Source organism: Columba livia, chromosome 9 (genome assembly GCF_036013475.1).
Source record: "Columba livia isolate bColLiv1 breed racing homer chromosome 9, bColLiv1.pat.W.v2, whole genome shotgun sequence".
Taxonomy (NCBI): domain Eukaryota; kingdom Metazoa; phylum Chordata; class Aves; order Columbiformes; family Columbidae; genus Columba; species Columba livia.
The window spans coordinates 5,610-66,557 of NC_088610.1; the positions used below are offsets into that span (position 1 = coordinate 5,610).

Consider the following 60,948-nt stretch of genomic DNA (forward strand, 5'->3'; position numbering starts at 1 on the left):
GGCGGGGGGGGGGCGGGGGGGGGGGGGGAAACCGGAACCGAACGCCTCCGCGCCGCGCCGCGCCGGCCCCGTCCCGCTCCCCCCGTTCCAACGGCACGGTCACCCTCGCCGCTGCCGCACTCACCTGCCGCCTCTTTCGCCGCTCCGTGCCCCTCGCGCTCCCCCCGCCGTCCCGCCGGGCTCCGCGGGCACCGACAGCCGCCGCGCCCCGGACACGCGCGCGGCGGGAGGTCCCCGGCTGTCCCCTCCTTCCCCTCCACCCTCCTGCCGCCTCCGGGGAACCTCACGAAGGGCGGCCCTGAGCCGCCCGCCTCCCGATGCCCGGGCGCCGGCCGCAGCGAGCGCTCCGCAGCCGCCCCGACCCCCGTTCCCGTTCGCTCCCGGTCTCCCCCCACGGCGCGGCACCGAGACACCGCGGACCTATCAGCGCTAGCGGTTTGGGCATGCGCAGTAGGGAGACTGCAGCACCCGCCCCTTGCCGCATCCCGGTTGGCTCCCCGGGACACGTCAATCAGCCCTCTCGCCGCCTATCAGCGATCGCGGCTGGGGCATGCGCAGTAGGGAGACCGCAGCTCCCGCCCCTTGCCGCTTCCCGGTTGGCTCCTTGGGACACGTCAATCACCTCTCTCGCCGCCTATCAGCGCTCGCGGTTTGGGCATGCGCACTAGGGAGACCGCAGCACCCGCCCCTTGCCGCATCCCGGTTGGCTCCCCGGGACACGTCAATCACCTCTCTCGCCGCCTATCAGCGATCGCGGCTGGGGCATGCGCACTAGGGACGCCGCAACGCCCGCCCCTTCGGCAACATCATTGGCTGCGGGCGGCACGCCAATCAGCATCTCTCCGCCTATCAGCGCTCGCTCTTTGGGGCATGCGCAGTACCCAGCCCTCGACGCCCGCCCCCCCGGCAATCTGATTGGCAGACAGAAAGGCAACTGACGTGCCTAGGCAGCCAACCAGCGCTCCGCTCCTCCAGCCCTCCAGCCCTCCCGCGCCATCTGATTGGCCCGCTCTGCATCCTCACCCGCCGGGTCGCCGCCCTGCCGGGACCCCCCCCCCCCCCCCCCACCCCGCGCCCTCCGGCCGCTCGGCTTGCCGCCGCCGCCGCCGCCGCGTTTAAAAGGCGACAACGAACCGCGCTCCTCTGCTTCACGCGGAAAAGGGGGGCGGCTGGTCACCCGCAGCAGGAAAAACCCTTCTGTCTTGCCTTGCCCTTCGCCCTTACCATTGCACGGCCGTGCGCTCCTCAACGTAAAGCAGCCGCCTGACAGACGCACGCTCAGAACTTGACTAGGCTGGCTGGGGTTTTTGTCTGTCTTACGCACACGGACTTGCACTTCTCTGAGGAAACACGTTCTTTTTTAAGCACAGCCTCCCCTCGGGGAAAAAAACGTGCCCGCTCCGAGCTCCCCAACACCAGGGAGCCGCGGGGAAACCAGTGAAAGCCAAGACCCACAGCGGCAACGTCAAGTGCCATTTGGCTTCAATTCCGATCACGCGCTTAAAAGCCTCTCTCGGTCCTACCGGTGACTGCTCCTTTTCTGGAAGGACAAACTGTCTTACCTGAACATCCTAAACTGAAGGCTCCACGGAACAGAACGGGGATTGAGCCAGAGGACAACGTGCCGTCCACTTACGCTAATGGGGGAAAAAAAACCCTAGAGTTCAAACCCAAATTTAAAACTGCACGTGTCTTTTCCAAGCAGGAGGAGCCTGTGATTCCACAAAAAAAGAAGGGCAAAGAGCAGGTCAGCTTACCAGAGAAAGACAGGGACAGGGAGCAAGACAAGGAGACACAGAGAGAGGGAGAGAGAGGCAAAAGGGACGGAGAGGCCAAAATGAGCGCTCCACAGCCTCCCCTCCCTCGCCCCGACCCCCGTTTCCCCGTTAACTCCCGCTACCCGCCCCGGGACCCCACGGACGCGTTTGCCAGGGAGGCAGCTGTTCAAACGGGATTGAGACGGCGCGCTCTGATTGGCTGCTTTCCACCCCGCCGCGCCGTCCTCCTATTGGATGCTCCTTCCCGCGCTCCGCCCCCAGGTGCCCGCCTCAGCGTCGGACCTGACTGAGGACTGCGCAAGTTGGGCATGCGCAGTACGGACACCGCAACGCCCGCCCCCCCGGCAACCTCATTGGCTGCCTACGCACATCAATTGCCATGCTCCCCGCCTATCGGCGCTCCGCCCCTCCAGCCCTCCCGAGCGATCTGATTGGCCCGCTCTGCATCCTCACCCGCCTCGTCTGTCTTCTTCAAGCAAGTTCTGTTTCAAGCAGAGCCTCTCCTTGGGGGAAAAAAAAATGCCCGCTCCGAGCTCCCAAACACCAGGCAGCCGCGGGGAAACCACTGAAAGCCAAGACCCACGGCGGCAACGTCGAGTGCCATTTGGCTCCAATTCCGATCACGCGCTTAAAAGCGCCTCTCGGTCCTACCAGTGACTGCTCCTTCTCTGGAAGGACAAGCTGAACGTCCTAAACCGAAGGAACGCAACTCCACTGGCAGCCAATTTGCCTCTTCTCCGGCTTCCCCGCGGAATATCTTGTAGCGCCCTCCAACTCGCAAACGTTCTTCCCCAGTCCACGGCCCCAGAGACGCGGCATCTCCCGAGCGGCGAGCGGAATCGACCGCGCGGGATTTTCTTCACGGCGCGGAGAAGGCCACGCTGGCTAAAAAGCAGGCCAGAGCACCTGAACCCGTCTGCCGCCCCCGGCCCGCGGCCCAGAGACCGGGAGCGCCCTGCCCGAGGGGCCGCGCGCCCCGCGGCTCCGGCCGGCAGGTCTCTCTCCCCTCCGCCCCCCGGCACCGAGGAGGCGCTGCCGCCGCCTCGCCCGCGCCCCCCGGCAGCGGGGCCGCCCCGGGAGAGCCGGGGGAACCCGCCTCGCCGCCGCCCCCGGGAAGGGCGCGGACGGGCGCGGGTTTAATCCCCGAGGGAGAGAGAGGCCGGGCTCCCCGCGCTCACCTCCCCAGGGAAGGCGCGGCCAACGGCCGCTCCAGCTCCGAGCGGCTCCCGCTCGTTGCCGCCGCAGGTCACTCCGGCTCCGCCGGACGCGTCCCCCGGGCAGCGCGCGCGCCCCCCTCCGTCTGACGCAGCTCTGGCTCGTCGAGGCCCCCCGCCTCCGCGGCTCCCGCTCCCGACGAGCTCTGTGCAGCAGCCTGGGCTTCCCGCGAGGTCACAGACCCGCCGCTGCCAAAAGAACGAGGACTGGGATTAACCCTCCTAAGGAGCCATCGAGGGAGGGGTGTCGTTTGCACACCAATGGGGACCTGACCCCCGTCGGGGGGGACGGACACCGGCACGCACAGACCCGACCGCGAACCCCCGCGGCTCGATCGGCGTCTCTGCCTGTGGGTTATCTAGGCTTATAGGATATTAGCAAAAATATATATCTATAGTTAATATGCTAGTTCTAGCTACTAGACCTGTTGTGTTAGCATGGAAAATTACTAAGGGCCGTGAAAAGTTACAACATGCAGATGTAAGCACAAAGAGCAGAAACTTGTGATGATAGATGGGAATGTCCTGTTTAGCAACAGGACCTTGTGGCTGTGAGAAAGCAGCCTGTAAAGCTTGCCCAGCACACAGGACACGATAGTAACAAGGAGCTAGGACAGATTTGCATGCTCTTACTAACCTATCATGAGCTCAGCCTTTGTAATATGTATGAGATAATTAATTGTTGTGCCAATCAGCATAATCCACGATAGTAGTTGTTATGCATGTAACAGTATAAAAGAATTGTGTGAAGAGCAATAAAGTGGACACTTTGCTTGCATCAAGTTGCGTCCCCGTCTCTCAATCGCGGCATCTGCCCCCCCCCCTTGCCGTGCGCTGCAGTACCCGGGTTTCGCCACAGGGCGGCAGCACCGAGGCGCGCCGCGGCACCGCACTGGGGCGGCCGGGTGCAGCACCGCGCTTTGCCCGCAGCCTTTCCTTCCTTGTCCAATTTATACAACGGCCTCGGCTCCTCAGATTCCGCCAGGGCTGCTCTCCTAGCATTCCCACCAGGTGGTTCCCCAATCCCTTTCCCGCGAGCTAAAATACCCCCCAACGGGCTCTTTTGCAGAGCACCGCTACCGCGCCGTCCTCCCGTTACGCGTCACGCAGGACGACACGGCTCATCTTGTAACAGAGACAAGCAAGAACTACGAACGCTTCTAGCGGCACTCCACAGGCAATACTAAAACCTGCCCACGACGTACCGCCCTCCCAAGTTGTGCTCCAGGTTTATCCCGCCCTCTCCAAAACAAAACGATTCCGGCACGCGGCTCAAGTCCGTCTAACGCTCAGCGCCGCGATCGGGACGCTCGGCCACACGGGCGGCTTCACGGCGCTCGCGCCCCTTGCACGCTAAAGCCACCGCAGCTTCCGCTGTAGGTTTTGGCGTTCGAGTGCACAGTCAGAGCCGAGGCCTATCCGAGAATCAAACCGAACTGCGGTACGCCTCACCGCTACGTACGGGGCCGGCTCTACACCGCGACGGAGCGCCGGAACAACCGACACCAAAAGCTGGCCGCACGAGCAACCCCACAGCAACCGGTTCCCGAGGGCTGCATCTTGTAGAACTTCACCGCAGCGTACGCTCACTCGGCAGCTTCTCTTCAAAAGCGGGAAGAGAAAACAGGGACAGGCACCTGAAAAAACAAGGCAGAGAACAGAGCAGCTGGGAACACCGTGTCATTTGCACGTGCACGTCCCACAAGCCCCCGAGCGTGGGGGGGCTCCCCGAGGAAAACAAAGCGGGGGCAGCGCCCCAAACAGCCGCAGCCCCGGCCCGCAGGCCGGCAGCCGCCCCCCGGCACGGCAACGCTTCCGGCCGACCCGAGAAGGGAGCCGTTCGTGCCGGCCGGTATCGACACCCCCCTTTTCCAGGCAGCTCGGAGAACTCCCTTTGCCAGGGTTGCCCTGGTACGTTTCCCTCGTCCGGCTGCTCTTGTCTGTACCCCGTGTGCACCATCAAGACGGTTTTCTAGGCACGTTTCCCATTGCCTCGTTCGCACAGAGCTTCTAAATTCGCTCTTACCTGTTCGTCCGATCTCGACAGAGCGCGTCAGCTCCTCGCGCCGCGAGGCGCCGCTGCTCTCCCGTCGCCGGTGACGGCTCCTTTGGACCCTAATTCTGATCGGGCTATTAATCTCCTATTAATTGCTTATCCTCTTTGTTACAGTTCCCTGACGTTGGCTGGAGGACACGGCCACCTGGGCTCAGAGACGCGGCTTCCGTACCGGTCTCTGTCCTCTCGGTGGCTGGTTTGACAGCGGCGCCTGCCAATTTATTGCCAGTTTCCTGAGCAGCGTTTCCCTTCTGAGGCCCGTTGCAACGCGTGACGGCAACTCTCCTAGCAACAGCACAGCTTCCAGCAACCGGAGCATCACGTTTAATCTGCCTCCCTTGTGCCGTTAATACACTTTATTCTTTTCAAACGGCTTCAAGGGCCCGCACCCTTCAAGAAACCTGCTTAGAATCAGTGCAGCTACTAATCTTCTTCTCTTTGCGTAACTCTACAGCTCACGCGAGAGCAATTGCTTCAGCTTTCTGGGCAGAAGTCCCTGGAGGTAAAGCTTTAGCTTCCCTTACCTGCTGGGCGGTCGGCACCGCACGCCCGGCTTCACGTACCCCTCGCTTTACGCAAAGCTGCTCCCATCGCTGACCCGGGAGGCTTCGGCATCCTCCAGCGGCCGGTCCCTTCAATCCGCTTCTGCTGTTGCCGAGCAACCGTGGGCCACCGACTGCCGGACGGATCCACTGAGGAAAGAAGCCGCGCCGACAACGTTAGCAGGAGCAATATTTACGTCATTAAACGTTTAAGGAGGCCCCGAGGGAGGGATGTCGTTTGCACACCAATGGGGACCTGACCCCCGTCGGGGGGGGACGGACACCGGCACGCACAGACCCGACCGCGAACCCCCGCGGCTCGACCGGCGTCTCTGCCCCCCCCCCTTGCCGGGCGCTGCAGTACCCGAGTTTCGCCACAGGGCGGCAGCACCGAGGCGCGCCGCGGCACCGCGTTGGGGCGGCCGGGTGCAGTACCGCGCTTTGCCCACAGGACGGCGCCACTGAGACCCGCCGCGGCAGCCCCGGGCGAGCGCTCGTGCCGCGTTTCGCGGGAATCCCGCCAAAAAAACCCCAAAAAACAAACGCGACCAAACAAAAAAGCGCACAGAGAGAGCCGCGGCGCGAAAGCCGCGCCCGCAGGACACGGAACCCGCCGGGGCTCGCCCCGAGCTCCCGCCGAAGCGGCGCCCCGCTCGCCACGCCACCCAGCCCGCCCGCAACCGCGCCTTAGCTCTGCTTGTTACCGTCCCCGCGACCGACGGGGGCTGCGCCGCTCCCGGAGGGGCTGCCGCACCGGGCACGGGCGCTGCGCCGGAGGGAGACGCGGCTCCGGACCGCACGCCTCCCAGCAGCTTCGCCAGCGCGGCCGTAAGGGCGGGGGGGGGCGGGGGGGGGGGGGAAACCGGAACCGAACGCCTCCGCGCCGCGCCGCGCCGGCCCCTCCCGCTCCCCCCGTTCCAACGGCACGGTCACCCTCGCCGCTGCCGCACTCACCTGCCGCCTCTTTCGCCGCTCCGTGCCCCTCGCGCTCCCCCCGCCGTCCCGCCGGGCTCCGCGGGCACCGACAGCCGCCGCGCCCCGGACACGCGCGCGGCGGGAGGTCCCCGGCTGTCCCCTCCTTCCCCTCCACCCTCCTGCCGCCTCCGGGGAACCTCACGAAGGGCGGCCCTGAGCCGCCCGCCTCCCGATGCCCGGGCGCCGGCCGCAGCGAGCGCTCCGCAGCCGCCCCGACCCCCGTTCCCGTTCGCTCCCGGTCTCCCCCCACGGCGCGGCACCGAGACACCGCGGACCTATCAGCGCTAGCGGTTTGGGCATGCGCAGTAGGGAGACTGCAGCACCCGCCCCTTGCCGCATCCCGGTTGGCTCCCCGGGACACGTCAATCAGCCCTCTCGCCGCCTATCAGCGATCGCGGCTGGGGCATGCGCAGTAGGGAGACCGCAGCTCCCGCCCCTTGCCGCTTCCCGGTTGGCTCCTTGGGACACGTCAATCACCTCTCTCGCCGCCTATCAGCGCTCGCGGTTTGGGCATGCGCACTAGGGAGACCGCAGCACCCGCCCCTTGCCGCATCCCGGTTGGCTCCCCGGGACACGTCAATCACCTCTCTCGCCGCCTATCAGCGATCGCGGCTGGGGCATGCGCACTAGGGACGCCGCAACGCCCGCCCCTTCGGCAACATCATTGGCTGCGGGCGGCACGCCAATCAGCATCTCTCCGCCTATCAGCGCTCGCTCTTTGGGGCATGCGCAGTACCCAGCCCTCGACGCCCGCCCCCCCGGCAATCTGATTGGCAGACAGAAAGGCAACTGACGTGCCTAGGCAGCCAACCAGCGCTCCGCTCCTCCAGCCCTCCAGCCCTCCCGCGCCATCTGATTGGCCCGCTCTGCATCCTCACCCGCCGGGTCGCCGCCCTGCCGGGACCCCCCCCCCCCCCCCCACCCCGCGCCCTCCGGCCGCTCGGCTTGCCGCCGCCGCCGCCGCCGCGTTTAAAAGGCGACAACGAACCGCGCTCCTCTGCTTCACGCGGAAAAGGGGGGCGGCTGGTCACCCGCAGCAGGAAAAACCCTTCTGTCTTGCCTTGCCCTTCGCCCTTACCATTGCACGGCCGTGCGCTCCTCAACGTAAAGCAGCCGCCTGACAGACGCACGCTCAGAACTTGACTAGGCTGGCTGGGGTTTTTGTCTGTCTTACGCACACGGACTTGCACTTCTCTGAGGAAACACGTTCTTTTTTAAGCACAGCCTCCCCTCGGGGAAAAAAACGTGCCCGCTCCGAGCTCCCCAACACCAGGGAGCCGCGGGGAAACCAGTGAAAGCCAAGACCCACAGCGGCAACGTCAAGTGCCATTTGGCTTCAATTCCGATCACGCGCTTAAAAGCCTCTCTCGGTCCTACCGGTGACTGCTCCTTTTCTGGAAGGACAAACTGTCTTACCTGAACATCCTAAACTGAAGGCTCCACGGAACAGAACGGGGATTGAGCCAGAGGACAACGTGCCGTCCACTTACGCTAATGGGGGAAAAAAAACCCTAGAGTTCAAACCCAAATTTAAAACTGCACGTGTCTTTTCCAAGCAGGAGGAGCCTGTGATTCCACAAAAAAAGAAGGGCAAAGAGCAGGTCAGCTTACCAGAGAAAGACAGGGACAGGGAGCAAGACAAGGAGACACAGAGAGAGGGAGAGAGAGGCAAAAGGGACGGAGAGGCCAAAATGAGCGCTCCACAGCCTCCCCTCCCTCGCCCCGACCCCCGTTTCCCCGTTAACTCCCGCTACCCGCCCCGGGACCCCACGGACGCGTTTGCCAGGGAGGCAGCTGTTCAAACGGGATTGAGACGGCGCGCTCTGATTGGCTGCTTTCCACCCCGCCGCGCCGTCCTCCTATTGGATGCTCCTTCCCGCGCTCCGCCCCCAGGTGCCCGCCTCAGCGTCGGACCTGACTGAGGACTGCGCAAGTTGGGCATGCGCAGTACGGACACCGCAACGCCCGCCCCCCCGGCAACCTCATTGGCTGCCTACGCACATCAATTGCCATGCTCCCCGCCTATCGGCGCTCCGCCCCTCCAGCCCTCCCGAGCGATCTGATTGGCCCGCTCTGCATCCTCACCCGCCTCGTCTGTCTTCTTCAAGCAAGTTCTGTTTCAAGCAGAGCCTCTCCTTGGGGGAAAAAAAAATGCCCGCTCCGAGCTCCCAAACACCAGGCAGCCGCGGGGAAACCACTGAAAGCCAAGACCCACGGCGGCAACGTCGAGTGCCATTTGGCTCCAATTCCGATCACGCGCTTAAAAGCGCCTCTCGGTCCTACCAGTGACTGCTCCTTCTCTGGAAGGACAAGCTGAACGTCCTAAACCGAAGGAACGCAACTCCGCTGGCAGCCAATTTGCCTCTTCTCCGGCTTCCCCACGGAATATCTTGTAGCGCCCTCCAACTCGCAAACGTTCTTCCCCAGTCCACGGCCCCAGAGACGCGGCATCTCCCGAGCGGCGAGCGGAATCGACCGCGCGGGATTTTCTTCACGGCGCGGAGAAGGCCACGCTGGCTAAAAAGCAGGCCAGAGCACCCGAACCCGTCTGCCGCCCCCGGCCCGCGGCCCAGAGACCGGGAGCGCCCTGCCCGAGGGGCCGCGCGCCCCGCGGCTCCGGCCGGCAGGTCTCTCTCCCCTCCGCCCCCCGGCACCGAGGAGGCGCTGCCGCCGCCTCGCCCGCGCCCCCCGGCAGCGGGGCCGCCCCGGGAGAGCCGGGGGAACCCGCCTCGCCGCCGCCCCCGGGAAGGGCGCGGACGGGCGCGGGTTTAATCCCCGAGGGAGAGAGAGGCCGGGCTCCCCGCGCTCACCTCCCCAGGGAAGGCGCGGCCAACGGCCGCTCCAGCTCCGAGCGGCTCCCGCTCGTTGCCGCCGCAGGTCACTCCGGCTCCGCCGGACGCGTCCCCCGGGCAGCACGCGCGCCCCCCTCCGTCTGACGCAGCTCTGGCTCGTCGAGGCCCCCCGCCTCCGCGGCTCCCGCTCCCGACGAGCTCTGTGCAGCAGCCTGGGCTTCCCGCGAGGTCACAGACCCGCCGCTGCCAAAAGAACGAGGACTGGGATTAACCCTCCTAAGGAGCCATCGAGGGAGGGGTGTCGTTTGCACACCAATGGGGACCTGACCCCCGTCGGGGGGGACGGACACCGGCACGCACAGACCCGACCGCGAACCCCCGCGGCTCGATCGGCGTCTCTGCCTGTGGGTTATCTAGGCTTATAGGATATTAGCAAAAATATATATCTATAGTTAATATGCTAGTTCTAGCTACTAGACCTGTTGTGTTAGCATGGAAAATTACTAAGGGCCGTGAAAAGTTACAACATGCAGATGTAAGCACAAAGAGCAGAAACTTGTGATGATAGATGGGAATGTCCTGTTTAGCAACAGGACCTTGTGGCTGTGAGAAAGCAGCCTGTAAAGCTTGCCCAGCACACAGGACACGATAGTAACAAGGAGCTAGGACAGATTTGCATGCTCTTACTAACCTATCATGAGCTCAGCCTTTGTAATATGTATGAGATAATTAATTGTTGTGCCAATCAGCATAATCCACGATAGTAGTTGTTATGCATGTAACAGTATAAAAGAATTGTGTGAAGAGCAATAAAGTGGACACTTTGCTTGCATCAAGTTGCGTCCCCGTCTCTCAATCGCGGCATCTGCCCCCCCCCCTTGCCGTGCGCTGCAGTACCCGGGTTTCGCCACAGGGCGGCAGCACCGAGGCGCGCCGCGGCACCGCACTGGGGCGGCCGGGTGCAGCACCGCGCTTTGCCCGCAGCCTTTCCTTCCTTGTCCAATTTATACAACGGCCTCGGCTCCTCAGATTCCGCCAGGGCTGCTCTCCTCGCATTCCCACCAGGTGGTTCCCCAATCCCTTTCCCGCGAGCTAAAATACCCCCCAACGGGCTCTTTTGCAGAGCACCGCTACCGCGCCGTCCTCCCGTTACGCGTCACGCAGGACGACACGGCTCATCTTGTAACAGAGACAAGCAAGAACTACGAACGCTTCTAGCGGCACTCCACAGGCAATACTAAAACCTGCCCACGACGTACCGCCCTCACAAGTTGTGCTCCAGGTTTATCCCGCCCTCTCCAAAACAAAACGATTCCGGCACGCGGCTCAAGTCCGTCTAACGCTCAGCGCCGCGATCGGGACGCTCGGCCACACGGGCGGCTTCACGGCGCTCGCGCCCCTTGCACACTAAAGCCACCGCAGCTTCCGCTGTAGGTTTTGGCGTTCGAGTGCACAGTCAGAGCCGAGGCCTATCCGAGAATCAAACCGAACTGCGGTACGCCTCACCGCTACGTACGGGGCCGGCTCTACACCGCGACGGAGCGCCGGAACAACCGACACCAAAAGCTGGCCGCACGAGCAACCCCACAGCAACCGGTTCCTGAGGGCTGCATCTTGTAGAACTTCACCGCAGCGTACGCTCACTCGGCAGCTTCTCTTCAAAAGCGGGAAGAGAAAACAGGGACAGGCACCTGAAAAAACAAGGCAGAGAACAGAGCAGCTGGGAACACCGTGTCATTTGCACGTGCACGTCCCACAAGCCCCCGAACGTGGGGGGGCTCCCCGAGGAAAACAAAGCGGGGGCAGCGCCCCAAACAGCCGCAGCCCCGGCCCGCAGGCCGGCAGCCGCCCCCCGGCACGGCAACGCTTCCGGCCGACCCGAGAAGGGAGCCGTTCGTGCCGGCCGGTATCGACACCCCCCTTTTCCAGGCAGCTCGGAGAACTCCCTTTGCCAGGGTTGCCCTGGTACGTTTCCCTCGTCCGGCTGCTCTTGTCTGTACCCCGTGTGCACCATCAAGACGGTTTTCTAGGCACGTTTCCCATTGCCTCGTTCGCACAGAGCTTCTAAATTCGCTCTTACCTGTTCGTCCGATCTCGACAGAGCGCGTCAGCTCCTCGCGCCGCGAGGCGCCGCTGCTCTCCCGTCGCCGGTGACGGCTCCTTTGGACCCTAATTCTGATCGGGCTATTAATCTCCTATTAATTGCTTATCCTCTTTGTTACAGTTCCCTGACGTTGGCTGGAGGACACGGCCACCTGGGCTCAGAGACGCGGCTTCCGTACCGGTCTCTGTCCTCTCGGTGGCTGGTTTGACAGCGGCGCCTGCCAATTTATTGCCAGTTTCCTGAGCAGCGTTTCCCTTCTGAGGCCCGTTGCAACGCGTGACGGCAACTCTCCTAGCAACAGCACAGCTTCCAGCAACCGGAGCATCACGTTTAATCTGCCTCCCTTGTGCCGTTAATACACTTTATTCTTTTCAAACGGCTTCAAGGGCCCGCACCCTTCAAGAAACCTGCTTAGAATCAGTGCAGCTACTAATCTTCTTCTCTTTGCGTAACTCTACAGCTCACGCGAGAGCAATTGCTTCAGCTTTCTGGGCAGAAGTCCCTGGAGGTAAAGCTTTAGCTTCCCTTACCTGCTGGGCGGTCGGCACCGCACGCCCGGCTTCACGTACCCCTCGCTTTACGCAAAGCTGCTCCCATCGCTGACCCGGGAGGCTTCGGCATCCTCCAGCGGCCGGTCCCTTCAATCCGCTTCTGCTGTTGCCGAGCAACCGTGGGCCACCGACTGCCGGACGGATCCACTGAGGAAAGAAGCCGCGCCGACAACGTTAGCAGGAGCAATATTTACGTCATTAAACGTTTAAGGAGGCCCCGAGGGAGGGATGTCGTTTGCACACCAATGGGGACCTGACCCCCGTCGGGGGGGGACGGACACCGGCACGCACAGACCCGACCGCGAACCCCCGCGGCTCGACCGGCGTCTCTGCCCCCCCCCCTTGCCGGGCGCTGCAGTACCCGAGTTTCGCCACAGGGCGGCAGCACCGAGGCGCGCCGCGGCACCGCGTTGGGGCGGCCGGGTGCAGTACCGCGCTTTGCCCACAGGACGGCGCCACTGAGACCCGCCGCGGCAGCCCCGGGCGAGCGCTCGTGCCGCGTTTCGCGGGAATCCCGCCAAAAAAACCCCAAAAAACAAACGCGACCAAACAAAAAAGCGCACAGAGAGAGCCGCGGCGCGAAAGCCGCGCCCGCAGGACACGGAACCCGCCGGGGCTCGCCCCGAGCTCCCGCCGAAGCGGCGCCCCGCTCGCCACGCCACCCAGCCCGCCCGCAACCGCGCCTTAGCTCTGCTTGTTACCGTCCCCGCGACCGACGGGGGCTGCGCCGCTCCCGGAGGGGCTGCCGCACCGGGCACGGGCGCTGCGCCGGAGGGAGACGCGGCTCCGGACCGCACGCCTCCCAGCAGCTTCGCCAGCGCGGCCGTAAGGGCGGGGGGGGGCGGGGGGGGGGGGGAAACCGGAACCGAACGCCTCCGCGCCGCGCCGCGCCGGCCCCTCCCGCTCCCCCCGTTCCAACGGCACGGTCACCCTCGCCGCTGCCGCACTCACCTGCCGCCTCTTTCGCCGCTCCGTGCCCCTCGCGCTCCCCCGCCGTCCCGCCGGGCTCCGCGGGCACCGACAGCCGCCGCGCCCCGGACACGCGCGCGGCGGGAGGTCCCCGGCTGTCCCCTCCTTCCCCTCCACCCTCCTGCCGCCTCCGGGGAACCTCACGAAGGGCGGCCCTGAGCCGCCCGCCTCCCGATGCCCGGGCGCCGGCCGCAGCGAGCGCTCCGCAGCCGCCCCGACCCCCGTTCCCGTTCGCTCCCGGTCTCCCCCCACGGCGCGGCACCGAGACACCGCGGACCTATCAGCGCTAGCGGTTTGGGCATGCGCAGTAGGGAGACTGCAGCACCCGCCCCTTGCCGCATCCCGGTTGGCTCCCCGGGACACGTCAATCAGCCCTCTCGCCGCCTATCAGCGATCGCGGCTGGGGCATGCGCAGTAGGGAGACCGCAGCTCCCGCCCCTTGCCGCTTCCCGGTTGGCTCCTTGGGACACGTCAATCACCTCTCTCGCCGCCTATCAGCGCTCGCGGTTTGGGCATGCGCACTAGGGAGACCGCAGCACCCGCCCCTTGCCGCATCCCGGTTGGCTCCCCGGGACACGTCAATCACCTCTCTCGCCGCCTATCAGCGATCGCGGCTGGGGCATGCGCACTAGGGACGCCGCAACGCCCGCCCCTTCGGCAACATCATTGGCTGCGGGCGGCACGCCAATCAGCATCTCTCCGCCTATCAGCGCTCGCTCTTTGGGGCATGCGCAGTACCCAGCCCTCGACGCCCGCCCCCCCGGCAATCTGATTGGCAGACAGAAAGGCAACTGACGTGCCTAGGCAGCCAACCAGCGCTCCGCTCCTCCAGCCCTCCAGCCCTCCCGCGCCATCTGATTGGCCCGCTCTGCATCCTCACCCGCCGGGTCGCCGCCCTGCCGGGACCCCCCCCCCCCCCCCCCACCCCGCGCCCTCCGGCCGCTCGGCTTGCCGCCGCCGCCGCCGCCGCGTTTAAAAGGCGACAACGAACCGCGCTCCTCTGCTTCACGCGGAAAAGGGGGGCGGCTGGTCACCCGCAGCAGGAAAAACCCTTCTGTCTTGCCTTGCCCTTCGCCCTTACCATTGCACGGCCGTGCGCTCCTCAACGTAAAGCAGCCGCCTGACAGACGCACGCTCAGAACTTGACTAGGCTGGCTGGGGTTTTTGTCTGTCTTACGCACACGGACTTGCACTTCTCTGAGGAAACACGTTCTTTTTTAAGCACAGCCTCCCCTCGGGGAAAAAAACGTGCCCGCTCCGAGCTCCCCAACACCAGGGAGCCGCGGGGAAACCAGTGAAAGCCAAGACCCACAGCGGCAACGTCAAGTGCCATTTGGCTTCAATTCCGATCACGCGCTTAAAAGCCTCTCTCGGTCCTACCGGTGACTGCTCCTTTTCTGGAAGGACAAACTGTCTTACCTGAACATCCTAAACTGAAGGCTCCACGGAACAGAACGGGGATTGAGCCAGAGGACAACGTGCCGTCCACTTACGCTAATGGGGGAAAAAAAACCCTAGAGTTCAAACCCAAATTTAAAACTGCACGTGTCTTTTCCAAGCAGGAGGAGCCTGTGATTCCACAAAAAAAGAAGGGCAAAGAGCAGGTCAGCTTACCAGAGAAAGACAGGGACAGGGAGCAAGACAAGGAGACACAGAGAGAGGGAGAGAGAGGCAAAAGGGACGGAGAGGCCAAAATGAGCGCTCCACAGCCTCCCCTCCCTCGCCCCGACCCCCGTTTCCCCGTTAACTCCCGCTACCCGCCCCGGGACCCCACGGACGCGTTTGCCAGGGAGGCAGCTGTTCAAACGGGATTGAGACGGCGCGCTCTGATTGGCTGCTTTCCACCCCGCCGCGCCGTCCTCCTATTGGATGCTCCTTCCCGCGCTCCGCCCCCAGGTGCCCGCCTCAGCGTCGGACCTGACTGAGGACTGCGCAAGTTGGGCATGCGCAGTACGGACACCGCAACGCCCGCCCCCCCGGCAACCTCATTGGCTGCCTACGCACATCAATTGCCATGCTCCCCGCCTATCGGCGCTCCGCCCCTCCAGCCCTCCCGAGCGATCTGATTGGCCCGCTCTGCATCCTCACCCGCCTCGTCTGTCTTCTTCAAGCAAGTTCTGTTTCAAGCAGAGCCTCTCCTTGGGGGAAAAAAAAATGCCCGCTCCGAGCTCCCAAACACCAGGCAGCCGCGGGGAAACCACTGAAAGCCAAGACCCACGGCGGCAACGTCGAGTGCCATTTGGCTCCAATTCCGATCACGCGCTTAAAAGCGCCTCTCGGTCCTACCAGTGACTGCTCCTTCTCTGGAAGGACAAGCTGAACGTCCTAAACCGAAGGAACGCAACTCCGCTGGCAGCCAATTTGCCTCTTCTCCGGCTTCCCCACGGAATATCTTGTAGCGCCCTCCAACTCGCAAACGTTCTTCCCCAGTCCACGGCCCCAGAGACGCGGCATCTCCCGAGCGGCGAGCGGAATCGACCGCGCGGGATTTTCTTCACGGCGCGGAGAAGGCCACGCTGGCTAAAAAGCAGGCCAGAGCACCCGAACCCGTCTGCCGCCCCCGGCCCGCGGCCCAGAGACCGGGAGCGCCCTGCCCGAGGGGCCGCGCGCCCCGCGGCTCCGGCCGGCAGGTCTCTCTCCCCTCCGCCCCCCGGCACCGAGGAGGCGCTGCCGCCGCCTCGCCCGCGCCCCCCGGCAGCGGGGCCGCCCCGGGAGAGCCGGGGGAACCCGCCTCGCCGCCGCCCCCGGGAAGGGCGCGGACGGGCGCGGGTTTAATCCCCGAGGGAGAGAGAGGCCGGGCTCCCCGCGCTCACCTCCCCAGGGAAGGCGCGGCCAACGGCCGCTCCAGCTCCGAGCGGCTCCCGCTCGTTGCCGCCGCAGGTCACTCCGGCTCCGCCGGACGCGTCCCCCGGGCAGCACGCGCGCCCCCCTCCGTCTGACGCAGCTCTGGCTCGTCGAGGCCCCCCGCCTCCGCGGCTCCCGCTCCCGACGAGCTCTGTGCAGCAGCCTGGGCTTCCCGCGAGGTCACAGACCCGCCGCTGCCAAAAGAACGAGGACTGGGATTAACCCTCCTAAGGAGCCATCGAGGGAGGGGTGTCGTTTGCACACCAATGGGGACCTGACCCCCGTCGGGGGGGACGGACACCGGCACGCACAGACCCGACCGCGAACCCCCGCGGCTCGATCGGCGTCTCTGCCTGTGGGTTATCTAGGCTTATAGGATATTAGCAAAAATATATATCTATAGTTAATATGCTAGTTCTAGCTACTAGACCTGTTGTGTTAGCATGGAAAATTACTAAGGGCCGTGAAAAGTTACAACATGCAGATGTAAGCACAAAGAGCAGAAACTTGTGATGATAGATGGGAATGTCCTGTTTAGCAACAGGACCTTGTGGCTGTGAGAAAGCAGCCTGTAAAGCTTGCCCAGCACACAGGACACGATAGTAACAAGGAGCTAGGACAGATTTGCATGCTCTTACTAACCTATCATGAGCTCAGCCTTTGTAATATGTATGAGATAATTAATTGTTGTGCCAATCAGCATAATCCACGATAGTAGTTGTTATGCATGTAACAGTATAAAAGAATTGTGTGAAGAGCAATAAAGTGGACACTTTGCTTGCATCAAGTTGCGTCCCCGTCTCTCAATCGCGGCATCTGCCCCCCCCCCTTGCCGTGCGCTGCAGTACCCGGGTTTCGCCACAGGGCGGCAGCACCGAGGCGCGCCGCGGCACCGCACTGGGGCGGCCGGGTGCAGCACCGCGCTTTGCCCGCAGCCTTTCCTTCCTTGTCCAATTTATACAACGGCCTCGGCTCCTCAGATTCCGCCAGGGCTGCTCTCCTCGCATTCCCACCAGGTGGTTCCCCAATCCCTTTCCCGCGAGCTAAAATACCCCCCAACGGGCTCTTTTGCAGAGCACCGCTACCGCGCCGTCCTCCCGTTACGCGTCACGCAGGACGACACGGCTCATCTTGTAACAGAGACAAGCAAGAACTACGAACGCTTCTAGCGGCACTCCACAGGCAATACTAAAACCTGCCCACGACGTACCGCCCTCACAAGTTGTGCTCCAGGTTTATCCCGCCCTCTCCAAAACAAAACGATTCCGGCACGCGGCTCAAGTCCGTCTAACGCTCAGCGCCGCGATCGGGACGCTCGGCCACACGGGCGGCTTCACGGCGCTCGCGCCCCTTGCACACTAAAGCCACCGCAGCTTCCGCTGTAGGTTTTGGCGTTCGAGTGCACAGTCAGAGCCGAGGCCTATCCGAGAATCAAACCGAACTGCGGTACGCCTCACCGCTACGTACGGGGCCGGCTCTACACCGCGACGGAGCGCCGGAACAACCGACACCAAAAGCTGGCCGCACGAGCAACCCCACAGCAACCGGTTCCTGAGGGCTGCATCTTGTAGAACTTCACCGCAGCGTACGCTCACTCGGCAGCTTCTCTTCAAAAGCGGGAAGAGAAAACAGGGACAGGCACCTGAAAAAACAAGGCAGAGAACAGAGCAGCTGGGAACACCGTGTCATTTGCACGTGCACGTCCCACAAGCCCCCGAACGTGGGGGGGCTCCCCGAGGAAAACAAAGCGGGGGCAGCGCCCCAAACAGCCGCAGCCCCGGCCCGCAGGCCGGCAGCCGCCCCCCGGCACGGCAACGCTTCCGGCCGACCCGAGAAGGGAGCCGTTCGTGCCGGCCGGTATCGACACCCCCCTTTTCCAGGCAGCTCGGAGAACTCCCTTTGCCAGCGTCGTCCTGGTACGTTTCCCTCGTCCGGCTGCTCTTGTCTGTACCCCGTGTGCACCATCAAGACGGTTTTCTAGGCACGTTTCCCATTGCCTCGTTCGCACAGAGCTTCTAAATTCGCTCTTACCTGTTCGTCCGATCTCGACAGAGCGCGTCAGCTCCTCGCGCCGCGAGGCGCCGCTGCTCTCCCGTCGCCGGTGACGGCTCCTTTGGACCCTAATTCTGATCGGGCTATTAATCTCCTATTAATTGCTTATCCTCTTTGTTACAGTTCCCTGACGTTGGCTGGAGGACACGGCCACCTGGGCTCAGAGACGCGGCTTCCGTACCGGTCTCTGTCCTCTCGGTGGCTGGTTTGACAGCGGCGCCTGCCAATTTATTGCCAGTTTCCTGAGCAGCGTTTCCCTTCTGAGGCCCGTTGCAACGCGTGACGGCAACTCTCCTAGCAACAGCACAGCTTCCAGCAACCGGAGCATCACGTTTAATCTGCCTCCCTTGTGCCGTTAATACACTTTATTCTTTTCAAACGGCTTCAAGGGCCCGCACCCTTCAAGAAACCTGCTTAGAATCAGTGCAGCTACTAATCTTCTTCTCTTTGCGTAACTCTACAGCTCACGCGAGAGCAATTGCTTCAGCTTTCTGGGCAGAAGTCCCTGGAGGTAAAGCTTTAGCTTCCCTTACCTGCTGGGCGGTCGGCACCGCACGCCCGGCTTCACGTACCCCTCGCTTTACGCAAAGCTGCTCCCATCGCTGACCCGGGAGGCTTCGGCATCCTCCAGCGGCCGGTCCCTTCAATCCGCTTCTGCTGTTGCCGAGCAACCGTGGGCCACCGACTGCCGGACGGATCCACTGAGAAAAGAAGCCGCGCCGACAACGTTAGCAGGAGCAATATTTACGTCATTAAACGTTTAAGGAGGCACCGAGGGAGGGATGTCGTTTGCACACCAATGGGGACCTGACCCCCGTCGGGGGGGGACGGACACCGGCACGCACAGACCCGACCGCGAACCCCCGCGGCTCGATCGGCGTCTCTGCCCCCCCCCCTTGCCGGGCGCTGCAGTACCCGAGTTTCGCCACAGGGCGGCAGCACCGAGGCGCGCCGCGGCACCGCGTTGGGGCGGCCGGGTGCAGCACCGCGCTTTGCCCACAGGACGGCGCCACTGAGACCCGCCGCGGCAGCCCCGGGCGAGCGGTCGTGCCGCGTTTCGCGGGAATCCCGCCAAAAAAACCCCAAAAAACAAACGCGACCAAACAAAAAAGCGCACAGAGAGAGCCGCGGCGCGAAAGCCGCGCCCGCAGGACACGGAACCCGCCGGGGCTCGCCCCGAGCTCCCGCCGAAGCGGCGCCCCGCTCGCCACGCCACCCAGCCCGCCCGCAACCGCGCCTTAGCTCTGCTTGTAACCGTCCCCGCGACCGACGGGGGCTGCGCCGCTCCCGGAGGGGCTGCCGCACCGGGCACGGGCGCTGCGCCGGAGGGAGACGCGGCTCCGGACCGCACGCCTCCCAGCAGCTTCGCCAGCGCGGCCGTAAGGGCGGGGGGGGAACCGGAACCGAACGCCTCCGCGCCGCGCCGGCCCCTCCCGCTCCCCCCGTTCCAACGGCACGGTCACCCTCGCCGCTGCCGCACTCACCTGCCGCCTCTTTCGCCGCTCCGTGCCCCTCGCGCTCCCCCGCCGTCCCGCCGGGCTCCGCGGGCACCGACAGCCGCCGCGCCCCGGAGACGCCCGCGGCGGGAGGTCCCCGGCTGTCGCCTCGTTCCCCTCCGCCCTCCTGCCGCCTCCGGGAAACCTCACGAAGGGCGGCCCTGAGCCGCCCGCCTCCCGATGCCCGGGCGCCGGCCGCAGCGAGCGCTCCACAGCCGCCCCGACCCCCGTTCCCGTTCGCTCCCGGTCTCCCCCCCCCCGGCCCCGGCCCCGAGACACCGCGGACCTATCAGCGCTCGCGGTTTGGGCATGCGCAGTAGGGAGACCGCAACACCCGCCCCTTGCCGCATCCCGGTTGGCTCCCCGGGACACGTCAATCATCTCCCTCTCCGCCTATCAGAGCTCGCGGTTGGGGCATGCGCAGTAGGGTGATCGCAGCACCCGCCCCTTGCCGCATCCCGGTTGGGTCCCCGGGACACGTCAATCACCTCCCTCTTCGCCTATCAGCGCTAGCGGATTGGGCATGCGCACTAGGGAGACCGCAGCACCCGCCCCTTTTCCTCAATCTGGTTGGCTTCCCGGGACACGTCAATCACCTCTCTCTCCGCCTATCAGCGCTCGCGGCTGGGGCATGCGCAGTAGGGACACCACTACGCCCGCCTCTTCGGAAACATCATTGGCTGCGGGCGGCACGCCAATCAGCATCTCTCCGCCTATCAGCGCTCCCTCTTTGGGGCATGCGCAGTACCCAGCCCTCGACGCCCGCCCCCCGGGCAATCTGATTGGCAGACAGAAAGGCAACTGACGTGCCTACGCAGCCAACCAGCGCTCCGCTCCTCCAGCCCTCCCGCGCCATCTGATTGGCCCGCTCTGCATCCTCACCCGCCGGCTCGCCGCCCTGCCGGGACCCTCCCCCGCGCCCTCCGGCCGCCGCGTTTAAAAGGCGACAACGAACCGCGCTCCTCTGCTTCACGCGGAAAAGGGGGGCGGCTGGTCACCTACCCATAAATTCATTGTGAACAGAGAGAGCCCGAAGGAGCTCCGTCCGGCAGGTTTCTCTCCCCTGTGTCCGGGACTGAGGAGACGCCGCCGCCTCCTGCTGCCGCCTCGCCCGTTCTTTTCGCAGCGCGGCTGCCCCGGGAGAGCCGGGGCCTCTTTGTCTCCCGGCAGTTCGTCCGACCGCTGCCCCCCCTTTCTGACCGGCACGACCCCGCCCGCAGCGGCAGCGCCCCCTCGTCCCCCGGCACGGGCACAGCGCGCCGCTCCCCAGCTGCAGTACCGGGCTGTGGCCACCAGGCGGCAGCACCGGGCGCGGTCACGCAGCGCCCCCCGGGCCCCGCAGCGCGGGCCTTTTCTTGGCCCGGGGGCAGCCGGAGCTCCCTGAACGCGCTTTCCCGGAGCCGCGCACACGGCAGACACACTGATAACAGATAAAACCCCGACATTTATAAAGTATTGTTTTTCCTCAAGATGTCTTCTGGCCTAGTAAAATATATTGCCTGTGCCTGTGCCCGTGTCTTGTCTGCAGCAACAACTCGGCTCTGGGCAGTTACGGGGCAGTCCCAGCCCTCACCCACGGTCAGGAACGGTTCTCAAACGATCCTGCGCCACGATGCCCAGAGCCAGGACACCCGCGCGGTGGGGCGGGAGCACACGGCCGGGGGCACGTCCCGGCTCGGGGCTGTTTCCGCAGCCGCTGCGAGCTGCTCCGTGAGCTGGAACCAACCTCCCGCTGCCCCGGCCCGGCCCTTTGTCCCCGGCTTTCCCAGGCAGCCCAGCGGGTCGGGTCACACAAACTGTGCTCTGCGGGCACCACCCAGCCGGGTCACCTGTGTCTGCGGCTGTGGGGACACCCCGCGGGCTCCCTGGGAAACGGACCGCACAGCACTGAGAGGGGGCGTTCAGGAGCCTCTGCGCTTTTGGGTTGGTTTGTTTGGGGTTTTTTGCCTCTTTTGTTGTTTTTATCATTAGCTTCTTGTTGTTGGTTTGTTTGTTTTTAAGATCTTACTCTATATAGCTCGTTGATGGTGCTTATAGAGTATGGATAAATCTACCCTGCTTCCTCACAGGAGATGATCATCTTGCTTTACAACAGGTGACTGAATCTGCTATAGAAAAGTTCAACCACCTCCTGTGAAGCAAAGGATAAAAGAAAGTATGGATTTTTATTGCATCTAATCCATAATGCAAGTACTAATTAACAATACATTAGGAGTGGGTTCCTTCAAATATTCCCTGTGCGGGCAGTTCCTGGCCTAATTATATTACCGTTCTTACTATTTTACAGGAGAAACACAGGGCACGGCTGATTTTGCCCACGTGCAGCGCAACGATCACACGAGTGCGGTGAACCGGGAGAAAGGCCCTAGAGAAGGAAAATCAGGCTCCGTGTGCTACAAGGGGTATAAAGCAGAAAAAAGAGCAGTGAATGTGTACAATGACACAATTGGAGGGTTTTCCAGTTCCATGATGTGCTCTTTTACTAACAGTGTCTGCTGGAGTGGATATCCTGGACACAAACAGGCGGGTTCCTGGTGCTGTGCCCGTGGTGGTTCATCCCTGTGGCCGTGGGTGTCAGGCCTTGATACCGCAGACACAAAACCTGGGGAGGGAGGTGACCACAGTAAAACGCTTAAAGATAATGAGCGAGCAGACTTGATTTAATCTTTATTTAAAAATACACATGGCTGCTTTTTTCCAGTTTAGCTAGGACGGGCTTCAATATCTCTATTAATTACAATATGTGACAAAAATTAAAGGGGGAAAGCTTTATTTTTACAATGGTAAATACAGTCTAAGTCGTAATTTGGTAAACAGATAAAGGGGTGTAGCAAATGAGGCACAGACGATCCTGTTTAGTCTCAGAAGCCTTTGGCATATTTACAGCTTTAGGCACAGCGTGTCTAATCCCATATAAAATGCACTGTCCATACCAATTGAGCCTGTCCCCCGATATAAGGACATTAGGATCCCACCCTGGATTGACGGAGGGACAGTTCTGATCTAACGTTCTGTGTATTCTACACCAATATCTGTTCTTCAACAAACCTTTTACTGGTTTCAATTTCTTTCTCTGATTATCCTTTTTCAAATACAATGCATATGTAACATTTTGTATTGTGTAATACGCATTATATAATAGACAAAGAACCAAACAAAACCAAACAAAAATAACCACCACCACCAACAACGAAACCAACACACAAGTAAGGATATTCAACTTTTTATTGCTCTACTGTTGGTTTCTAAGCAGAGGCGGCGCAGCAGCAGCGCCGGGCTGCCCGTGCCCGCGGGACGCGCCCCGCGCAGCCGGCGCCGGGGGAGGCAGCACACGGGGGCTCGCCCGCGCCCGGCAAGCGGACCGTCCGTCTCAACGGCTGCTTTGTGCTAGGCAGGATCTTCAGTATCACATGTAAGACATACAACACCAGAGATATCACACAGAAAATGGTAAATATTATACAACTTTTTTGTCTCTAAAATAATGAAAGGGATATAGCTCATTATCAAAAAGAACCGTGTTCCTTATACAAAGTAAATGCTTATCTCAGGTATGTTTTGGGGAAAAAGCATGAAGGATATGGCCTTTCAGTACTGAGTATAATAATTTATTAACACATGAAAAGCAGCGTTTTCTAATACTATGGAAAAAACAGAGTCATCTTGCAGCCATAAAAGCTGGAACAACAGCCTATGTTACGCCTTACTGTTGCTCATCATTTTGCCCAGGTGCAGGACAACTGGCTTCATACTTTCTCTTCAAGCCTTTCAAATATATGCGCAAGCTGTCTGGATCCAGTCGAGAATTCCTGGCGGTCTGAACCAGCCTCATCGCTAACTGGTACACAGCTCTCTGTTCCACCATCTCGGGAGGACCCTTCTGCCTGTGCTGTTCTTACAAACACACGCATGTATTAACACATGAAATCAACGATGTCCTGTTATTAAAATACCAATATTAGCTATTTTCCAGGCTATTTCTGATCTCCTGATTCTTGGTTTGTACACCAACATTACATCCAGTACTCCTTAACCCTAAGGACTGCTTTGTGTTGTCACCTAACGGTGACCTTCAGTATAATCTTTGATAACGAGCTCCGGAAATACCCATCTATTTTCATGAAACCATAGGCACTGCTTATTCTTTATCCATTCAGAAACTGAAAACATATTTGGGTTTTTTCTGCCATTTTTCAGGCACGGAAAATGGCAAATTACAGTATTATAATTTTCCGCCACATACCAAAATTTGTTTTGCGATGTGATTTGTGATTTCCTTTGCATCCAGAATTACGGATGATGGTAAGGAGGAAACTTCTGCAGCTTTTAACCCTAAACGTATAAAACACAAATCAGGACATTATTTAAATTTTTTGCGTTCCAGTGTTTGCCACAATTAACCTGGCCTGCTTTCTAAAGTTTTCATTGTTATTAAAATAATTTTATTCTATTTTTTTCTTAGTCTTTTTTTTTTTTTTTAAGTAAACTATATGGTTTTGAGAGTTACAAAATAAAATGTCTAATTTGTTGAAATGCTACTTCCAAGATACAGTCCCACATAAAGTTACTGCTGGCAACACTGTAACTGGGCAAGATGGAACACATCAGGGGTCAAAGGAACAGAAATGGCACAGCGGTGTTAACAGCTTTCCCCGTTTCGTTTTTGTTGGTTTGTTTGCTCGTTTTTTGAATCTGGCAGGCCAGAAAATACTGAAGTTGCGCTAAATACGCTCTCCACTAAATCCAGACATCCAGCGGACACGCATGTCTTGTTCCAGCTTCTACTCCAACTGCCAGATACTCCGGGTAAGAAAGAGATGTGAAATATTTCTTCTGCACTGACATGATTATTGTTTTACTTTTTCATTTGCCTGTGGCCCTGGCTGTTCTGGGGAAAATCTGTGCCCCGGCCCGTGCTTTCACAGTGTAGGGTTAAAAACGACAAGGGTCAAGCAGGGCCGCTGCACGCTTTCCTGGAACACAGCTTTGCTCACGTAAGGTAAAGCCAAATGCCAAGACAGAGTTACTGAAGGTCTCCAGTTCTCTGAGAACGCTCTCTCAACAAAGGGTTTTTCTGAGTGAGTGGTGTTGCAGCATCTGAAATTGAGCTTGTGCTGCCAAAGGTAAAGGAGCTCATTCTGAAATTCTGATAATGAAGCCTTTTCAATCCAGTTAATTGAAGTTTGACTGGAATAATTCGTAGTCTTCAATTACCACTACCTTGCACAAGTCACATTTTGCTAATTTCCTACTGATTAAATGTCACCTAAATCAAGGATCCCACTTCAGAATTTCATATTTGAAAACCAGGATCTCTGTAACTCTTTAAAACATGTAGTTATTCCTTACTGTCACTCACTCATTTCTTTATTGACCCATAATCTGCCAATCTGTACAGTCTTCAGTGTTATTTATTCTGAAGTTAAAAGAGAAGTAAACCCCATTTCCAGAAAACACTGATGCTTTAGTGGAACCTCCCCAAATAGCCTTAGGCTGATGCAGTAAAATTCCTGACCTTTTTTCAAGAAACATGATTCCCTTTTGCTAACCAAAAAGGGCCAAGCTGCTATTTAACTGATAAATCACTGCGTATGGCAGACACACGAAGAGCTCTCTGTGACACAGACCTCGGCATTCACAGCCTTCAGTCCCTCCCGAGCTCACCGAGCCCTGTGTGCCCACAACAACTCGCCTCATCCAGGTGCATCCAGTAGCTACCGACATTACATGAAATTTCATAGTGAAAAAAAATGAGTAAGTTCTCCATGTTACCCCAAACTACTATTTCACTACATGGTTACATAAAACACTCAAGTAATTTTGAACATCCTACAGATCTGCAGTTGCTCCTCTATGACAGAGACACAAATTCAGCAGAAATCTGTCAGCAGAAAAATATTCTTAGATGTCTAATAACTGACATAGTATCTTTTACAATCTTGACTAAGTTAAAGTCTTAGCAGAACCCATTACCGTAGTTCTTTTCCTCCGTACAGCCTTTAGAGAGTGTGTAAGTGTAAGCAATTTTCTCTTTATTTCCAGCACTGCTTCTCACATGTTGCACTTCAAAATGGTAATTTTCCACATTGGGATAAAAAACATCTATATGACACAGTTCCAAAAAATGTGTAGCAAACAATGTAAATGCCTAAATAAGGAAACAAGAAAGAAAATTTATTTTGTAAATGATCCTGGAATAAATTACAATAAATAAGAAAAATTAAATTATCTCACAGATATCCAGGTTTTCCTCGAAAACACTGAAAATTTGTCTTTAAATTACTAAAGCAAATTAAAATCTTTAAGCCCCGAGTTCTATCATTGGCAAGGATATCTTTTCCAACTGGGGATTTTCCCATTCCTTTTTCAATAGAAGGAAAAGAATATCAGAAGTAACAGGAAATCCATGATGCTTACAAAATTTGACTAGGGTTAAATAGAATTATTGTCAAACGGTTGCCTTAATACTCCCAAGGAATGTTTTGCCAAAAGTACAAGCCACAGAAAATATCCGAGTTTTTCAAACCGAACCACGAAAGTACTCTGAATAAACTCTGGAGAGAAACAAAACACCTACGCGCTCCCTGCACAGAGCCGATGACAGCGTGAGGTTGATCCCACGACTGGGAACAGAGGAGAAACTTCCGACCCACGTGAAACCACCTCCCACTCTTCTGAACAAGCCTCTCACCCCTGTGACCAACGCCTAAGTTGTGCAGAACTAGCGCTGTCCTTTGGAGCGGTAACAGCTGGGTACAGAGGTTCACCTTTGAGCAAAACCAGGACCGGGTTATTCTCTTTCTCGACAGAAACGCAAGCTTGCGAGCCAGCTGGAGAGAGATGGCGACCACTGCACTGGTTTTGGCTGAGCCAGCATCAGCTTTCTTCACAGCAGCTTGTACGGTGCTACGTTTTGGATTTGTGCTGGTAACACACCCATGTTTCAGCTGTGGCTGAGCAGCATCAAGGCCTCTTCTGGTCCCGCCGCTGCCCCGCCAGAGCAGGCTGGGGCTGCACAGGGGCTGGGAGGGGACAGAGCCGGGACAGCTGACCCCGCCGGCCCGAGGGACATCACGCAACGACGCAGCAAGAAAAGCTGCAGGGAGGATGGAGAAAGGACGGGTGTTCAGAGTCAGGGTGTTTGCCCTCCCAAGTCACTGTGATGCGTGCTGAAGTCCTGCTGACCTGGGGACGGGGAGCACGGATGAATCGCACACACAGCTCTGCTGAACGCACACCTGTCTGTAGCGAGCTCATGTGTTTTCACACTTTTACCCTCCCAATTCTGTCCCATAGCCACTGCTGGGGAGCGAGCGAGTGGCTGCGTGGGGCTGGGCTGCCCACGGGGGTTAAACCACAGCAGCCAGTGAACTGAAGCACAGTTTCTGCCAGCGTTTTTTCATCACCGTAATTCTTACTTTTCACCAGTTATGAAAAATATCATATTTAGGCAAGAAATCTGTACAAAACTCAAGGTAAATTATGAGAAAAAATTATCTTTACTTTCAGTATGAGAAAATAATTATAAGGTGGCTTTTGTTTTTTTTTCAAAACAGAATTACCTTTAAATTCAACAGATATTCACAGGCAGCATAGCAAATGCCAATACCTTCTTCAGCACTGGTACCTCTGCCAAGTTCGTCAATGATGATAAGTGATTTGTCATTAGCGTTTTGTATGATATATGTTATCTAGAAAAATATTTAATGTGTTATCATTCCTATAAATGCTCTTTAAAAAATCCCTAATAGGCACGCTATTGCTAATAGGAATACTTTGTTATTCAGATGAAACACAGAAATTTGAAAAAACCTTGTCACATCCACAAATTTTACCTTTTCACAGCTTTCAAATAGCTACCAACTCTAATCAAGCAAAGACTCACACTGCAGCACTCCCTCTTTTCCGCTGAATGTATCACTTTCCCTCCAAATCACGTCAGTTTGGGAGAGGGAATTGAGAGGGCTTAGGCTCCTACAAATAATCATTTAAGGTCTAGGAAATAACAAAACACTGAAACTTCTGTCCAACAGAGCACTGAGTTTTATTCATATTCAGATATCTTTTCATTTAAGATGTGCCTGGTTCTCTATGGTTTATCATCAAGGTAACAGATGAAAGGTCAATTTTTTGACTACTTTTCAAAGTACACTCTTTCAGTGAAAAAAAATATATATATATATATATGCACACACTAGTACAATTTCTATTAGTTTAACAGTAAAAAGGAGCCTTTGACCCTGGATTAGCTATGTTTAATACCTCTTTCATTTCCTTCATGAATGTTGAAGAATTTGTTTCTATATCATCATCCATACCTATTCTGGTAAAAATTTGCTCTGCAATTCGAAAAGAACAATACTCTGCTGGGACATAAGAACCTACAACACAAAGAAAATATTAGTTTTCTCATACCAGTGCCATAAATGCCAGTTTCCCTGAATACGCCAGTGGGGAAAAAACAAAGAAACAAACAAAACCAAAACCAACAACAAAACACCAAAGAAGATTTACACTCCGTCTTCACGCAGTGTAGAGAATACATCCTGTTCTTGTTCTACCAAGTTTCGTAAGATTATGTTCAGTCAACACTTTATAAGAAAAATTTACTATATAGATACCACAATTAAAGAAGCTTGTCAATAAAACCTTACAAAATCATGCGCCTGAAGCTGTGTGTCAGTCTAAAGGGATGCAAAAGTGAAAATAAATACTAGGATTAATTGATATTTCTGTAGCCATTGAATTACTAATCCCAAGGAATCTCAGTTTCCCAAAAATAAGATTATATTGCCTTTATCAGTCTTTGAGGCTTGTTACTTGTATCGAATAGAAAAGTAAACCTGTCAAAAGACTTTACGGTCTCCCTTATTCCTATTAAACTCACGTTTTTGACAGAAATCCCTCAAGAACTTGCAGTTGCTGGGGACCGGACTCACAAACACATAGCAGATAAATTTTATTCTCCACTGCTGAGTAGCTTCATTCTAGAATTAGGGTTACCCCACTAAGGTCTTTCTCCTGTGCTACAAGCTTTATCTTTATATTTAAGATAAAAATCATTAATAGCTCCTGAGTATAGGGATGAGTCTGTTAGACATTAAAAATATCTGGTTTACTTTCATAATTTTAGTGATAGAACCTTGTAGTATTTACTATTACTTTTATTTGAAATAGTTGGTTATATATTAATTCTACTTGGCTGCAAGCACATTTCTCTTTTTCTGTATCACCGAGGCGTGCTCAAGCTCCTCTGCTCTTTGGGATGACGAGCACACAGGCCTGGACACTTGGAGGACACTGGCTGTCAGCCTAACGATGTGCCAGGCGGGGTTAACGAGCTCCAAAGAATTCAGGCAATACCACTGTGCTCCTCCCATAGACACACCGAGGAGGCTTCCAGATACACAGAAAGCGCCCCAGAACTTTCCCGTGTCAGACCCAAAACCTTGCAGTGGCCTCTGTCAGCAACAGAAGACTGAAAATTACTGGTTACTATTTAAACAGAATCTTACTCTACAAGCCAAATAATTCAAATTCATAAATATTTTTAAATAAAAAACAATAAACGTGCTGCCAAAGATTACTAATACTCACCAATCTGTGCCATAATTTGACAGAGTGCAATTTGTTTTAGGTATGTTGATTTTCCACTCATATTTGGTCCTGTAATAATGGCAAAATTATTACCCTCTGTCAGGTATGTGTTGTTAGACACAGGTTTCTCCATAGCTATCTTTTCAAGAATGGGATGCCATCCCTGTTTGATTGCTAAAGTATCTGTAAATTCTGGACGAACTAAACGAGAAAAAGGATATAAAACATTGCAGAGTTAGTATGGAAACCTTTACTTGAAATAAAGTAATTCTTGCAGAGCAGAATTCAAACGCTGTGGTCCCGATTCCCCAATTTTTACTTTCTTTTAGTGAGCAAGACTAACATGCAGCACTTGTGAAGAATTACCAGCCACTGTCAGGTATAGATTCTGATTGTCATGAAAGTCTTCCTGATTTATTACTACAAAAACAATCTCATTACTAACACTTAATTTCCAAATCTACATTCTGTGTTTGTGTTCTGTTGTAAGTGGGATTGGACTCCAGTAATAAAGAAAAATACCATAAGCGAAATTTGAAAAGTAATTACACCAGAAAACCTGAAAGCCAGTTTAATTTTAATAAATTTTTACACTGCTATAAGCATATGAAGTGTAGGGGTCAGGAACTCCGTTACTACTACATATATGCCTTATTACACAAGCACAGGAAGCAAGGAAATAGCATTCCTTCTATTTTTGATGTAATGATGACTAATCCAACTCCTGAGATGGCTTCCATACCTGATTTAGTATCTACACCGTGTTGTACTGCAGATAAATACCTCAGGTCAGCATTAATCGAAGACAATGTGCAGAATGAGCAATATGCAGGTAAGCACAAGATCCTGGATTCCTTAGAATCTAAAATTGTCTAAAATTGTCTAAAAATGCTACAGAAATTGTAGCAGATAAACAACAGTAGCCACATTTTGTTTTTTACATAACGTTGATCCACCTGTATTAACTTGTGCCCTTTCGGACCAGAGCTGTAAACTCAGAGTGCTCAAAGACTTCTTTCTTTTGAATAGAATACGCTTAAACCGGCTGTCTTGAAAAGACCGGCTGTGCAGACCCGCAGCGGCTGAATGGAGGATGTAATTCCAGTGAACGGAGACAGAAAGAAGATCAGCACAAAACCAGCAATGGCAGACCAGAGACACTCACCTAAAGCCTACGGAGACCAAAAAAAGAAGTCGTGTGGGCTTAGCAGCTGGGGAACCGGACCAAACAGCCTGGATATTCTCCAACAGGAGGGTCTTTATCTGGCCATAATCATGTAATCAATGGAGAAACTTACCGTAATCAGACAGAGTGCAGGCGTGGGCAAATGAGAGCAACATATCCAGCATGGACACAACGTCAGACAGCTTGTACAGACAATGAATGTGCTCATAGATCTCGTTCAGTAGTTTACACACTATTCTGAAATGAGACACTGATTTAATTGTTGCACAGTACATACTGTCACTTTACACAACTTGGAGAAATAAAGCAAGCTCATAATGTTCATACTCCATACATCAGGACAGGAGGCTACTCATAAAATGCAATGGCAATCATCTCTGCCAGATACAAGCAAATGTATAAATTTATTTCAAGCAAATTCCAATCTTAATACTGCCATCTCAGGTCAAATTCTGCTATCAGACAGGACACACAGCTCAAATGCCAACAGCTCATAAGAAAGCTTCACAAGAGAATGAACTAAAAATACAGCTATGGAATCAAGTGTGTTTTATCAACACGTCAGTGCAACTCTAATTCCTCTAGGCCCTCACATTAATAAAAACCCCACAGAGTTTCTAGAAAGAACGTCCATAAAATTGACATGCGACATTTCACCCAGTGAGTCTCCTGAGCCAGACAGCACAGCAACCGACCCGCAGCAAGGACAGCACAGAACAGACAGTTCTGCTGGGAACGCGAGGAATGGACTAAAAGTAACAATTCTGCATTACAGAATTAATGCATCATGTCATTTTCTGTAGATAATTCACCCATAAAAATTAGTAAATATGAAGGCCACCCTTATTAATAAATGCCTGTATATTTGTAGTCATGTTTAGTACAACACACACTTTGTGAGGGTTTTTTGACTCAAGGACACCGGATCAGTGTCGCTTTGGATTATTTCTGTAAGTAGCCATAACTTAACAGAAAGATAGCTTTAAGAAAATGTGCAATTAGCTGTTAATTGGACAAAGTAAATGCAGTTAGCACATAATAAATAGTTTTAAATGGTCTTACAGGTAGGTCATGTGATATATTTCTCTCAGGGACTCCTGACATCTTTCATTCATTTTTATTAAATCAGCTGAAGTGAAGCTATATGTGTTTTTCATTTTTGTGATCTACAGGGAATTCAAACCAACAATAAGAACTTGCCATATTATCAGAATCAGTTTCTAAAGCAAACTGGTAACAATGTGGGGGGCGGAAAAAACACCACCTGGTTTCATTTTTCCCATATCAATTTTTATTTTAAAAAAATACAATAGATTGCAGTTATCAGTAAGGTATACAACTTCACATCTACACACAACATAACTGCACATAATTGCACATTTCTGACCATATTAGCTACAAGTAGGGCAGCTATAAGATTATCAGTTATACTTTCATTTACTTCCAGATATCATCACTGAAATAATTTGTTGCCTAAATTACTGTATGATGTGCGCCTTTTTAAATGTATTATACATTAAGTATACAAACATATTACAAAACAACAAATCTAGTCCCGATACCTTTGTGAATTCCGAAGGAAGTTGGCCATTGGGTAACGCTGAACAATCAACAGTCATCTGGATAAAAAATCCACGAGCGGAGCTGAAACTTGTTTTCATTGGTAGGTTGTACTTTTCTGCAAGTTGTGTTATCATACCTACATACAGCAAATAAAGATTTGACCCAAATGACACATACGCGTTTGTGCTGTACAAAGATGCACACTGTTGCTGAGATTTATAGGCATGAAATGTGCCAGGTAAGTAACATGACAAGAGGCTTTAGAGGTGGGTCTTCAGGGAATTATGTAAGTAACATATTAATGCAACAAATCTGGTGGCAAAAAGCTATTGGGAGAAAAATTCCAGTGGAGAATCAGATAAATTCACGTGTTCTTTAAAGACAGTTCATGCATTCAACCAACTCCCAGGTGCGCCTAACTATGGAAAGTTTGCTCAAGCAATTAGTGTCACTATCTAATTAGTAGACAGAATACCAACTGTCAACTGGGGACTCTCAGTTTTCAACCAGTTCATGACTCTGAGGGATCTTCTTTCCACACACCACGGGTAATGCTTTACATTTGCAACCCCCTCCTTAAATCCATCTTGTTCCTAGCTGAGAAAGATACCATATGTGGGAAACTGTTGGATGATAGAAGAATTTGTCCTGTTAAATCACAGGAATTTTGAATACTGCAAAGAGGATCATAGTGTGGTGCTCCTCTGAGAAGAAAGGATGCCATGAATTAGTGGTGTTTCCCTGCTGCTCACTGCCCAAGCCCTTGTCTGCCTTGTGCTGGGGACCCCGCAGCTGGACACGGTGCTCAGGCAGGGTCTCACCAAAGCATAACAGAGGGGGAGAACCTCTTCCCTTGACCTGCAGGCCACACTTCTTCCAACGTACACCAGGATACTTGGCTTTCTGGGCTGCAAGCACACATTGCTGGCTCATGACCAACTTTTTGTCCACAGGTATTCCCGAGTCCTTCTCTGCAACCCACTCACTCCCCAGCCTATACTGATACCAGGGACTGCCCTAAGTGCAGAGCCTCACACTTGGCCTTGTTGGACTTCAGGAGGTTCACACAGCTCCACTCGTCACGCCTGTCATGGTCCCTCGGGATGTCACCCCTTCCCTCCAGCAAACCAACCGCACCGCTCAGCTGGGTGCTGCCTGCAGACCTGCCGAGGGTGCACTCGGTCCCACCACCTGTGTCACTGATGAAGGTCCTAGCACGGACCCTTGAGGGACACCACTCATAACTAGATTCCACCTATACATCAGGCCATTGACTGTAACTCTTTGGATGCGACCACCCAGCCAATTCCTTATCCATCTCATATCCACCTCTCATTCTTTGGTCCATCAGTCAAACCCATCTCGCTCCAACTTAGTGATAAGGATGTTAAGGAGGACCGTACCAAAAGCCTCAGAGAAGTCCACGTACATGACATCAGTATTTCATTCTTGGAGTCCCTTAGAGTTTAATCCAGTAAAGCGGAAAAGAAAGAAGAATCCCTTCTGCAAGCATGTGCGCTACAGTGAAAACGGTTAAGGTGAACATATCTGTTCACATGTTCTGGAATCCTAGCAGCTGCCAAATTTCAGAAGGTTTAGGAAATAAAAAACAACAGCATTTGTACTTTTCAATACGTAGAATGTCAGACTAGAAGAAAACAGGAAGCTCACAACATATGACAGATGCTAAAGTTTCTGATGCTCCTTTAGCTAGAAATCAACACTTCATTCTAAATTTTAAAAAAAGAGATCCATTCCAGCTGATTTTTTTTCCTTCTGTTTTGACTTAATGATAAACAGGAAGGTTTCTAATGCACAGGAAGAGACATTATGCTAAAATTCCTTTTGTCTGTGTTTTCCTACTCTCAATAGCTTGGCCAAAAAGTAGTCCACAGACAGATCAAGACTGCTTGAAATATAAAGAATAAAGAACTCACTCAGATATTTCAATTCAAAAAGCTAAACCAAAGATTTATATGTTTTATGCAGAATGTTTTAGTTGGAATAACTCAGCTACATTACTTTAACTTTTTTGTACTGTTAGAGGATAAGGAACAACAGAGTTTTAAATACAGGAATCACAATATAATTGTTCAACTTCATTAAAATAAAATTGAAGTTTTATCTACAAAAGGAGAATCTCAATATGTACCTCAAAAGTACTTCAATTAATTATAAATGACAATTAGTTTATGTTAATACTAAACACTTTTTACATAGGAAAATGTTATAATCATATGATTACATGGCTTCTATACGCCAGGTGCAACGCACTTTGAACTCCAAATAAATAGAAACTCGGTTGAGAAATACCTGCAATGTCATCAACAATTTCTGTGTATGTTCTACGAGCTATGTCGAGGAATTCATTGATGTTAGGCTTCACAGCATAGCATTTCTGGGTCCTCATATTCAGACATCCTTTTGTGTACCTTGTATCATCATTAATTACAGTTGTAATCTTTTCAAGTATTATTCCAAATCTGCAAAATTAGTTGTATTGCTAATTAGCTACATAACACTTTACAATTTGTATTTGCAATATAATCCCCAAATTACAAATAAGAGTATTACAAATAACTGAAGCAAATTATCTACTGTTAAACCAAACACTAAATGTCATGTCTGTTTTTGCCTCTGAATTAAGTATGATTATACTTAAGTCTCACCATCGATACAATTAAAATCTTTGGGAGATATAAGTTCTTTCTCAAATACACAGCCAACAGCTGACTTTTGCACTATTATGGGGACTCCAGGAAACCATTACTTCTGTCTTTTAAGAATAATTTCTAATTGAGTGCAGTTCATCAGCAACTGCAGTATCATAGCTAACCTTGGTTTTTTGCTTTTTCTACCTGTATTTATTTGTTAGTAGATAATTAGAATGTTTGATAATTAAAATCAGCTTTTAGGCAAAATAATTAAGCTATACTTGTAACTACAAATAGGCAAAGCTGCAACATCTTTAATCTTACAGACATTCTTAGAGTTTCTAACATACTAGCTAAAGGATACGATAAATACCTTGTATCTTCAAGACAATGGTAATAAGCCTTCAGCAGCGACGTGTCACAGCTTCTTAACGCAGCCTGTTTAAGATTAGAACGTGGACATAAACGGTTACTTCTTTTTGTAGCCCTTTTAGAGGACTGAAAGCTTTTAGATCCTCTGACGCTTCTTAGTGGTTGCATAAGCAGCTACGAGAGTCTGAGCAGGGGTTTCGATTATATGTTTGTTATGACAGGATTTCAGTTCTTAAGTGTTAGACTCAAATGCATACTTCAATTGGCTTAAGACAACAGACCACATTGGCAGTATTGTGTTCTGCAAGACACAAAGTAATTTTTTTTGTTGATTCAATCCTTGAGACATTCTATAATCTATGAAATTTAACAAACTGCACTGTATAAAATTAAGGACAAAATGGTCTTCTGTACTTTATTCTAAAACAATGACAGAGATAGCTTACTTTTAGAGGTTCCACAAGTTCCAGAGTATGCTTCAGGTAGATTAAATTAGTTATTTTTGATTCAGCAGTTTTAACCTGTTGAAAAATTTTAAACAAATATTGGAAGTGTTTGTATATCCACCTGTTCAAAAAAAGTACTTAAGAACCAGCAGAACTCATACTGTTAACTGTAACAGGCTCATACTTTTAATGAAAATTGCTAAAATACTTTATAAGCTCACTTTGACAACTTGATACGTGATTGCATTAAAAAACTACCTAAATTTTACATTGCTTACTCTGATAGTTTGCCCATCAGTAGCTCACGTTTCCCTGTGTCCGCACTGACGACTGACTCTGAGAACACTCTGCTAACCCAAGCCGTGGAAATGGCTTTTGACCTTCTGCATATGCGTAGCTCTAAAAACTCTACAGTAGCTTGTAGGCTCTCTCAAAGGGAATACATTATGCATCATAATTAAGTAGTACAGCCTTTTCATATATGCTGTTAAACACAACATAAACCAATCTGACTTAGCTTTGGTTAATATATTTATATCCTTAAACATCTGCCAATGTAATTGAAAAAAGAAATCCATTAAAGATTTTTAAAATATTGCTTGCAATAATGACTGCTCTTCAAAATGTTTTGACCACATACACTCTACCTTGTTTTGTATGCTCCCTTAACATTTACCATAAAGAACTGTGCTGCTCATATCAGGGCATATTGTACTGCACAGCAGTGCACACCCACTGTGTGAGGATTTCAAGGAACCAACACAGGTAAGCACATTGTTTGTTCCAAAGAAAATCTAGTGTCAGTTTTCACCGGGAACACAGCTGTATGACCCCTGTGAAATCCTTACCCTTGCGGCAGAGGGTCTCTCTTGCCTTATCTTGCCTCCGATATAAAGTTGCCTTCTGTAAAAGACAGGACTAAACAATGCTGAATGTGTGAACGGAAGAATCATAATCTGGAAATAAATATGGGGTCTAAGACCCATGATGGGATGGAATCGGACATCAGAAGGACAGATAAGGCCGTATGTGAAGAGTCGGTCCTTTGTAATGAAATGTACCTTTGTTAAAACAGTTCTTACAGGAATTATAACTGAAGTGGTCTTGAAAGTGGATCTTTGTATATGCTGCATTTTAGGTTCAAAGGGACAAGATGAATGAATACAGCCATAGTTGATAACTAAAATGCAGCCTATCCTTTATAGCATCTCAAATTAATCTGTCCACGGTCACTCTGATACGTAAAGCATAAGGATTCATAGAAGTGGCTGACTCTGCTTTTGTGCTATAGACTTTAAGTCCTAGAGATTGAAGTGCCATGTCAGCGGATCAGGCCTAGTTTAACTTTTGTATTTCCTGGAAATTCATTTAAACCAAAAATACCAGTACCTTCTCCCTGTGAGAAAAGGAAACGATTTATCATGTGACTGGAACTCCTTCAGGCACAGAATCTATTGAATTTGTTCTTAAGATGGGTGACCAAGTAATCCAGAACAGGTGGTCCTCACTTCCACCAAACACTGGAAGCTGATCCAGCTCCCAGTGATCCTTCATAGAATCATAGACTGGTTTGAGCTGGAAGGGACATTTAAAGGCCATCTAGTCCACCCCCTTGCAATGAGCAGGGACACCTTCAACTAGATCAGGCTGCTCAGAGCCCCAGCCAGAATGATTGGGACAAGAGGGTCTTTTAAGGATATTGTTTTGTTTTGTCCAATTATCTTTCATTTGCTACATATGCAGATTACATAAGAGGAAGCACTTCACCGATTAAATGATTTTTCAAGCAACACAGCTCAACAAGATTGTCAGCTGACAGTCCTCCTTAGCATGAGAGAATGTTCATGTTGAATGACCCATGAACACTTGTAGTGACTGAAACTGGGGGCTTTTCAGACAAGCACCATCTGCCTCCTGTGCCAGAGACTGAAGAGAATTACGTCTCAAACATAATGGCAGCAACAGTTCATCCCACAGTGGATGAGTCATTGTCAGACTGAGAAGAATCCTGCCACAGACACCGTGTTCAGTAGCAGCAGATGGGGCGGAATAGCGATTTACATGCCAACACCAGCCGAGGAGCCGCAGGAAAAGGCAAAGGCCGCGGGCTGACACGGGAGGGGACGTGCTGGAGGGCAGGAGCTCTGGCTGCTGGTCGGCCCGGCGTGGCACAAAGGGAAAAGCTGAGACCCTTCGAGATGTCCCAGGACTTTTCTCTTTTTGTCACCACCCAGACTTCCCAAACTACAAACCCAGCAGCTCAGCCGGGCCCGCAGGGGCCACGTGTCCCTGGCCCAGACTGCGAGTCCACTGGCCACGCTGGGGCCGTGAGGGCCGGATCCTCACAGGCTTTCTGCCTTTCATTCTCTTTTCCTTTCCTATACCCCTATTTCTTTGCCTCTCCCTCTATGAGTAGTATAACATAAGGCTTAAAACCACAAAACTCTTCTGTGTAAATCCTTTTGCTATTAAACTGTTAATCAATTTGGCTTAAGTAGCATAAATCTTTCTGTCGCTGCCAAATTGTCTGCTAATTGGGCCCAGCTGCAAAATAAAAGGTGGGGGTTATTTTTGTTTATGGTCCTTAAGTATCCCATATACTCTTTTCTAACTAAGGGGACTGTGAATCTGAGTCACCTCCCCACACACACCTCAGACCGGGATGTGACAGCTGGGGAACGTTTTGCAATGAAAATCTTTATGGAGAGTGGAACATACGGAATACGATAATCTAGCATTTAATAAAAGCAACTCAGCACTTGAATTAGCATGTCTGTTGCATGAATAATATGCTCTGCTATATCGCTGCTAGTTACAATAGAAAACAGTGCAGTCACAAGTTTGGTGTACACGGTCCTACGTATACACGAAGACATACAGCCAACTTTAGTCATACACCTGATCTTTCTTTCATGTTACAGATCTCTGCAATGAAAGCTGGGAGCAATAAACATTCAGCTTTCTGATGTGTCATTAAAGAGATTTTTCTGCATTTACTACAATCCTGCTGGAGCCTGCACCTGATTTCTTTACCTGGCATTAGACAAGTCATTGACTAAGCAGGTAACTCAGCACGTGAGAAGAAAAAGTTATAAGTCCCTATGATGCCGGCACACCAGCACAAACACAGGCAAGCAGAAGCTTCCAACGCATTGGCAGAAATAGCCTACTCAAGTCCAGCAGGTAAATGCAACTTATAATGGAACGGTCACAATACGCTTAGCAGAAAAAAGCTGAGGTTCCGCTGCCTCAGGCTCACAGCGGTTACTGCTGTGTCAGGTCTCAACCCAGATCCAGTAATAAGCTGCACGTATTTATCTCGGTTTGATATTTGTAGTGCATGTGTTAACGTACAGATCAATATACAAGGCAAGGTCTGATGAAAAAGACCTTTATTTGAAACACGTTAATAGTCACTAGAAGGGAAGAGAGCTTTTCTACCCTCCAGCAATTTTTGTTTACAAACTAGTTAAGAACACACATGGGTGCACTGAAGGAAGAGAAACCTTAGTTCAGTTAATCACAACCGTCTCCTGGTTAAAAACATTAGAGTGATTTTCAAGGCAAAGATTGTATCTGTCTCCAGCTCCCAGAAGACTTCAAAGGGGAAATTCTCTACAGATCCTGAGGAGGAAAGAGGGGGTTGTAAGGAACGTGAACCCAAAGAACACTCGGTAGCTCTCCCAGCGCTCTGTGACGGAGCCTCCCCTGCTCACCGGCTCCTGAGGCTCCAGGGGCACAACACGGGGCACGAGGCGCTCACAGCCTGAACCTGCGGCTGAGGGAGAAAATGCCTTCCTGCTGACGCCTTAACATCAACACACCAACTATTGCTTGTCCTTCAACGAAACTATGTTGTTATAAGCATTTATAGCTTTATTGTCTATCCACGCTTTTATGAATAAAGGCTTTTACCTGCATTTCATTTTGGTCCACCTTGTAAGACGTGTGATTTAAGGTGACAGATAAGAGCAGGACACTCTTTTAATCCCTAAAACAGGACCCTGAGAAAACTTCACAGGAATCAATTCTTCACTACATTGCTGTTCCTTGCATTCAAAGGTTAGCAGAAAAGCACGTGCCCAGGTGAGAACCGCTCGCAGAAGGGGCTTCCAGACATGATTCTTAACCCGTCTGTGTCCCCCTGTGCTCAGAGCTGAGGTTCAGTCAGCACAAGGGACACTCCTGTCTCACTTGGCGTGGCTTCTGCTCTGCAAGGATGAGTATTGTTTTGTGTCAGGTGTTGTTCACCTGCATGAAAAACCTGCACTTAGCTCATACATTGTCTGTCTGTTGGAAACTAACAGCCAAGTCTCATTTCTGACTTTGTACGTTTACATAACTGACTCAGTAATCAAATACAGATTTATCAGTATTATAAGCACAGCTGAGCATGGTCAAGAGTGCTTCTTAAGAACCTTTTTCAAAATGATCTTTCAGACAATAAAGACTGATTTCTATTGATTCGTATTAAATAAAAGCTAAAAAAAATATGTAATTTCTAGTAGGAAAGAGGCTTAATTTTCTTTTGGCTATTAAAAATTGTATTAACCTCCAAAAATATGAGAGTAAATGTCTGTTAACACACTTTTTCCTTTTATGCTGATGTGAAGAAAACTCCTCTCTCATTCTAGTACTGTCAAACAGGATGAACACTTACGAAAAATAAAAGGTGGGGAGTGATGAAAAAGTAAACATTTTTTTAAGTCAGTTTGTATAAACTAAGATAAATGTGATATTGAAGCAAACCCAGATTTTTTACCATTCCCCTATAGAATCTCCTGCTGCTGTACAATAAGATATACTCTCAGACTATGATAACATTAGTCCGTGTCTTTTTAAGGCGCAGTCTTTTTCCTACCATATCATGCATCGGTACCACATTTATATATAGCCAGGTAACTGCTCATCTAAGGTGCATTTCGAAACATACCGTATCCTGCTTTGGAATTTGTACCAAAACAGAAAGTAGTTGTTCTGTATCCAGGAATTTCGAGATAACTGTGAAACAAAAGTACTCAGATCAGAAATTGAATCGATATTGTAAAAAAATCTACTTTTTTAATGCATACAATTACTTAGTGAAACTTTCTTTTCTTTCTTTCTTTTTCTTTCATTCTATCTTCACAAATTATTTACCAGGGGAAAAAACAGGTTAAAAATTGCTGCTATCTAAATTATGTTGTCATAACTATACAGACTGTACTGTAGCATGTAGTGATTATTTTACAGGTGGACACATATGAATTCAGCAATATTCTTTTAGCCTGATTGAATCATATGTCTCTTGTGATAAAGATTAAGATTACATGATCCAGCTTCAGGTGGACTGACTCATACTCTGCTATTGGTTTTGGTTTGCTGTTGGTTTTTTTTGTTTGTTTCAACCGCTATGTTTTATGAAGCAACAGGAAAAAATATCCATACACAACAAGTACAACATCAATGATGCATTTGTTTTTAGAGTATACATTACGTATTCTCATATACTTCCAACATAGCACGTATCTAGTCACAGAGGTAGAGACAAACTCCAATTCTTTGAAAAAGGTATTGGCTGATTTCTACCCATTTTATCTGCGGAATTCACTTTTCTTAGCAAAATACTTGAGAAAAACACCACTGTTATAATCAAGATTACTTTCATTATGTGTCACCTGACAAATCATTTAAAAAAAAAAAATCAAACATATTGAGTCACATTGCATACTTTCACATATTAGAAAAAATGTTTAAAAATAAATATAATATGTATTAAAGATAAATCACTACCTGCTTGAAGACCAAAAAAGAGCTCCTCATCCTGGAGTAATTCCTGAACACAGTCCAGCCTCATGTTAATTGTTTCGGCATCAACTGGTGGCTCCAGGATATTGGATCTAAGCCTTCGACTTCCACCTGCAGTTTTAGTGTAATTCAGGACACCGAAAAGCGTGTGACCATTCCTTTGGAAAAAAAAATAGCTGTGAAGAATACACTCAGAAAACCAAAGAGGGTAAATGTCAAATTATGTTTTCAGGTAAGAGTATCCTACACACTTGAGGCGTGCTTTAGGGAGGCTTAGCACCTTCCTGTTTACTGTGTATGTTATATGAACTACAGCAGTTGAGAAAGTCAGGTAGTTTGACGTAATTTCATATAATATTAGCCCTCATTATATAATTTTCCAAAATGCAGAAATACATTTACACTCAGTATTTTCCTCAGTTTTTGTAGTAGTATTCCATTCCTACTGGCACGGTGCAGTTCACATTTTTCATCTCAATTGAACTAATTCAAAACAAACCAACTAAGCCTACAAAAGGAGACAAATTATCATCTGAAACCAAATACTAATCAGAACATTTTTATTAAAATACAATTCTGAAAATGATTTAAAATATTTCAAAGTCCAAGACATAAATAAGCTTTGATTTTTTTTTTATTTTTTTTTATTTTTTTTTTTTTTTTGCTAAGAACAGACTTTGAGTCAATACAGGAGCCAAATAACATGCTTATTATTTATAAATATTACTTTAACGTTCATGGCTTTTGCATGTTACACATCCCAGGCTCTCACACGTAAGGGTTGATTTTATCTGTTTAAAATAAACAGCCTGTAATCTTTACATCTAGAACATACCTGAACAGTTTCAGAAACTTGAAACCTTCAGCGTCACTGAGCTGAAAGAGGGTAACTGAAAACACTGGGGCCACAAAAATGCATTGACTGAAACGGAACTTGTACAGGGAGAAATGGGATCCAAGTACCAGCCCCGGTGCAGGAGGCGCCGGGCACCGTTCTCGTGGAGAGCGACCCTGCAATCTAGTATCACATCGCACCGGACCATCTCTATGGAAATTACTTTGTTTGCCGCTGTTGTGTAGAGCTAAATTAAAATGAAACAACCTTTCAAGTCAGGAGTATTTATGTTGTGTAAAATCAATAAAACCTAGGCATTTTAATTCAACATAAGCAAGTTCTTGTGGAAAGGTTGCCTCTGGCATTTCATAATCTGTGAAATTTTGCATCGATATAATTTATAAGTTAGAATAAAATATAGACATCAATGTAAAGATGACTATGTATCATCTCTTCCCTCAATTCACTTCTGGGATTTCCTATGCTAGAAATTCTGTGCTGAAATGTAATGCATTTCTCTGTCCAAATTTTTTTTTAACTGCTCTGAATGGTATTTAAGTTCCGTGCTACAGAATTAAATATAAGGGTCAGCTCTTTGATGGAAACATCAAGGAAACTTGGCGAAATACAGCTTTATAACAGTGTAATCTGTAAACTTAAATACTCTTACCGAGAATCTCTGTTGTTAATTACTAGTTCAAGATTTTGCGCTGATGCCGAATCTATCATAGCTGTTTTCTCACTCCCCTGGAAACGCACCTTGAGTGATTTGGGAGCATAAACTGAATTTTGAATAAATTCAACATATTTTAGCAAAGCTGCAGCAGCTGCAAGACAGTAGTACCTTGAAAAGAAACAATCTTTAATGAATGTTGGAGAGTGCTTCTTAAATACTTCAAAGCCAAGTGGTGAACTACAGAAACCACATTCGCACTTCTGCTTGACAACTACGGGACTGACGGCACTGAAACAGCAGCGTGCTTCAGGTGTGCTCTGCCCCACGTATAGTACACATGGATGCATGTAAATTGAGTATTCATGAATGAGTCTGTGCACTCCACACTGCGCAGCTGGTATTGCGAACATACAGATTTCAGTAGTTACATGTGACCTGAACACCCAGGCCACAAGTATCACCACTTGAAACTTCTGGTACAAGGAAAACATTTCCTGAGGCCAGAAAGAAAGGCAATCACAGCTGTTCGAAGAAAGAATGAAAAGGAGAAAGTGGAAAGCTGTGAAAACAAACAAAAAACCAAAACAAACAAACAAACACACACATTTAAAACATTAATTTGTAATGGGCTTTTTGTTTAAGTTCCTAGCTGTATCAGGAACACTAGATGGCAAAATGAAAGAACAGCTCTTTTATGACTTTCTAACCTTTGCAACAAGCCACAGACTTGTGCATGTATGTAAAAAGCTGTTAAAAACTTATCTGGGCACAGTATGCTTTTGCTTTGTTTAAACATACTTTGATTGAACCTCCATGAAAATGGTGCTGAATTCAGACGCACACAATTGTTCTATGTATTCCAAACCTTTTGTTTCATTGAAGTATTTCCTTTGGACAGTTGTAAAAGTCACATTCTGTGAAGAAGGATGGGGAAAGCAAATTGTTTAAAAAGTTACAGAGAATATTTCAGAAAGACTTCTCTATGTTTCTAACTATGTGTGCGACTGGGCACTGTGCAGGAGCGTTCATTCCAGCTGATTAGCACTGTTGTCCACTCATCTTTCCCGCTCTCTGGTAGCGAGTACATAAAAAAGGCTCATGCTACCGCTTTGAGACTGTACGTAGGCTTTCTCTTGGATATTGCTTCTCGTCTCAAGTACTAGCTATTCCACATTTTGAATTTAACCGGGATTTCGTTAAAATAAATGACTTTTTGGGAATAGTTATTTTCATGCTAGCAGCAATGTCCACAATCAAACTGTCGTTTTCCCTTGGCAAGGCTTAAGCCCGGGGACTGTTATCAAACCTTCAATGGTAAATAAGGCATAAAGACAATAAGTCAACGTCACTGATTGTGTGTGATACACCAGTGATTAATGCAAATAAAAGGAGAGGTCAGGAAGTAGAAGATGGCTCATGAAGAAGCCACCAGCAGTACAGAAGTGGAAACAATTTGAGCAGTAATTAATACAGTCTTTTACAAGTTCTGAGGCTTTAATACTCATAAATTACATATACTAGTTCATCTCACCCTCTTTTACCCTGCCAGTGCTCTTTTCCTATTTTGTGATACATCTATCAGAATTAGAACTAGCAGTGTTGGAGATGCATTTAAATTATTCATTACCATGGTAAAATTAGGACTGAATATAATAGAAAACACAAAAACTGACTGCATTTAAGGTTTTAGAAGTTGAGTAAATTCCCAAGACAACAATCATATAAAAGTGATCAACAAGAACTCCAAATTATGGAATGAAATTTAAGAGCTTACCTTGAAATGTTCTGTTATCAGACTGAACAACTTTGTTGTGTTTCCTGTATCACAAGCAGTGTTTGACATTATTATTTCTAACGGTGTTAATATCTTGAGTTTAGTAATAACCTGAACAAAATAATTCAAAATAATTCAATAAAAATCCATACATAGCCGAAAATATTTTTACATTATAATGAACCAGCAATAAAGAATTATACAATCTACAGATACACATAGATTCGGATTTAAACACAAACATGCTTGTCATTGAAGCAAGAGAAACATCCAAAACTATATTCCATGGCTATGATGGGAGAAGGACTTTTCAAGACACTGCAGCCAAGAAGTTAATGGTGCTCTGGGAGATGAAGAAATGCAACAGATCTGAGTATTAATAATCTTTTGACTGAGACTTCTTTTAGACTTTGTTCTAACCTCCCCTGATAACACTTATCTCAGCTCACCTTTTTCAATATGGCTCAAAATGTGCATATTTAAGCCAGCCTTGCTTTGATTATGTTAGATACACCTGCTGTAGGGATTTAAAGTGCACTATATAGTTTTCTATTCGTCTACTGTACAAGAAAGGGCAAACATCATTCTGCATTTACATTCTTTTATATCACCATGCGCAAATTTTCAAGGGAGAAACATGACAAAACAGACTATATTTTAAGTGCTTAGAAATTAACATTTGAAAGCAGGGACAGATAAGAATGTAAAGGTGAACAAGTATAAAAAATACACAAAATAAATCATCTAAGAGTACCGGGGGTGTGGGAGGTAGAGCTGTTGCTGCCTGACATATTTGATAATCACCAGGAAGTTTTCTTCAGAGGCATCAGAGTTAAAGCAAACCATGAGGAACTCAGAGAATACAAGAGAACTTCACTGAATTAATTTACAGAATATTCAAAACTAAAAGGGTGCGCAAGAACATGCTATAATCTTGATATCACTCACTAGCAAAACATGGGCGTTGTGCAGAAAGGCTATTTTTCTTTGGCAAAACATTCTTTCCTCTTTATCTGAGGCACAGTAAATAAAATAGCAGTCCTTCCAACATTGCACATTTTCTAGAACTCGTTACCTCAACTTTGAGAAAATTCTTCTACAAACTAAAAATTAGTCATAATCACTGTAAGAAAGAAAGTCACAATAATTAGCCTGTAAGGGACACAGCAAGTAAGCATGCAACAATACCTTGGCATAAGTTGTATTATCTGCAAATTGTGATAATATCATCTCGGGATTTTTTAGGTCGATACTGGCCATTCCCACCTCACCCCTGGCAAGGCCTCTTCCTTCCACCACCGCTGCGATCACCGACGCGGCAGCGTGGGCAGAGGTCGCCGACGAGGACGTCACTGTGAAACAGGTGAGAACTCGGTTACCAGCCTCTTTACACTCAGAATCACACTTCGACATCCCAAGGGAAACGTGTTTACATTCCGACATCCGTGGAAAGCCCCTTCAATTTACCAAACTTTGATAGAAATCTGAAATCCTGGCTGCCGAACTCCTCACTGCTCACACCCTACAGACAAGGCACGCTTTCCAAAGTACGAACATCATACTCCTACGTGTCAGAACTAATAACATTTCCGCAGCAAGATAAAATACAATTTCTGAGCCACCATGGCTGCACTAAACAAAAAGATGCTTAGTATGTGCCAAAAGGCATGCTGTTATTAAACATTTTCCATTTGAAATTCAAAACAATGCATAGCTATTACCACTAATTAAAATCAGGTGTATTAATTGCAGAGAGATACTGCAAGTCAATATTACACTAAAAGTAGAACTCTGATTGAGGTGGCTTAGATCTCGTCAACTCAGGGGAAACAAAGGTCTTTTTTATATATACATGTTTCATCTGTTTTTCCTAATCTCTTCTCCTTCAGATTCAAATAGGTCGTCTCAAAAATGGGGCTAGTTTGTGGTTCAGCTGTGGTTTATTGCAGTAATAGCTGACTGAAGACAGATTTCGATGGATTCCTTCATCTCACTCCTCCCACAGGACTCCACACAGCACTGAACTCTAAACAGCACCAAGTGACCAACTGCCCTGCAGCACGGCTGTGTCAGTGCTCACACCTGAGCAGTGAGGACGGGCGCAGAGATGGGGGTCTGCCGTCAGAACTGAGCTGTGAGCAGTGAGGACGGGCGCAGAGATGGGGGTCTGCCGTCAGAACTGAGCTGTGAGCAGTGAGGACGGGCGCAGAGATGGGGGTCTGCAGTCAGAACTGAGCTGTGAGCAGTGAGGACGGGCGCAGAGATGGGGGTCTGCCGTCAGAACTGAGCTGTGAGCAGTGAGGACGGGCGCAGAGATGGGGGTCTGCCATCAGAACCAGGGATAAGCAGTTGGACAGGGTGCTGATCCCCCTACTCCTCCCCAGCTCCCCCGGGGTCCGGCCCCACAGCTCTGTGAACAACATCTGGACCCGCGGCGCCGGAGCCCTGCGCCACAGGACGCTGCACAGCTCCAGAACACTGCTGAGCGCTGAGTTACAGTGCTGCCAAGTGTGACACTTCACTCATGGGGTGATGCATTTTAATTCAGTGTACCAGACTTCTTTTCATCTATGGAAGACCGAAAATACGTAGACAGTGCTTCTTTTAGTATCTCAGCTGATTTTTGTTTTATGTTTGCAAAATGGTGTGACATTCCTCCAAATTCTATTGGAGAAGCTACTAATGACATTTTGTTTGGAAATCTGCAACCAAAGATTGTGAGACTGTGCTATTCAAGTCAGCAAACATGTAGCTTTCTGAGCAATACTGACATGATATTAACGCACTATGAAAAACAGCTACCGGATACATATTGGTGTAACTTCTCAAACTGGAAACAGCCCTCATGACGTAAATTTTAACTTTCAGCTGAACCATTAAGACTAAAGTACTCAAAGTATGAAAAACACTTGCACAGATAAGGAATGCCCCATTTAAACTTCCATAAAACATCTGAACAGTATTGGATTTTGATAGCACAGACACCTAAATACCAATGAACTCCACTTGCTTCGTAGTGATTATTTACATGCTTTTCCACACCTACCTTACCTTGTTCTTTACAGAATTTGCTCTCAAAAAGCAATGAAATAAGAGCAATGAAATAACAGAACAATCCTGCAGAGAATGCAGAATACACCAAACCTGACATTTTCTTCTGAGTAAACTCCATTTGTACTCCAAGAATCAAAACTAATCCTACCAGGAATCTGGAAGAGCAACATCAGAATCAGAGCAGAATTTAAAAGGCTGTTTGAATTGCAACTGGCTACCACCTGAGCGACCTCTTTGATGCTGCACAGAACCAAGTCTGAACCTTTATTTATTCTACCTATATTCTGTCAGCCATAAGATATCAACAACAGCACTCACATAAAGTTTCATCTGAGGTCTGCTGATAACGTAATTGTTATTCTGAATCTTCTACTCAGAATAATCCCCGGCCCATCCGTAGCAGCTGATCACAATAGTAACTCTTCTTTTAAATGCAACTAAAGGGTGAAGATATTAGGTATTTTAGATTACATATGTCAATTACACACATTTTATTTGGAAGATGGTTAGTTCTCCATTTTGTCACACTAAAAAAAAAAATACAGCGACCAAACAACATACTTCAGAATATGATATTCTGGATACGCTGCCTTCAATACGGATCCGTGAAAGACTGATCAAGGAACGGTACATACAATGCAGCAAGCACAAACAAATACACAGACACACACAAACACAGCCTTGTTCATAAGAAGCATTGCAAACGTAAACCAAACAAGCTGCTGCGTCAGTGTTCCTCTGGAGAGCCAGTGTTCTACACCTCTGGGGATGCCAACGTAAAAGGCGTAAAACTTGCGTCAGGAAACTTGAGAATCACAAGCCTAAAGAAACCCTGATTAGAAACGTGCATAAATTTGGGCTCTTCCGTCACCACACAAACCAACATGTCCAGAAAATAATCCAGTTTTGCATAATTTGAAAAAAGTCTGAATTCTAACTGTACTGCTAATTGAGACACGAATGCAAAGGAAGTGACAAGAGGCTGCAATACCAAAACATCTACTCAGTGTTTAAAGCACTATTTTGCCTTACGAGTGCACCTCTCATTGGCAGGCACACTCTGTAGTACAAAACACATCATGTTTTGCATATATTTCAGTATCTTACTGTACCGTGTCAAAAATAAATTATGCTTAATAAAGTAATGTTACTATTTCCTTTAAGAGCTTTAAGCTCACCTGAGTACCCCGTGAGCGGGGTGTGGGTCCTGCACACGGGCTTGCTGGAAGAGGGGGGGGCTCTTCTGACACGCGCGCTGTTCAGGCCTCGCACAGAAGAACAACTTGTGAGGTTCAGTGTGCTGGTATTTTCCACGCAAGAACTTTTGTCCCCAAAATATGATTCTGAGGAGGGGAGGAAAAAATAACTTTTGTAAACGGACACATTAAATTGTGTATCACTTCACTGAAAAAATATTTTAATCATTTTTTATCCAGAAAGCAATATATAAATAAACAGCTTAGAAAACTTTATCTTTCTTACTATAAATAGCTATATCCAAGCAATAAACTTTAATGTCATTCCATAAAAGCTCTCTAAAGCATAAAATGAAATAAAAATCAGTGTGATTTGAAAAGAAGCCTGTATCCACGTGGTTATTTTCCACAATGCTGCATCACTTGCAGCACCAATAAAAATGTTTGCTTACGTTGTTGGCCTGAAGTACTTTACAACACATAATTTTGTGTTCTAATGAATTCTAGATTCATGAAAGAATGCTGTAAGTCAGTTCTATCCCACATTGGCCCACAAGTTTTAAAACCCGTATCTGAAACTATACACGTGTTCAGTATTTTTTCTTTTTTTAGGTTGACCATTCTTTTCAGAAAAAGGATGATAACAGAAAGCAAAGAATCATGTCCAAAGACACCTCAGTTGTAGAAAGATCTCCCTTTGAAGTGAAGGGGTTCAACTCTCAGAACTCATACAACAATCTGGGACATGTTACCTGCAGTTTCTTTCATATGTGTGTCTTAAGACTTATCCACATTTTTTTAAAGTCCTGCAAAATCTCTTTTTCTCAGATCATTCTTTAGTTTCAATAAATCATTTGATAGCATTTTACTGATTTTCAGTTCTCCTGACTAAGAACAATATCACATGCTTAATCTACGTTGAATAATTGCTTTTTAATATATATTTTTTAAAAAGGAAAAAATAAACAGAGGATTTCAGATTAAAACTTTAAAAATTCGAGGTATTGAGACACATACAAACCCAAATAGCATTCATGTAGATTTTTGAATAAGTCAATTCAAAGTTCAGCCAAAAAGACTTTGCCGTTATTTTATAATGTACTGAATCTGGCGTAACATGGTGAAAAATGTAATTTAAAACACCAGATGAACCAAACCATCTGCAGATATTTTTTAAAACCAACATTTAACACGTAAATTATGCTGTACTCAAATTATCAATCTACGGGGCTTTTTTGCCTTGTTTTGTTTGGGTTTTTTGTAGGATTCCTGACTGATCATGCACATTACCCGAGAGCACGTTACCTGTTCTCAACTTATGCCTAATGGTAGGTACCTCAGAATGCATTTCAACAAGTGTTAGAAGAATTTCTAATTATTTTTATAGTTGTTCCACTGAAAAAAGTACAATTTGAGCCATTTTTCCCTGCCTGACGAGCCAGGCTTCGCGAGCAGGCCCAGTTCTGCCGAGCGGGCTGGAGCCCCGCTCGGGCACAGGAGCCGCTGAGGGGTCTCGAACTCGCGGAGCAGCTGCACGCACAGGGCGGCGCCTGCAGCTGCGGGGTCACAACGCCTCAACACGTCCCGGATAACGGCCCTGGAAGCCACTGCAAAGGGCAAGCCGAGAAAACCCAACACCTCCAAAACAGCCAGCCAAAAAACAACCACAACACCAAAATCCATAACCAGCTGAACGTGGTTCACGTCTCTAGTAAAGCAAATACCCTGCTGCAGTAGAAACCAGTTTATTGACCCCCGCAGGAAACTCGGATACTGCGATCTAAAAGCTTAGTAGGGAAAATAATAAAGGTTGAGGAAACGAAGCGCGAGCAACGACTCCCATTGTCACACAGCCGAAGAGAAAGCGCCTTTGACCGCAGAGCCGCTGCTGCCCCTCCCGCTGCGGCACCGCCTGTGCCGGCGCTTGGAACCGACCAGCAGAGAGGGCAAGTGCGTAAAAAAAGGGTAAAGCCCCGCAGGGAAACGGCAGCGCCGCCGCCTCACCTCCTCTGCCGGGAACCGGAGGCTTCCCGCCGGCAGCGAGGCCTCCCCCGCTGGAGCTGCCCGGCCCGGCCCCGCCGCTAGAGGAGCCGCCGGTGCTGCCCCCCGTGCTGCGCGGCGTCTGCAGCAGCCCCAGGGTGTAGCGGGGCGTCCGCTCCGCCCGCCCGCTCAGCCCCGACGTGGAGCAGCCCCGGCCCGCGCTGGACGCCGAGCCGGCCGCTCCTCCTCCCTCCGCCATGGCCGCCCCGCCCAGCGCGGGCACGGCGCGCGGCACCGCCCTCGCGACACGGCGGCCCCGCGCACGCGCAGCGTCACAGCCGCACCGCGACGGCCCGGGCCCGCGCGACGGCGCGGGAACGGCGGCTGCTCCGCGCGCGGGCGAGGCCCCGCCCCCCGTGAGGGTTTGAAGAGAAAACCCGGCCGGGACCGAACGGCGGAGCGGGGCCGCGCAGCGGCGCGTTCCGCACAAACACGGCATCGCAGACGGGGACGCGGAGAGAAACGTCCGGCTGTGCTCTCTCAAACGGGAACAAAGCATCTGAACGTGACTTGTCCCACATCCATTCTTCAACACTCAAAGGCTTTTAGCAGAAACTACACCGATGTTTCCCCCCTGCTCAAGAGTTTAGATACCAAAAGATCCCAATTGATACCAAAAACTCTGCAAAAAGACTCTAACACAGTTTTGAAAGCGTTAACAAGCAGCACTTCCATTACAGCGTGCCGCACGCTCAGAGGATCACTCCTCTAATCCAGCGTACGCGTGATTCGCACTTCTTCGTATTCTTGTTTCTACTGCTGAGTTAATGCATTAAACATAATTGATTTTCATAACCCCACCCTTTGCTGGCAGTCCATCTTTGGTATTCCAGAGTCTTCATCAGGGGTCTCTCGTGATCCCCAGGGTCTTTGCAACTTGGTGTCCCCCCAGTGTCAGTTGCTTGACCTAATTTCTTGAGCACACCTGTTGCCGTTCTGCACTGCTACTCAGCAAAAGTCCAGTAGCTCCTTCTCCATTTAGTGAACATTCCACTTTCCCGGCTTGCAAGCCAAGGACATCCCGCTCCGTCTCCTGCCCGGTCTCTACAGAGCTATTGTTTCTCTGTCAGGTTTCTGTTACGTGAGGCCTCGTCTCGCCACATTTGGCCTAGGGCTTTCTATAAGATTTTTGTTCTTCTTATCAAACCCCCTCTTTTTTTTGAGACTTGTTCTTATAGAACATGTCTTGTAATTTTTAGTTTCTATAATTTCTGTATTGGAGATGGAAACAGATATCACTGTACCACCTAAAACAGTGAATTGTAAGGCAGGCTAGAATGTAAATTACAATAACGTGTATCGCGATTGCAAATAGACTTTATACCAATTTAAGTTTGGTAGCCATGAAGTTGTCTTCCAGATTTTTTTCAAATCCCCAAGTGGTGTCATCTAGGTTAACTTCGTGCAAAATTTGTGTTTGCTACCATATTTGGTGTATGTCGGTAGAAACTCTTCCACTCTGGTAAACCGAGGCAGGTGCCGGGCAGACTGTAAACCCTGCAGTACCCAACCAGTGGGGAACAGGGACGGGAATTTGCAGCTGAGATTGGGGAAGAGGGGGGGAGATATAAGCGGGAGCTTTTTGCCATATTCTGTGTGTCTAAGTTTACGTACAACACCTGGTCTAGCAAAATCGCTAATACAAAACGCTTTGCTGAGAGATCCTGCCTGGGCCCATTCTATCGGCAGGGTAACCGCTTCCCGGGACGCGCGCCTGCGCCGTCACGCAGCGGCGCGCCGCAGTACCCGCGCACGCTCGCCTCCCCGCAGCACCGCAGAGGCTGCAGCCCTCGCAGCGGACTTACGGAGCCTAAACCCGCCCAGCTGCATTCAACAACGAGGGCTGTTCGGATATGACGGTCTTCCAGAAGAGGGCTAAAAATCACCGACCTTCCTGAACTTCTGTAAAACCAAAGCCCAGCTCACCACTCTCCAGCAGCTATGAAGTCAAACTCGGGGTGGGGTTTTGATCTCCACGTGGGTTCATAAGTTCAGGCTCAGCTGTTACACAGGCACTGGGATCGCTGCTCTGCCGTGAGTGGGGGGGCGTGGGGGACAAGGCAAAAGACCCCAAAAGACGCATAGCCAGACAGGCAACATGCAAGCATCTCATCAGCCCGCTCTGCATCTGAATTAGCCTTCTCTGCACACATGGTCACCGCTGCCGAACCCGAGGCAACTTGGTTCTTGGGCACGAGTTCTTGTCCTGTCTTTTGTTGTGTGTTTTCTTCTTCTTTCTCTTGTGCCGCACTGTCAAGAAAGGGGCAGCTGAGCGCGCGGGTGCAACGGCCCCACGCGGGCCGGGACAGAGCCTGCGCCTCGCGTGGGGGCACGCTCCCGATCACACACGCGCAGAACCCGACGGTCCTGACCGGCCGCAGCACCCCCACAGCGCCCTCCCCCTCGCCACGTCAGATTTGCATATTCGATGCGGCTTTTTGTTCTGTTCTCTTTCTATTCGGCCCCATTTATTTCTATTTATGTTCTATTTCCATTTCTATTCCTTTTCTTTTCCTGTTTCTTCTCTGTTTCTTTTCCCGGCAGCCCGGGCGGCCGCTGCTCTTCTCATTTGCATGTCCCCGCCCTTGGGGGGGGCAGCAGCGCCCCGGTCGAGGAGCATCACTGCGCATGCGCGAAGCCGTGGCTGCAGTACCGAAACCGGCCACCAGGCGGCAGCACCGGAAAAAAAAACCGAAATGGCTGAAGCAGAAACCCCGAGGAGGGACAGAAATGGGAACAATTGCAAAGTACGAATTCCCAGGGAAAACAGCTGCCGTGGGCTGGGCTGCAGACACGCGAGGGGGTGGGAAGGAGAGAGTGGGAGGGGGAAACAAGAGGCGCTTTGGGGGGGGTGCAGATGCCCCGGGGTCCGCAGGCAGAGGGGCTATGGGGGGGTGCAGTGCGGAATGCGGGGGCTGGAGGGAAGAGAGGAGGGAGTGGGGACACGCGAGTGGACAGCATAGGCTTGGGGGGGGTCCTCACAGGGAAAGAACACGTGTGGGGCACGTTTGGAGGGAAACCGTTTGGGGAGGGGCAGAGACACGGGGAAGGCTGTGCAAGTAGAAAGTTGCACGGGGTGTGCAGGGGTGACACGCAGCAGGGGGGGGTCCATCCGCAGCAGACGACTCACCCGGGACAACGCACCTGGGACCAAATCACGGTGGGAAAAATCAGGGTCCCCACATCGACATCCACTTTTTTCAGGGGGACCCTCACATCACATCCCCCACTCACCTGCTCCCCGCCCCGCATCGCCAGCCCCTGCTCACGCTGGGGTGCCGCGAGTGACACCATCACGCAACACACAGCCCTGACAGGCAGCTCCTTACTCTCATAGTGTCATTTACACGTGCACATACCACAACCCCCAAAAAGTGGGGGGACTCCCTTAGGAAAACAAAGCGGTGGCAGCACCCCAAACAGCCGCAGCCCCCGGCCCACAGGCCGGCAGCCGCCCCCCGGCACGCTGGGGACGGAGGACGGCGCCGCGTCTCCCGCTCTGGCGCTGCTCCCCCACCTGGGCTGGGGGCTCTGCTGAGCATCAGGTGTTCACAGCTCCCCCTCTGAAACACAGGAATTCCACATTAGAGTTCAGTGTCTGAAAAAAATAGCGCAGGAGAAAGCAGAGGAATTAGTCAGAAGAAGGGACAGGAGAGCAGCTGAGCTAGCGGAGGATTCCAGGGAAACAGGCTGCCTCGAAACGTGAGGCATCCTTGAAAAACCAGAGCGACTGGAGCAATGCCAGACGGCATTAAGACAAACCGACACCACTTTGGACACTCTTGGTCGACAAGGAAACGCTCCTGCTGATGCTAGAGAGCGTCTCGCCCCTTTCCTCCAGCACCAGCGCAGGAGACAACCCCAGCGAGGCTGCGGGACAGGCTCGTGCCACCAGCAGGATCTGCACTCACACATCTGCCACCACAGCTCCGGCCCTCGCGACGCCGACGCCGCCGCTGCTGCTGCTGCTGCTGCTGCTGCTGCTGCTGCTGCTGCTGCTGGGTCGGTCGGTAAAGCTGAAAGCGTGCAGTTCCAGAGAGTGACATTAAAAAGTAAAGAACCAGCCACAGCCATTCACTGACACAAACCTCATGAGGTTTGACAAGAGGTGCAACTGTCAGCCTGCTTTTTCCTTCAAGGACAGGAGTCAGTTCTGTTGATCAAAGAACAACTCTGATCTCACCTGCCTGCGCTTCTGCCCCACACCCAGACTGGGGCCCTGCAGGAAACTCGGGCAGCTCTCAGCTTGTCCCGCAGCAGTGGCAGCGCGTCAGGCATCAAACCCAGACCTCGGGCCTGAGTGCGCAGAGGGGAACGCTGGGGGCCATGGGGACGGTCACTGCAGTGAGCCCAACCAGAAGACTAGTGAACGGTTGAGGAGTCAGTGATCGATATAACAGTTAACCTGAGAAGGCACAGGCCTCTGCTGTGCTGCGCTGCATGTAGAGCTTGGCCTTCAGGTGTGCGTTGTGCTGTGCATACGCTTGGTCACAGCACAAACTTAGCTGACTTACTGTGCCAAAGGAGCCTGTAGGCAATTCCTCCTTGGCACTGGTGATGACGTGTATTTGTTTTTATCTTACATTGAAGCAGCATGTTCTCAAGTGAACGTTCTCTTGTTTGACAGTAAAAGGACGAGTAGAATCATTTGCTTGCAAGAAAATCCCGTAAGAGCTCTGAAGACGTCAGCAGATCCTCCCCATAGACAAGAGCTGCACTGCGGGCTGAGCCTCCTCTGGAGGTCTCTGATTCTGCACCATGTGATGTTCCCAGCATCTGAAGGAATGTGAGATTATACCATGCTCTTTTTCCTTCTAGTGCTAGCTTCAATAAATGGAATTTTTATCAATAATTTACGGAGTCTGAATGCCTTTCTTAGTGGATTCACAATGAGTATTAGGCCTGGTGCATTACGGTTACTAATGCCAGGGAAGGGTTCACAGTCTACTGTGTAGGGTTTGGAGCTTGTATTTTATTATTTAGGGCCTTAGACTTCCCCATTTAACACAGTAAGCCCTAAAGTGATAAACTACAATTCTCGGAACCCAAGCAGTCATTGGGGATTTAAAGTTTATGGATGAGATCAGATTTTTACATCTGGCACTCTGATCAATAAATGAGTAAACGGTAAACCCTGATAAATACAGAGCTGCACAAAAAAAAAAGTAACAAACCGTAACTACTGAGTGAGAAACCACTGAAAATCACAAACTCTAAACAATAAACCATAAATGAAAAACTCTGAGCGCTCAGTTTTAGGCAAGAAATGCCAAACAGTATGTGAGTAGGAAAACAGTAAAGAGAAAAATAAAAAGAAGGTGGGAACTTTTGCCCGGAACTTTCCAAGTTTCACCCTCCTTTGGAAGGGCAGCCGAACGGCAATGCACGCACACCACAAGCACTTCACAATTGCTGTTTGGTTTCAGCCGCCCTTTGTAAGGGGTCGTATGTAAGAATCCTTGATCCACTCTACTAAGCTGCACTTCCACTAAACCTACCCACAATGCAATGAGCACTAAACGTCCATTACAGACAATTAATTTAATATCTGTGGTCCTCTCAGCTCTGTAGGCAGAACTCCAGAAGCAGCAACATCTGTAATCACCAACCAGCCTCTCCTTAAGAGAAGTGGTCCCTGCTGAGAGAGAGAAGTGTTTGTAACAAAAGGCAACGCCATTCCTGCAGTCACCAACACCATCCCAAAAGCCTCTGACCAGTAAATCCCACTCTAAAGACTAACTGGGAAATGCCTCACAGAGTTACCAGAAGAACGGTAAAACACTGCAGCTGGGAAGATACTGTTTATTATGTAAAACAGACTGGTTTTTCAGCCTGTTACTCACATGATGAACATTCGTAGTCCAAGGTACCCAACCACTTGGCACATCAAGCAAATTCCCGTTGCCAGGATTGCACATCACTCACTAAATGCCCAAACTTCAGCCTCCCCGACACAACGTCCCGCTCCCTCCTCCCAGCAGTGCCCAGAGCGCCACGCAGCCCGTCTCATCCCCAGCCAGGGCACAGCCCCCCGCCGCCCCCCGCCGCCCCATCTGCGATGCAGCCCCAGCACTTCGCTGTGTCCACGCTGCGAGGCAGAGCTTGTCCTTAGTGCCTGGCCACACATCCTGCAGAGCTCCAATCTGTGGTGCTCCTTCAACAGCCAGACTATGCTTCAGTACCTGCAAAAAACAGAACAGTTGTTACCAAGAGGCCAAGCAACTGCACAGCCCTTCCAGAACTATCCTAAATCAAGGCCCAGAATTGCTCCCACAAATGCAACTGACCCTCTGTGCTGCTTCACCATGTTCTCAGGCTCTACTTCATCACCAGGATGCCGCAGCAGTCCCCACAGATGCTCAGGCTTGCTCGGGCACGCAGTTATCCCCAGCCCGTGGCAGATGGCTCTCCTCAGGGCAACTGCGGCACAGGCTCCGCAGCGCTGGAAGTGTCTGCCTCACCTGGCGTAACAATGCACACAAGTCAAACAAAAAGGAGAAATAAGCAGTCCCTGCTGACTTAGCCACCCCCTCATTCACTACAACTAATAGAAGAAAAGCAAAGATTCCAGACTACAAAGTGACACCTCCACCACTGTGCCCATCGGTGCCACACGTTCAGTGAGCTGTCACCAGAACTGCTCCTCTCATCCACCCCGGAGCAGGGAATCCAGACGGTCCCCTCCAGTCCTCCACCTTCCACACGCAGCCTGTGCTGCTTTGCTTAGCACAGCACTAGCTCTTCTTTCACAGAAAACACAGGCACACGACATCAAAAGCACCCACCTTTAGGCCATCTCCAGACTGCTCAGAAAGCAGCATGCAGCAAGGGGTTAAGAACCCACAGCCTTTAAAAACTCCGAACACTGAAGAGACTCAGCTGGCAGGAAAGACTCTAAACAAGGAAGTGAGAGAAGCAGGGTTTTGCTTCCCTCACACTGCGTGAGAGACAACACAAGTGTCCCAAGTCAAACAGACCTCGCTAGAAACTCCTAGTGACAGAACAGCACGCCACAAAGCAGTCGGGTCTGGGTTTGTGCTGCACGCAGGCAGAGGAGGAGCAGAAAGAGGCTGATGAAGGGCGGACATTGGTTTGCACAGAGATAGATCCACCAGGAAACTGGGTTTGATGCCAGTGTCACAAGTACAATTCAAGCCGCACCAGGAGGGAACCCTGCCCGGGCACTGAAAGCAATGCTAAAATGGTTTACTGCGCTGCCATGGGGTACAAGGGACGATGGCAGCTCCAGACTGTCACACCACACGCAAGCAGGTTGCACATCAGCGGGAGCTCTGCCCCAGCAGGGTGCTCACTCTCTGCGTGCTCTCATGGGTTGCTGGGTAAACAGCAAGCAATGTGTGACTCACTGGCACACACAGGACTGGGGAGTCCCATGGCTTTGGGGCAGCTGCCCGGAGCAAGCAGGGCTCGGGGAAGCTCAGCAGAAACCTTCATTACTCGGCAGGCATCCTCAGTCTGTGCCTAGGGGCTGGAAGGCCTCAGCGTGTCTGGGGCTGCCCTTCCTTCAGCCTGTCTTCCTCCTTCCCCAGTCCTCAGGTTACTGATTTGATAAGGCAGTGTGTAGCTGGTGGGCAGGACTGCCACAGCCAGGCCAGCCGGCCCCGGGGCAGAGGACGCACCAGCTGCGGCGGGGTAGCAACGGACTCGAAGGGAAAGCCCCCTGCGCTCCCGGCAGGGTCTCCCTTGTGCACCTGGGGGCCGAGACCCGCAGCGCTCTGCCCGCAGCCGGCACAGGGCGTTCCCAGGTCCGCACCACGGGAGGGTTTCGCTTCGCTGGCCTCAGCGCCGTCCCCGGGCTCAGCTCCGAGCAGTCGCAGCCCGAGGCCCGCACGCCACCCTCCCGGTGGCTGCAGCTCCAGCACTGCAGGCAGGGGCAGACCAGGCAGAGGCGGCGAGCAGTGCCGTCGGCACGGTGCCGCACCGCTCCCGGTACCGAAAGACGGGCCGCGCTGCCGCCGCCGCTGGCTCGCACACGCGCACTGGGGCCGCGGCGCCGCGCCGTGTCAGCGAGTGGGGGAAGCTGCTGTCGCGCCGCGGAGCCGCTCCGGGCCGGCCCGTCCCACCGCAGAGCGGAGCACCGAGAAGCCGACAGTCTGTTGCCGAGCTGAGCGGCAGGAAGGAGCGGTGAACACAGCCAGATACTTGCGGAGCGCGGCGAGCCTCAGCCCCGGGCTGTGCTGAGGGCAGCGGCGCTGCGCTACTGGCAACGGCCGAGCGAGGGCAGCACTGAGCACGCGGCAGCCGCAGCACCCGTTCTGCTCAGCCGGCGACACCGCGCATGCGTGAGGAGGCGGGCTGGAGCACTGCGCCGGGGCACTGCGCCGGGAGACGCGGCCGGCCGGTGAGCGCTGCGGCCGTGCCGCACATGCGTACACCAGCCTCGCGCAGCCGGGACTTGAGCTCCACGGCAGCGCCCGGGAGGAAGCGGAGCCGCGCGCGTGTCTGGGAAGGCGGGCGGCAGCGCACCGGGATCAACCGAGGGCGGAGCGGGGGCGCGGGCACTGCGCATGCGTGCCGCCAGCTGCCGGGCTGTGCGCGCGGCGGCGGCATCGCGCATGCGCAGAGAGGTCGTCACGGGGGACGGGGAGACAAAACTTTTCCCCCTGCAGGAAAGCCCGCGGAGCCCGGCCGGGCGCGATGTGCCCGCGCTGCCCACGGCCCGCGCTGCCCACGGCCCGCGCGCACGCTCCAGCTTCACCCCACTGCCCCGGGATCCGCTGTGGCAACAATTTGTGATTTGCCGCTTACTGACACACATTGTAAAAGGCATCGTCCTGTAAAAGCATAAAGGAAGGCAAAACCGAAAGCCCTGCAGAAAAGCACAAGAACCCAAATTTAGTGGACAAACAAACCCGAATCTGTGCCTCCACCCCCATTTTGAAGACTACCACAACATTTGGGTGTGCTGCAAGAAAGAAACCAGACTCAGCAGTCACTGCAGGTTAACCTTTCAGGAGGTTGCCATGTCCGCACTTTCGGCGTCGCCATGTCACCCCTCCTGCAGTTCGGGCATGCGTAAGCAGATCTGCTTCTTCAAACACTTGTCTGGTTACCTCCTGCTCAGACCACAGAGCAGAATGCTGGCTGGCACCAGGGCCAAGATACGAACCCCCCAAACCAGCCCACTGTTTAGGGTTCAGGGCTTACAATTTATTATCTAGGCATTTGGACCTTATCATTTAACAATAAGCTGTAAACCCTGAACTTTAAGTGTTAAACTACATATCTTGGAACCCAAATGATTGTTGGTGCCTTGCAATTTATAGATAGCATTAGATTTTAAATCTTATGTCCTGATCAGTAAATAAGTAAACCACATGCCCTGATTGATAGATACAGAGTCCCAGAGAATAAAGTAATAAACCATAGCCTCTGAGCAAGAAACTGTAAACAATAAACTTTAAAGAATTGATGGAACCTTCATTTTTGAGCAATACACACCATAGCACGTAAAAGAAAGAAAACAGTAAGAAGCAGCTGAGGAGGTTTTGCCTACAGCCTTTGAAGTTTCTGCTTCCCCTGGAAGTGTAGCAGAGCGGGATACACACCAGGAACGTGTTACACGTGTTGTTTATACATCTGATTTTAGCCACCATATGCAAGAATCAGTCCACAGGATTAGAGTAAGATGTATTTCCAATAAACATACCTGCATCACCACCAACACCGACTCATCTCCACTACAGACAACTAACATCATAATTTCGGTCCTCTCAGCTCCATGGTCCAACACCCAGAGGCAGTGTCCCTGGAAACCAGTGGCTGATTTACACTGTCTTGTCACTGGCCGGCACTGCCAGGCAGGTTGGCCCACGGCAGGGCCCCGAGCGCCACAGCCCTGTCCTGCTCCCGCTGCCTTCCTCCCCGCAGCACCCAGCGGCACCCCCCGGGCCCCAAAGTCAGGACAAGGAACAGCCACGTCACATCTGCCCTCCCGGCAGACCCAGCACCCGGTGGGCCTGGGCTCCAGCAGGCACCTCTGCTCCCCGGCAGCCACCGCGCATGGGAGCCACCCCGGAGCCAGCAGCTGCCCGAGGTCCTGCTCCCCGGCCTGGCGTCCCTGACCCAGCGTCCCTGACCCCGGCGTCCCTGACCCCGGCGTCCCTGACCCCGGCGTCCCTGACCCCGGCGTGTCCCTGGCGCGTCCCTGGCCTCCCCTGCCCTCTGCCACGCCGCTCCCAGGCACCGCACCTGCGCTGGCCACAGATGGAGGAGGGCATGTTCCTGGGCACCGTGAGGTAAACTGAGACCTCGGTCGTCTGTTTTCTGTCTCACACGAGATTCCGTGAGGATTAAGGCAGCCTCTTCTGTCTTCTACTTGCCAGTCTGAATATAGCACATGCAACTTAAATAACTGTAAACCCGAGGAATACA

General features: G+C 51.3%; 1 protein-coding gene and 2 long non-coding RNA genes across 13 annotated transcripts in view; 1 reads left to right on the top strand and 2 right to left on the bottom strand.

Moving 5' to 3' along the window:
* The window catches only part of LOC135580205 (uncharacterized), a 2,528-nt gene extending 2,354 nt beyond the window's left edge, over window positions 1-174 (bottom strand). The window contains exon 1 of the long non-coding RNA XR_010474514.1: window positions 125-174. This is a non-coding gene — a long non-coding RNA (uncharacterized LOC135580205). The remainder of the gene's footprint in view (window positions 1-124) is intronic.
* A 21,838-nt stretch (window positions 175-22,012) lies between these two features.
* MSH4 (mutS homolog 4) lies at window positions 22,013-50,799 on the bottom strand. Of its 11 annotated transcripts, none has more exons than XM_065073274.1 (20): window positions 50,518-50,798; window positions 48,496-48,660; window positions 45,452-45,615; window positions 44,264-44,374; window positions 43,288-43,403; window positions 42,484-42,657; window positions 40,964-41,136; window positions 40,125-40,192; window positions 35,192-35,266; window positions 34,747-34,811; window positions 34,033-34,202; window positions 31,719-31,855; window positions 31,219-31,322; window positions 30,269-30,393; window positions 28,971-29,171; window positions 27,636-27,754; window positions 26,936-27,064; window positions 25,347-25,521; window positions 23,617-23,705; window positions 22,013-23,267 (listed from the first exon to the last, which is right to left on the bottom strand). In XM_065073274.1, the coding sequence occupies exons 1-20, from the start codon at window positions 50,750-50,752 to the stop codon at window positions 23,208-23,210; spliced, it is 2,655 nt and encodes an 884-aa protein (XP_064929346.1). In that variant the 5' UTR covers window positions 50,753-50,798; the 3' UTR covers window positions 22,013-23,207. The 11 variants fall into 11 exon arrangements, 10 of the variants coding, with proteins under 10 accessions (XP_064929346.1, XP_064929344.1, XP_064929351.1 ...); XM_065073272.1 differs by having other exon boundaries at window positions 22,013-23,262; window positions 50,518-50,797; XM_065073279.1 differs by lacking the exon at window positions 43,288-43,403 and having other exon boundaries at window positions 22,013-23,262; window positions 42,484-42,572; window positions 50,518-50,799.
* Window positions 50,800-52,484: 1,685 nt separating this feature from the next.
* LOC135580207 (uncharacterized) lies at window positions 52,485-55,405 on the top strand. The gene is made up of 2 exons (XR_010474518.1): window positions 52,485-53,300; window positions 54,395-55,405. It is a non-coding gene; the product is annotated as an uncharacterized LOC135580207 (long non-coding RNA).
* The last annotated feature ends 5,543 nt before the right edge of the window (window positions 55,406-60,948 follow it).

Excerpts from the sequence above, each read along its gene's own strand:
- MSH4 (XM_065073272.1), bottom strand. The coding sequence starts at position 50,752 with ATGGCGGAGGGAGGAGGAGCGGCCGGCTCGGCGTCCAGCGCGGGCCGG. Across the intron at positions 44,375-45,451 it reads ATAATACAACTTATGCCAAG|GTTATTACTAAACTCAAGAT; the intron begins GTATTGTTGCAT and ends TATTTTGTTCAG. Across the intron at positions 25,522-26,935 it reads AATATCTGTTGAATTTAAAG|GCATTTACATTGTTTGCTAC; the intron begins GTAATTCTGTTT and ends TTCCTTATTTAG.